Source organism: Rhinichthys klamathensis, unplaced genomic scaffold (assembly GCF_029890125.1).
Source record: "Rhinichthys klamathensis goyatoka isolate OS25496 unplaced genomic scaffold, OSU_Roscu_1.1 h1tg000191l_1, whole genome shotgun sequence".
In the NCBI taxonomy this organism is placed as follows: Eukaryota; Metazoa; Chordata; class Actinopteri; order Cypriniformes; family Leuciscidae; genus Rhinichthys; species Rhinichthys klamathensis.
In genome coordinates, this window is record NW_026606717.1 from 4,699,262 (window position 1) to 4,771,350 (window position 72,089).

At 43.2% G+C, this 72,089-nt stretch overlaps 1 protein-coding gene across 2 annotated transcripts; it reads left to right on the forward strand.

Annotated features, from left to right (window-relative positions):
• Window positions 1–26,655: 26,655 nt before the first annotated feature.
• slco2b1 (solute carrier organic anion transporter family, member 2B1) lies at window positions 26,656–46,182 on the forward strand. Of its 2 annotated transcripts, XM_056262157.1 has the most exons (14): window positions 26,656–26,743; window positions 35,116–35,253; window positions 35,509–35,671; window positions 35,757–35,975; window positions 36,067–36,165; window positions 36,454–36,584; window positions 37,122–37,227; window positions 38,415–38,579; window positions 39,064–39,247; window positions 39,857–39,998; window positions 41,453–41,622; window positions 44,522–44,586; window positions 45,124–45,244; window positions 45,596–46,182. In XM_056262157.1, the coding sequence occupies exons 1-14, from the start codon at window positions 26,684–26,686 to the stop codon at window positions 45,807–45,809; spliced, it is 1,977 nt and encodes a 658-aa protein (XP_056118132.1). In that variant the 5' UTR covers window positions 26,656–26,683; the 3' UTR covers window positions 45,810–46,182. The 2 variants fall into 2 exon arrangements, with proteins under 2 accessions (XP_056118132.1, XP_056118133.1); XM_056262158.1 differs by lacking the exon at window positions 26,656–26,743 and having other exon boundaries at window positions 35,164–35,253; window positions 35,504–35,671.
• Window positions 46,183–72,089: the final 25,907 nt, after the last annotated feature.

Here is a 72,089-nt window from a genome sequence, read left to right on the forward strand (position 1 = left end):
CATATTTTGTCTTTCAATTCACTTTACTGTTCTGAAGCTTCACATAATTGCTAACAACGTGGTAAATCATAGTAAATCATGCTACAATCCTGCTGAATCATTCTAGAATGTGGTATATCATGATAAATTATTGTGTAACATTCGGTCACAACAAGGTAACATCAAGGTAAACTAAGACAAACCATGGTAAACTGACTATTGTAGTACATTGAGAAATATGAATCCTGAAGGACAATTGCAGTAAACATTTCTTTTTTCCATCACATAGTTCAAATATCTGTATCTACAACAGAATGTGTGTGTGTAGTCCTAGGTTTCTGAATAAATGCTGAATAATCTGATTAATAGCTTGCAAAGACATTAAATGCTTATAGACCATTAAAATATATTTATATAATGACTTTGTGTGTATGTGTGTGTGTGTGTGTGATCAAATGTCTACATATGAGTGTAAAAGCACCTGTGAAAACACTTTATTAATAAGTAGAATGGCCAGCAGAGGGCAGTAGAAGACCACTTATTGTCTCACTCTCATTTTGACACACTTGATTTTCAACAGTAAATCAAAGCACTAAAGCAAACCAGTTTTTCCATGTTAACTATTATAACACAATCATTTTTTGTCAGAGTTTATCACTTCATTTTTATTGGCCCTTCACATCAATGCAGCAATGTGGTAAATCATGGTAAATCACGATAGAAACATGGTAAATCATAGTAAAAAATACTATTACATGGTGGATCATGGCAAATCATGCTAGCAATGTGATGAATCATGGTAAATCATGCTACAATCCTGGTAAATCATTCTAGAATGTGGTATATCATGGTAAATCATCCTATAACATGGGAAATCATGGTAAACTGTGGTAAATCATGCTAGATTCATGGTAAATCATACTGGAACATGGTAGATCATGAAAAATCACACTAAATTTGGTATATCATGGTAAATCATGCTAAAACATGGTCTATTCCATCTATGATGTCAATGTTTAAATGCTTGCTACATAAAACTTAATGTCTTTTGATGTTTTTGTGCTTAACGGCCTTAAAGGCCTTAACTGCTTGAACACCGCTAAATGCTGCTAGCAGCTTTAATTATTATTATTATTATTATTATTCTTCTGCCGTAAAACGCATCGTGCAGACCAAACCGTAAGTGCTAGAGACTTGAAACTTTGTCAGATGGTAGTACAAAAATCGAGGAGAGCTTATCAAATTATGAGCCCGATTGGCCCATAGGTGGCGCTATAGCAACCAATTGCGCAAAACTGCTCAGAACTCCTAGACCGTAAATCGTAGACTCAAGTGTCTTATATCATTGGAAAGCTGGACTCCTGACTTAAAAAACGTATATCTCCGATTTCATTTCCGTCATGATAGATTTTCCGCCATTTTGAATTTTGTCAAAAAACGACTTTTGCGAACTAGTCCCTGATTTTTTGCCCGATCGGAACCAAACCAGTGCACAAATGTTCTGTGGAGTCTGAATATAAATTATAATCGTAAAAAAGTTGAAATTTCGATTTCCGGTCGCTAGGGGGCGCAAAAAGAACGTTGTGGGAGGAGCCTATTTTACTAAAACGACTATAACTCCAGAAGTAAATTAGGTAGGTTCACCAAACTTGGTACAGTTGTGCATGAGTTCAATTTGAGGTCACAGTAAAAAAATCGCGACGATTGAACACTAGGTGGCGCTATAACATGAAAAAAACATATAAAGGACTGACCGGTAGTCCGATTGACTTGAAAATTGGTATGCAGTGTCTTGGTCCAAGGCCCCATGTATGTCTATGAGGACATTGGCGTATCTCAAAAAACATGGCCGCCATTGACCAATGAAGTTTGAGCCCCTATGAGACGAGGTTAACGGAGGCCAATCGGAACGAAACTCGATGGGCATGTTCGACTCATGGCCTAAGAGGTCTGTAAGAGTTTTGAAAGAAATCGGCCACTAGTTGGCGCTAACGAGTTTTACGGCTCTGTAATCACGTGGTGTTGCACACATCCCCCCAAAATGCATATCATTTTATAGATATCCTCATGGTGAACAACTTTGCCTCTAGAACCATTGCTGTCAATCAAATCGTTCATTAAATATTCACTAATATGTTAAAAACCTACTTTTGCGAACTAGTCCCTGGTTTTTCGCCCGATCAAAACCAGACCAGTCTAGGACAATTCTCTGGACTCTCTAGATCAATAATTATCAAAAAAAAGTTGAACTTTGCCCTTTGGTTCACTGTAACAGGGTCATTTAGAAAAGGGGCGTGTCAAAATACACTCAAAAGCCTATAAATCATAAATAAAAACTCAGAACTTCACAAAAATTGGTAAGCATATGTGACATAACATCATGAACATGCATGCAAAGTTTTATGGAGATCGGACCATAGGTGGCGCTATAACTGTTGAAAAGCTTTAAAACCATGTATTTCCTGGTAAATTGCCTGTATTTGCTGTAAATGGTCTTTTCCATCTATTATCATGTAATCTTTATATTATAATGTTCAAAATCAGGGCAGTACAATTCTCTGGACTCTCTAGATCAATAATTATCGAAAAAAAGTTGAACTTTGCCATTTGGTTCATTATAACAGGATAATTTACAAAAAGGGGCGTGTCAAAACACACTCAAAAGCCTATAAATCATAAATAAAAACTCAGAACTTCACAAAAATTGGTGAGCATATGTGACATAACATGCTGAGGAAGCATGCAAAGTTTCATGGAGATCGGACAATAGGTGGCGCTATAACTGTTGAAAAGCTTTAAAACCATGTATTTCCTATGGTAAATTGCCTGTATTGGCTGTAAATGGTGTGTTCCATCTATGATCATATAATATTTATATCATAATGTTCAAAATCAGTGCAGTACAATTATCTGGACTCTCTAGATAAATAATTATCAGAAAAGTTATAACTTCTTCATTTGGATGGCTATAATAGGGTCACTTCAATATGTAGCCTTGACCAAGAAAGCCTATATCTCTTCAATGAATGTTCAGATCTTCTTAAAAACAAGTCAGAACATGTGACTCTAAATAAGATAAGAAATAATGCATCTATAACAGTTAAAAAGGTTAAAGTTATAACATAATGGCATATTAAGCCAATAAGTGGTATTCTACTGCCCCCTGCTGTTTAAAATAGTCATTTTGTCATGCTACTAACTACTAATATTCTATAATTCTTATTTAGAGTTTATAAAATCACTATTTTAACATTTACACTCACATTTTGTCAAAATTCATCTATTGAAGCATTGTGTCACAGACAAATGTTAATCCTGAATGAGAGACAGTTCAAATCACTTTATCTACAACAGAATGTGTGTGTGTAGTCCCATGTTTCTGAATAAATCCTGAATAATCTGATTAATAGCTTGCAAAGACATATTTGAATGGTCTATAAGCATTTCATATATTTTCATAATGACGTGTGTGTGTGTGTGTGTGTGTGTGTGTGTCTAGATATGAATGCAAAAAGACTTTATTAATAAGTAGAGTGGCCAGCAGAGGGCAGTAGAAGACCACTTATTGGCTCACTTTCATTTTAACAGCCTTGAGTTTCAACAACATTCTGAACTAAAGCAAATCATGCTAGAACAGGGTAAATCATGTAAAGCATACTACAAAATGGAATATCATGGTAAAACTATGGTAAATCATGCTAGATTCATGGTAAATCATACTAGAACATGGTAAATCATGGTAAAAGTATGGTAAAGCATGGTAAAACTATGGTAAATCATGGTAAAACTATGGTAAATCATGCTAGAATCATGGTAAATCATACCAGAGCGTGGTAAATCATGGTAAACGATGGTAAATTATGCTACAACAGGGTAAATCATGTAAAGCATACTAGAACATTGTGAATCATGCTAGATTCATGGTAAATCATACTAGAACATGGCAAATCATGGTAAAACTATGGTGAATCACGCTAGATTCATGGTAATTCATACTAGAACATGGTAAATCATGGTCAAACTGTGGTAAATCATGTTAGATTCATGGTAATTCATACCAGAGCGTGGTAAATCGTGGCAAACGATGGTAAATTATGCTACAACAGGGTAAATCATGTAAAGCATACTAGAACATTGTGAATCATGCTAGATTCATGGTAAATCATACTAGAACATGATAAATTATGGTAAAACTATGGTAAATCATACTAGATTCATGGTAAATCATATTAGAACATGGTAAATCATGGTAAAACTATGGTAAATCATGCTAGATTCATGGTAATTCATACCAGAGCGTGGTAAATCATGGTAAACGATGGTAAATTATGCTACAACAGGGTAAATCATGTAAAGCATACTAGAACATTGTGAATCATGCTAGATTCATGGTAAATCATACTAGAACATGGTAAATCATGGTAAAACTATGGTAAATCATACTAGATTCATGGTAAATCGTTCTAGAACATGGTAAATTATGGTAAAACTATGGTAAATCATGCTAGATTCATGGTAATTCATACCAGAGCATTGTAAATGATGGTAAACGATGGTAAATTATGCTACAACAGGGTAAATCATGTAAAGCATACTAGAACATTGTGAATCATGCTAGATTCATGGTAAATCATACTAGAACATGGTAAATCATGGTAAAACTATGGTAAATCATGGTAAAGCTATGGTAAATCATACTAGAACATGGTTAATCATGGTAAAATTATGGTAAACCATGCTAGTATCATGGTAAATCATGGTAAACGGTTTTCCATCTATTATGTCAGTGGTTACATGCTTGCTAAATGTCTTTAATGCTTATGTGCTAAAAGGGCTTAACTGCTTGAACACCGCTAAATGCTGCTTGCAGCTTTAATTATAAATGTAATTGTGCTCATTTTTATACAACTTTATTCAAGGCATACAACTTTCAATTCTATATGTGTTTATGTATTGACAATTATTTTATGTTGATGTTGAAGGCAATGTTTCATAATGAAAAATCAAACAGAGGCCTATATTCAGGTGTTGCATAATTTATTTGGAGCTGTTTTGGAAGGGAAAGAATAATAAACTGCCCTTTATGAATTAGAGCCATGAGGAATCTGGATCGTCTCGGGACTTCATTATCAGCTCGCTTCATTAGAAGATTTGTCTGATAAACATTTATTGGCTTGTCAATTAGCTCCCAGAGGATTAATTATTATTTGACATTTCAATATGTCCCTTAAAAGCAAACTATTTTAGAACTCATTTATGGAAATGCAACAGTTTCATTGCCCCTCTGTGGATTCAATACCACTATTGTCTAATTAAGATATCATCTTCATCTGTTTCAACTACATAGTGTGTAATGTGAACAATAACAATTAGATCGGGGTGATGCAACTATAGTCCTAAAGGTGCTCCATTTACTTTGTATCAACAAACATTGTTTACAACATGACTCTTTAAGGCAAGCATCTTTCTGTCAATGGGGAAATCAGCTGTCAGACCATATCACCTTAATTACAGAAATTAATTACAGCTGTAACTACATGCAGGTATTTTTTTTTTTTTTTTTTAAATATAAGTACAATGTAAAACATGTATGTACACAATAAGTGCAATTGTATCAAATGATTAATTTAAATATTAGTTGGTAAAGTTAAAGACACATAATATAAAGTGGAACTATTAAGGGATCTGAATGATTCAAACAATATAATTCAAGTGAATTGACTCAAAAAGAAAAGTACATGAGTGTGTTACAGGTAGAAAATATATTTTGTTCAAGTATAAACAAAGCTAAACTCAGTACAAATAGCCTACATGAAAATACTGTAATAGGCCTATTTCACAAAATGGCGTCCGAGACCGGAAGTAGCTAGGGTAGCGATACTTTCGGTCGCGCCGCCGCCCGCTACGATGGCCATTCATTCTCAAAATAGACTGTGAACAGCTTGTTCTCTTACGAGACGTTCTCTCGTATTGCGTAAGTTGGCTTACGCTACGGGAAAGATTCATCTTTTCAAAATATCGAAGCCAAAAATTTATCCTTAATTTTGTATTTATTGTCAACGCAGTACAGCAGCTAGCAGACCTAGAGCAGGCTGTCTAGCGTGCTCATAGGCTGCCCTGTAGAACTGCAGCAGCCTACCACTGAGCCCGACGTGACGTCACGTTCAATGAAGGGCGCTCGCGCCTTCACAGCATCACAGCCCGCCAGAATGGGCGTGGCTTAGCGTAGCAGGGCTCGGAGGCTGCTTCTCTGATTTTTCATCTCTTCAGCGAAGCTGTCCGCATTGCTGGATCTAGAGAGAAGCCGCCGCCGCCGTTGAGAAAAGCGACAAGCCAGCTTAGGACAGAGCTTGAAGAAGCCGGCCGTCTTCGCCACCTTCAGCCATCCGTGCGAGCTACGCTATCCGCCGACATATCCAGGAACACGCAGCCCTCACCCTCTCGTGGAGGATGAGAGCACTTCGAGGAACTTCCGATGTCGACCCTGCTGGCTCGAAACGAAGTCTTTCACCACAGTGCCACGCGGCTAGCTCTTTTTACGTTACAAGAGAGCTACCCCGCCCTCGCGCCCCCGTTTCGTGCGTCATGCAGAGCCCTCTCGAGCTCTCTGCATGACCCAGGTCTGCAGTATCACATATATACATACCATGTCCCGTGCCCACTACTAGTGCGCGCGCCCTCATACAAACACTGTGCCCAGTAACTGCTCGACCAACGAGCACGCGGCTTGATCTCTTTACGTTACAAGAGAGCTACCCCGCCCTCGCGTCCCCGTTTCGCGCGTCATGCAGAGCTCTCTCGAGCTCTCTGCATGACCCGGACGGGCTTGTGCGCCGCCGTTGAAATGTCTCGCCCTGTCAGTCCCCTTAGAAAAGGCTACTGCAGCGGTGTATTTGGCAGCCAACGAGCCGGTAATGCAACCCGCTCGCCTGCACATATCCGCCGTTTTCGCGACGACCCAGAGAAATCTCAAAGTGAGTATAATGTCTGGTTATCCGGCTCACGCCGTTGGTGTCTTGAGTGTAGAAAATGTGCCCACATCTCGGTGTTCACCCCAACACACAAGCACGATATCCCCCGTGTCTCTCGCAGAGCCCACTCTCATAAAGCTGGCAAATGCCGCTCGAGTGCTAGATGTAGGAAACGTGCCCACAACTCTGTGCTCACGCCTATTTTCTGCCCGCTCTGTCACAGGTCCAGAATAGCCTCATTCATGTCAGGTTAAGAATGTAAGTCACGTGCCCGCTCACGAGCGCTCACGCTTACTAACAGACACATCGCCTCCAGCGCTGCTCGCACATTACAAGTCTTCATAAACGTTCCCTGTTCAAAGCAGGCGGGACGTCACACGTCACACACTTGGCGCGCACGGCGTTGACAAAGTGTTCCCGTAGCGTACCCTAACTTATGCAATACGAGAGAAACTCTCGTAAGAGAATGTATCGGTTACCTAACGTAACCTCATTTCTCTCTAGAAGAGGGAACGAGTATTGCGTAACCTGCTGTGCTCGCGCCACGAGCGACTTTCACTTCAGTCGATGAAAACCAGAGAAACAGCCTCCGAGCCCTGCTTGTATACGCTAAGCCACACCCATTCTGTCGGGCTGTGACGCTGTGAAGGCGTGAGCGCCCTTCATTGGACGTGACGTCACGTCGGGCTCAGTGGTAGGCTGCTGCAGTTCCCGCATGACTGAGACTGCGTATCGGTTACCTAACGTAACCGCGGTTCTCTCTAGAAGAGGGAACGAGTATTGCGTAAGTTAGCTTACGCTATGGGAAAGATTCATCTTTTCGAGATCTCGAGATCGTTAATATATCTTCGAGATCTGAGAAAGATTCATCTTTTCGAGATCTCAAGATCGTTAATATATCTTCGAGATCATTAATATATCTGACAAAAGTAAGAATAGCAGATGTTGTCCGTTTTATTGATAGTTTTCAGGGAGCTGTGAAAAGATCGAAATTGGACAAAGGTTACAAATGCTTGACGTTTGCTTACATAAAAAAAGTTCCATTCATTTAAATGGCATGCCACTTGATTACTAAGCTCACACTTACTATATCTAAACAAAATAAATAAATAAATACATTGAAATGATGTCTGATTGTAGGCTATGAGTGAAATCTAGTGGCTTTTGTTCAAATTTCATGTTATTTACAAATTACATGTTAGTTTTTCCAGGGGATTGCAGCAAGCTTCTACTAGATTATGGCTAATTTTTTATGTTACCACCATGAATGAAACTAAGAATTGTACATCTTTACAGTGAATTTGACCTAACGTTGCTAGTAGGCCTAAGTCTAATAATGAAATTAAGGCAAATAATTAAAAAATGGTTAGACTAAAAACAAGAAATTAAGTGAGTGATATTACATGTTTTAAAAAGATCATGATGTTACAAAATCACATTTTACTGGGGTCCCCTTATGAAAAGAAAATATATTTCCCTATATGTGAATGATCAATATATTAAAGGGTTTAACAGTATATTTGAAAATATACAGAATAATATATGGTGTTAATATATTACAATATATATTGAATAAAACATAAGGAATTTTCATTTATTTAAAAATGTGAGACTATATATTTACTAATATATAATGTATGTCATTTTATATTCAGTAATGCACTTCATAGGGATTAGAGTTCTCCTTCGCTACGAGAGAGTATACGACGGATTTCCGTCAATATCAGGGTTCCCCCCTGTCCTTATGTCTTAAATTTACATTTCATAATTTTAAGGCCGTAAATATGCTTACATTTCTCAAATAGTGTAATGAATGTCTTAATTTTAGTTTGAATGGTCTTGAAATTAAGGAAGGACGAGGTGTTCACCCTGCTTAGGGGGATGTGATCAAAGCCTGGAGTGGAGCAAAAGCACGTTCCTCTCTGCACTCTAAGCGTTCTGTCATCACTCCCCTCTAGATCCACCCCGGGTTTTCTAGTCCCACTCACGGGAAAAACGTCCTCGGTTTACGACTGTAACCCTTGTTCCCTGAGAAGGGAACTCCAACTGCATCGAATGACACTTTGGGGGGAACGCCCCTCAGCGTAGCGCCTCTGAAGTATGAATGAAACTGAGCCGATCTCTGATTGGTGCAACGTCATGACGTGATGTGTGACGGCACATAGGCGGAAGCTATAAAGGCAGCCGGCACACATAAGATGTCAGCTTCTGTGATGAAGCAAGCGCTCCCAGGCAGGGGAAGGCGTGGCCAAGGGACGCAGTTCTCGTTCCCTTCTCAGGGAACAAGGGTTACAGTCGTAACCCGAGGACGTTCCCTTTCGAGGGAACTCCAACTGCGTCGAATGACACTTTGGGGGAACGAGTACCCACTACGCCACAACGTGCCCTGCCTGCCCTAGTGTGAAGCTGCTCACAGGCACACTTAGGACGAGAGCACAAGAGAGCCGGGTGTCGACGGAATGTCCAGACTGTAAAACCTAATAAAGGTATGAGGGGTAGCCCATCCCGCTGCATCGCAGACCTCCTGGATGGGGGCCCCCGCGAGAAGGGCTCTAGAGGACGCCATGCCTAGAATGAGCCCTCACGGCCAGAGGTGAAGGCAAACCGCGCACCTGGTAGGCCGTGGAAATCGCATGGACAATCCAGTTGCTGATGGTCTGTTTTGAAGCGGGAAGCCCCTTCTTGGGCGACCCGAAACACACCAGCAACTGGTCCGACTTCCGCCATGAAGAGGACCTCTGAATGTAAATACTCAGTGCTCTGACAGGGCAGAGCATGTGAAGTCTCTCTTCATCTGCCGTCACGTGAGGTGGAGGATGAAAAGCCTGCAGAACCGTAGGCCGTGCCGCACTGGACGGCACCTTAGGCAAATAGCCGGGCCTAGGGTGAAGAATGGCCTTAATGTTGCCTGGAGCAAACTCCAGGCACTCGTTAGATATGGAGAGCGCCTGGAGATCTCCTACCCTCCTCAGAGAAGTAATGGCCAACAAAAAGACCACCTTCAACGAAAGGTTCTTGGCCTCAGCCGACTCCAGCGGCTCGAAGGGGGCCTCGGCCAGCCCTTCGAGAACCACTGCCAGGTCCCAAGTGGGAACCCTGGTACGAGCCGCAGGTCTCATCCTCCAAGCCCCATGGAGGAAACGTACGACCAATTGGTGTCTCCCCAGAGGCCCATCACTCAGAGGAGCGTGGAAAGCCGCAATGGCAGCCACGTACACCTTGAGTGTGGACGGGGTAAGACCAGTGGAGAAGCGATCTTGGAGGAACTCCAGCACTGAAGCCACTGGGCAGTTAACTGGGTCCACCTCACGCTCCCTACACCAAACGGTGAAGACGTTCCACTTTAAGCCGTACAATTTCCTCGTGGATGGAGCTCTAGAGCTGAGTATGGTCTCCACTACTCCAGCTGATAGGCCGGCCTCTAGGTACTGTGCCCCCTCAGGGGCCAGACCCACAGTTTCCATAACTCGGGCCGAGGGTGAAATATTGACCCCTCTGCCTGTGTCAGCAGGTCCCTCCTGATTGGGAATCTCCCATGGAGGGCCGTCCAGGAGCAAAATTATGTCGGAGAACCATACTCGGGCCGGCCACAACGGGGCTACCAACAGTAGACTGATCCCGTCGCGACGGACTCTCTCTAGAACTCCCGGGAGCAGAGCGATCGGGGGAAATGCGTACAGACGTAGTCTCGGCCACGTCTGCACCATGGCATCCAACCCCAGCGGGGCTGGATGGGTGAGGGAAAACCACAGTGGACAGTGGGTCGTCTCTCGAGACGCAAACAAGTCCACTTCCACTGGGCCGAACCTCTGAGATATTGACTCCACCACCTCGGGGTGGAGTCTCCATTCCCCGGGCCTCAGCCCCTGTCTCGACAGGATGTCTGCTCCCTGATTTTGACTCCCCGGGATGTATGTTGCTCTTAGAGACAACAGTTTCCCCTGGGACCACAGGAGGATCTGATGCGCCAGTCTGCATAGAGGGTGAGACCTCAGACCCCCCTGATGGTTTATATAGGCCACTACCGACATGTTGTCTGACCTCACAAGGACATGATGACCTTTGAGGTCCGGCAGGAAGCCCCTCAGGGCTCGGAACACCGCCAACATCTCCAGGCAGTTTATGTGCCAGGAGGCATGATGGTCCTGCCATAGGCCTGACGTAAAGCGGCCGTCCATGACCGCGCCCCAGCCCGTGAGGGAGGCGTCTGTCGAAACGGTTCTCCGGCGACATGATGCTCCCAACACCGGCCCTTGGGACAGAAACCAAGCTTTCTTCCACATAGATAGGGAACGAAGGCATCTGGGCGTAACCCTGATCATGCGGAACGGGTTTCCCCTCGGGGAGAACCCCTTGGTTTTTAACCACCACTGAAGGGCCCTCATGTGCAGCAGGCCGAATGGAATGACACTGGACGCTGCCGCCATGAGCCCCAACACTCTCTGGAAGTGCTTTACAGTGATGGCTTGGCCTAGCCTCATCCCGGACACTGTGGTCAGGATGGACTCGATCCGCGCGGGAGACAATTGTGCCCGCATCGTGACCGAGTCCCACACCACTCACAGGAACGTGGTTCTCTGGGCTGGTGTCAACACGCTCTTTTTCGTGTTGAGTCTCAACCCCAGGCTCTGGATGTGGGCGAGGACGACATCTTGATGCCGAACCGCCAGCTCCTGTGACTGTGCTAAAATCAGCCAGTCGTCGATATAATTGAGCACCCTGATGCCCTGAAGCCTCAGCGGTGCCAGAGCTGCATCCATACATTTGGTAAATGTGCGAAGGGAGAGAGCTAGGCCGAACGGAAGAACCCGATATTGGTACGCTTCGCCCCCGAAAGCAAACCTCAGGAACTTCCTGTGAGATGGAAGGATGGAAATGTGGAAGTATGCATCCTTTAGATCTATCGTGACAAACCAATCCTCGGACTGAATTTGACTCACGATAATGGGAATAGTGAGCATCTTGAACCTGAATCTCCTCAGAGAACGGTTCAGGTGCCTGAGATCTATTATTGGACGCAACCCCCTCATCCTTCTTGGGAACTATGAAGTAGCGGCTGTAAAACCTGGACTCCCTGTCCGGTGGAGGAATACGATCTATAGCCTCCTTTGCCAGCAGGGAGTTTACTTCCTGTTCCAATACCCGACCCTGCACTGGGTCGACTACAGTCCAGACCACCCCGTTGAATCTGGGTGGGCGGGAACTGAACTGCAGCCTGTACCCATTTTGAATGGTGCGCAGGGCCCAAGGAGAAATATTCGCCAGATTTTTCCATGCATCTAAATATTTTACCAAGGGAACCAGGCTCTCGAGCCTGGCTTCGGGTATTAATCGGGATTCGTTCTCGGCCCCCTGAAGCGGCTTCCCGGCAGGGCTGAACCGAAAACGATTCTCGATGGGCGGACGCGAATGCTGCCTGACCGCAAGCCTGTGGGGCGGACAGTGCAGCCTGCGTTCGCTGGATACCGATGTGTCCCGAAGCGTGTTTAACGGCGGGAGAGCAACATCGATTTCCTCCGGGCTCCGCGAAAGAGACGACCTCGGTCGCTCCACCACGGGTGGGGCCGCCCGCAGAGAACCTAGGCTGGCTAGGACCTCTTTGAGGAAGCCTTCAAACCCTGCAGGACGACCCTCAGGTCGCACTGTTTAGGCTGAGGCTTTGCCTGAGAGTGCCGTCTATGCCCCCAAGCTCCTTGAGGAGGGGCTCTAGAAGCGGTACTCTTTCACCAAAAAATACTGTTTTAATATTATTACAGTCTCGTAATCTACACGCTGCCTCGGCAAACGCGAGAATCGAGCGGTAACAATATATTTGGCTTTCATCCCTCGAGAAGAAAGTCAACAGGTGTGAGGCTGAAACATCCGACAGCGCATGGTTAATTTTGTAGAATTTTTGCCCTCAGGAGCTGACTGTGCATGCCTCGCACCCACACATAATCTTTATTGCAGAGTAGACCGAATCTACGCGCTGCCTCGACAAACGCGAGATCCGAGTCACTAGATTCTTTATTGCAATGCAGACCTTAAATCTACGCGCTGCCTCGGCAAACGCGAGATCCCAGTCACAGAATCTAATTGCAAAGTAGACTCGTAATCTACACGCTGCCTCGGCAAACGCGAGATCCGAGCCACTATAGATTCTGTATTGCAATGCAGACCTTAAATCTACGCGCTGCCTCGGCAAACGCGCGATCCCAGTCACAGAATCTTTATTGCAAAAGTAGACCCGTCTACACGCTGCCTCGGCAAACGCGAGATCCGAGCCATTAGATTCTGAATTGCAATGCAGACCTTTAATCTACGCGCTGCCTCGGCAAACGCGAGATCTCAGTCACAGAATCTTTATTGCTGAGTAGACCCGTAATCTACACGCTGCCTCGGCAAACGCGAGATCCGAGCCACTAGATTCCATATTGCAATAATTTAGGACAATTCTTATGGGACAAACAACACCAAATAAGACTGACAGTTTGACATAGAGCGCTTGCTGAAGAACAGAAAGCTGACATCTTATGTGTGCCGGCTGCCTTTATAGCTTCCGCCTATGTGCCGTCACACATCACGTCATGACGTTGCACCAATCAGAGATCGGCTCAGTTTCATTCATACTTCAGAGGCGCTACGCTGAGGGGCGTTCCCCCCAAAGTGTCATTCGACGCAGTTGGAGTTCCCTCGAAAGGGAACTGCTCCGTGTTCCCTCAATTTTAAAAGTTTTTCTAATATGTTTTTTTTTTTTTTTTATATATATATCATGAACGTCTGAATTTATAACACTACATGTAATTGTTAGGAAAGTATTCTACACGTTTAATAAATGTTCCAGCTGCCCTTGCTTGCACAAGTAAACAGCAGGCCAGGCAAAGCGCACCCAGGTAAAAAGAAAAAAGGAAAGAAAGTTACAGAAAACAACTTCTACAAACAATTTTAATTTGCCAACAGTTAATAATAATAAATAAAAGTGCATAATGTGCAAATCAGATAACAATCAAGTGCAATATAAATATGTTTTGTCAGGGCATCACTCCCAAACCGGCATCAACACATTATTTCAACATCTGCTTCCTCCTTCACAAGTTCACACACGACTTTTTGCTGTCTGGCGTGATGCAACATGACATCATGACTTTGCGTAAACATACACGCCACTTTCAAGTCAAGTGGCGTGTTATCTATACGCATTTTGAGCTATCCGCGTGTATGTCCACGCGCGTGTATTTCTACGCCGTTAAATGTCCGAGTGATTCCGCGTGTATGTGTACGCCGTTAAATGTCCGAGCGAAACAAAGCAAATTCTATATCTACATCTGGCGAGCGATATTTTTTTATCTAGGATGGTAGGGGAAGACTGGGGTATGTCATATATTTGTATATACAGTAATGTAACGTTAAGTCAACGGCGTTGATAAACACGCTGAAAAGCGATTATGCGTGTTGATAGCACGCCAAAAATGGAAATACGAATTGGCGTGTCATACATACGCTATTTCATGAGATCAGTCTGCATGATTTAACTTCACCCCAGTTGTTCCATGAAAACCCGCAAAACACGGAAAGATGTGAAGTGATAAATATTATTGTTTCTTCTTTGAGTTGAAACATAAAAAGGTACGCAACAGGCAGAGACGGTTCTAGACATTTGGAGGCCCTAGGCAATATTCATGTTGGAGGCCCCCCCATCCCCAATAAAAAACTCTTAAAACATATGATTCCTAACCTTTTAATTTATACAACATTTAATTTTAAATGTTTTTACTTACACAGTACATACGTTTGGACACATTATTATTTTTAATGTTTTTGAAAGAAGTCTCTTGTGCTCATCAAGCCTGGATTTATTTGATCAAAAATACAGAAAAATAATATATAGTGAAATATTATTAAAATATAAAATAATGGTTTTCCTATTTTACTGTACTTTAAAATATATTTCTGTTACGAGGCAGCAAGGATGAAACAGAGAGTGAATCCAATCGCAAGCACATTTAATTAAACAGAAACGAACAGGAAATCCAGGGAACTCAGAACAAGACAGTAGTAACATTAAACAACCGACAGCCAACAACTGAAACACAGGGGTTTAAATACACAGACAAACAAGCTAAACAAGATAACAAGGGGGCGTGGTTAATAAGAGACACCTGGGGAGACTAATAGACATAGACGAGGAACACCTGTGGACACTGAGCAACAACATGACAAAAGACAAGACACATGGCAGGATAACATGACAAACAGGGAATCACATGACAGACAAGAACAAGGAACAAAACACAAAACCCACACCGTGACATAGCCCCTCCCCTATGGGCGGCTCCCGACGCCCATAAAAACAAAAAACAATAGTTCAGGAGGGTGGTGAAGCGGAGGCGGTCTGGGGGAGGGATGGAGGGCCAGGCCCGCACAGGGGAACGGGACCAGGACATGGTGGACCTGGGCCATGGAGCGTGGGCAGACCAGGTTGTGCAGGCGACCAGGGTGGAGCAGGCAGTTCAGGTGGCCAGGGCGGTGAAGACCCTTCGGGCGGCCAGGGCGGTGAAGAGGGCCCTGAGCTAAGCAGAACCAGCGGCGAAGGAAACTCTGCGCTGGACAGGACTGGCGCAGGATCAGTGAGCTCTGGTGCAGGATCAACGGCCCCTGGCGCCGGATCAGCGGGCTCTGGCGCAGGATCAGCGGGCTCTGGCGCAGGATCAGCGGGCTCTGGCGCAGGATCAGCGGGCTCTGGCGCAGGATCAGCGGGCTCTGGCGCAGGATCAGCGGGCTCTGGCGCAGGATCAGCGGGCTCTGGCTCAAGGGTGTGCGTAGCCCACACACACCACATGGCTGTGGCCATAATGGCCAGTGTTGCGGTCACTGAGGGCTCAGGCGGCGCATGCGTGGCGTGATCAGTCTCTGGCTGGGCAGACGTGACGTGAACAGTCTCTGGCTGGGCAGACGTGACGTGAACAGTCTCTGGCTGGGCAGACGTGACGTGAACAGTCTCTGGCTGGGCAGACGTGACGTGAACAGTCTCTGGCTGGGCAGACGTGACGTGAACAGTCTCTGGCTGGGCAGACGTGACGTGAACAGTCTCTGGCTGGGCAGACGTGACGTGAACAGTCTCTGGCTGGGCAGACGTGACGTGAACAGTCTCTGGCTGGGCAGACGTGACGTGAACAGTCTCTGGCTGGGCAGACGTGACGTGAACAGTCTCTGGCTGGGCAGACGTGACGTGAACAGTCTCTGGCTGGGCAGACGTGACGTGAACAGCCTCTGGCTGGGCAGACGTGACGTGAACAGCCTCTGGCTGGGCAGACGTGACGTGAACAGCCTCTGGCTGGGCAGACGTGACGTGAACAGCCTCTGGCTGGGCAGACGTGACGTGAACAGCCTCTGGCTGGGCAGACGTGACGTGAACAGCCTCTGGCTGGACGTGGCTGACGTGAAGCTCTGGCTGGACGTGGCTGACGTGAAGCTCTGGCTGGACGGTCTCTGGCTGGACGGTCTCTGGCTGGACGGTCTCTGGCTGGACGGTCTCTGGCTGGACGGTCTCTGGCTGGACGGTCTCTGGCTGGACGGTCTCTGGCTGGACGGTCTCTGGCTGGACGGTCTCTGGCTGGACGGTCTCTGGCTGGACGGTCTCTGGCTGGACGGTCTCTGGCTGGACGGTCTCTGGCTGGACGGTCTCTGGCTGGACGGTCTCTGGCTGGACGGTCTCTGGCTGGACGGTCTTTGAGGAGGCCTTTCTCCTCCTCCTCCGGGCCACCGGACTCGGAACCACCGGAACTGGGACCAGTGTTGAAGGCCTGGCGTACCCCGGGCTGAAGCTCTCCAGACAACTGGAGAGTGCCTCTCTCCAATCCAGGCCAGAGAGATCGGGGAGCTCCCTAGGGTTGACCGCCTTAGCCCCCAGCCGGTAACACAATTTTATAGCCTCATTCCCTAGGGTGCATGAGGCAGCAAGTGCAGCAAACCCCCAGGTAAACTGAAACAAATCCGGGCTGTTCAGGGCTAAGGCCGCGGTTTTCCCAGCAAACTCCCGGTCCATGCTGGGAAGATCAGACGAGATCCGTGCTGCTGGATTCATTGGCGGTCGGTTGTTCTGTTACGAGGCAGCAAGGATGAAACAGAGAGTGAATCCAATCGCAAGCACATTTAATTAAACAGAAACGAACAGGAAATCCAGGGAACTCAGAACAAGACAGTAGTAACATTAAACAACCGACAGCCAACAACTGAAACACAGGGGTTTAAATACACAGACAAACAAGCTAAACAAGATAACAAGGGGGCGTGGTTAATAAGAGACACCTGGGGAGACTAATAGACATAGACGAGGAACACCTGTGGACACTGAGCAACAACATGACAAAAGACAAGACACATGGCAGGATAACATGACAAACAGGGAATCACATGACAGACAAGAACAAGGAACAAAACACAAAACCCACACCGTGACAATTTCTGTGATGCAAAGCTGAATTTAGTGTCATGTGATCCTTCAGAAAACTTTATAATATTCAGATTTATTATCAAATGTTAGAAATGGTGCTTAATATTTATTTTATAACCTGTGATACTTTTTTTCAGGGTTTTTTTTTATTATTAAAAAGTTTTTTTTTTTTTTTTTTTTTTTTAGTCTTCACTATCACTTTTTATATATTTAACACATCCTTGCTGAATATTCCTGTTTTTTATTTTTTTTTTATTTTTTTATTTTTGATCAAATAAATGCAGGCTTGTAGAGCATAATAAAAAACTTATTTCAAAAACATTAAAAATAGTAATGGGTCCAGACTTTTTACCAGTAGGCTTCTGTATGTACATATTAATCAAACTTCATCTAAGGTAATCTCTTTTTTGTTTAATGAAGATGTTATTGTTATTGTTATTTTGCTGTTTTATTCAATTTATTCACAGTTCCAGAATACCACTTCAGTGATATATGCTTTTATCATTTTTTTCATAGCTGGTATGGCCAGGATTTTCCCCTCCCATTTAATCAATATTGACTGCAGATATTGTCATATTATTAATATAAGTAATATGATATTATGCATTGCATTGCTAGCTTAAATTGCTATACACAAATCAAGTGGAAGAGAAAGACACGGTCGCTACTGATTAGAAAAAGAAATTCTAAACTGATATTATTGGCGTAAGTAGGCTGATGTCAGACAGGGTAGCCCTATAATCTAATCATCAGCAGAATTTAGAAGATAGACCCCCGAGATCCTTTATTTGAAACATTTAAAAATGTTGTAGTGTGTTGGCTTTTTAACTTTGAATACAAACGTCTTGTCTTTTACTTTTGTAGCGTTTTTAGTCAGCTCCCGACGCGATGTTATTCATTGTACGCGCAAATTCAAAGCGTCGCGTCTGGGCACGTTAATGACGCTCGCGCTCTTTTAAACTCGTAATAAAGCGGTGAATGATTTTGCAATCACTCCAAAATAGATGACGACAACGCACACACCTACATTACGAGCTGTGCTTCTTTGCGTGCTTATTTCAGTCCCTCCAGGATTTCACGATTCTTTTATGTGATTTTTGCGATCAAAATGACTGATTTTGTGGTGGTAATTTCCAGAAATTTGTGAAAAAATTTGCGATTTTTTATATTTTATAATTATGACATCACATTTACCATATATTATGTCAGATGCACTATAGTCATACATGACAAATCACAAACAAAATGCATGAAGCTTGTTTATTTAGTCTAATCAATTTTTTTTAATTGTGCTGTAGCCTATTGTTGTTGCTTGATTAACATTAACAACAGCAGGTAAATTAGGTTACTGTCACTTTAAGACCTACAGTAATGACAAACGTCCCAATCAGTTATTACTGATTGTTTTACATAAATACTTGCCAAGATTAATATTTTGAAGTAATTGTAGCTATGTGTATTTGTTCAAGCGCTATAAAGAGAATTCAATATTCTTACTAGGCCGACAGGCGGTGACACGCAGTCAGTCAGTCACACACACACACACACACACACACACACACTTGCAGTCAGAGACAGACTGTCACTCGAATGGCTGAAATTAGTTCTCTTTCACGGTATACTACGCTTTTAATAATTCTTTTTAGTACCATCGAGCATATCATACTTTTTGTTATGTCATTCAATCATGTTAAACGCGTTAATAAGTTTGCCGTACTGGCCAATGAAAACCTGGGCGCTTATGTGAGAGGGCAGGAGAGACGCTTTTTCTTTCGCCATGTTTCTGACAGACCGCTCACAGACATCACGCGTGCACAACATCTATTCTGTACCCACGTAAAAATGCATTGAAACTTTACAGTTTTTCTCAAATGCTAAAACACATTTCACAAACGTTTCCTCCATGTTCCCCAATGTCTAAACACAACACCCTTTTCTAAAGCTACATAAACACAACCACACCTTCTCACTTCAAAACTCAAACTTTCACACCAAAAGAGCAGCTCGAAGCTTTCAAAAATGTAAACACTATACACATCATTACACACTACAGCAAAACAATTGAAAACACAATGCTCAATTTGTGAGAAGGTTCTTTGTTTCATAACTGCCAATGCATATTTTTAGAAACTTTACAGTAATGGATCTTCTTAGATCTCTGCAGAGGATTAGGCATTTAGATTTGTGAGTTTCATATGAAGAGTATAAATTCTGCATGTACACTACTGTAACACAACTCAATGCAAAAACAGAATCTATTGCACACAACAGTACTCTTGAAAACATGATCAGGGTGTGAAGTTTTTTATTTACTTTATTCACACCACACACACACCACAATCACTGTGCGGCATCGGGCCACATCACAGGCTATATTGTCTCTTGCCAGGCACCGTGGGAAAAACGCCCTGGAATGGCGAATCCATCCTTCGAAGGCCTCCACTGGGATGTCAACACAGGCCAGCTCCATTGCCCTTAGGAGGTTCTCTCTAGTGTATGGTTGTCTGTCATAAACCTTCCATCTCCACGATGAGAAGAACTCCTCTATAGGGTTCAGGAAAGGGGAGTAGGGTGGCAGACAGACGTTTAAAAAGTGGTTACTGTTGGTGGTGAACCACTCTCTGATTTGGTTTGTTCTGTGAAAGCGTACATTGTCCCAAATGATCACATAAATGCTCCTCTAGGAAGGTGAGGAGACGTTGGGTGTTGTAAGACCCAAGGACAGCATGCCGGTGGACAAGCCCCTCCAAACCCATGGCCGCACAAAGAGTAATATTACCCCCCCCGTTGGCCAGGAACCTCAGTGATGGCTCTTTGGCCAATGATGTTACGGCCTCTTTGCCTTCGTTTCTGCAGGTTGAAGCCAGCCTAATCCAGGAAGAGGTACTCATGAGGTCTAGCCATCGCGTCCAACTGTAATATCCTCTGTGAAAATGTGAAAGTGCACAGGTGTTCAGAACAACAGTCAATCAGGTAGCACAGTATTGTCCAGAAGTACTGTAGGCCACTGAGCAACACAGTATGTCCACTAACTGTACTGTGAACATGGATGTATACTTACTTGCACATACTTGTAACGTAGGTCTTTGTGTCGCGCAGAGTTGCGCTCAAAGGGAACCCTATAGACCTGTTTCATCCGCATCTTTTGGCGCCGGAGAACTCGGTCTATTGTGGCCAAGCTGACATCATCAATGCTCTCAAAGTTGACATTATCGGCAATGACTTTGTCTCTGATCTCCCGGAGTCTAATGAGGTTGTTCTCACAAACCATATCCACAATGAGGGTTTCTTGTGCCACTGTAAATATGGCAACCCTCCCACCTCTATGTGGCATTCTTTCAACTCTAAAGAAAGAAACATGTGTTGACAATACCTGTTGTGTTGTCTGAATGCCCTGATAATGGTGGCCACGGTGAACCTACTCAGGTTTGGACGGACTCTTAGTCCTGCTTCAGCCATTGTCATGCCATGGACAATGACATGGTCAAGGACTGTTGCTCGCATCTCGTCCGTAATGATGGTGCGAGGTTGTCTTGCTCTCCCTCCTGGACCTTCTCCTCTTCCTCGTTGGCCTGCTCCTCTTCTTCCATGGCCAGCTCTTCTCCCTCCTCTGACTCGAATTCCTCTTCCCCTGACTCTGCCTTCATCCATTGTGTTTGTTTGTAATCTTCAGCAAACTGTGCACTCTGAACTTGCTTTTATACATGTGGTCACAGCATTAGCAACAAGTGTCTTCAATTTTGAGTCGTTGTGTGTAATGAATGACGCCAGGTGTGTTCATTGTGTTCAAATATTGCTGACTGTGGCAAGCATTTTGCATCACATGAGCTTTCATTTGAGAATATGAGCAGAGTTCTTTTGCAACTTGTGTTTTAGCAAGGAAAAATGTGTTAAGATTTATGAGAACGGAGGATTGTGTTTTGTGAATTGTGTCTTCATGTGAAATGTGTTTATGATATTGGAAAATGATGGCTAGATTTAGTAAATGTGTTTAGACAACTGGTCATTTGATTTAGAGGATTGGCTTTTGTGTTTTAGCATTTGAGAAAAACTGTAATTAACTAGAGATATTTCAATTGGGTGATTATAATTTAATGTTTTGTTAGGTCTTTTTTTGTGATTATTTTGCGGTTAAATTAGGAATTATGCAGGATCGCAAAAAAATGCGACATTTTGTTGATTTTGCGTTGTATTCAGCGATCGCAGAATCGCGAAAAACTGGAGGGTCTGTTATTTAGGCTTTTGCTTCGCAGCACCTGATGGGCTGGCGTTAATGTGACGTAATGTAACAGTCTATGGTTAAGATAAACATCGTCACTATTTTTAGTTAATTAATAAATATTGAAATAAATTGTAGATAGGACATTTGTAGGTACATTTTTTTTTTTTTTTTTTTTGTCCCTCTGTCTGGGCCCCATCCCGCCAATCGGGCCCTAGGCACGTGCCTAGTTTGCCTTTGCGTTAATCCGGCTCTGGCAACAGGTCTGGACGCTTTTAGTCTCCACATTTGTCCTCCGACTGCAACTGCTAGCGCTTTCACCGGAAAAGAGTTTACCCTACTTCCAGTCTCGGCGGCCATTTTTTGTGAAATAGGCCTATAATCATAGACAGTAAAAGAAATGGACACAGCGACCACATAGATTTCAACGGAGAAAGTTGAAGCCCATTAGAAGCACTCACTTCCTGATAGCCAAGGGCACTGCGCAGGCTTAAACTGAGCTTGACGACGTAGAGGTGACATGAGCAACCGTTCTGACCTTCTAGTAGCTGTGCCGAGACAAATCTGAATTGAAATCTGAAACAAATCTGATGTTGAAATATTTTTGTCCTGTTGCTTTTATGAACTCTCTATCTATGGGCTTCTCCCTTGACTTCAAGCCTCCATGTCCACCCGATTGCCTCATAGACAGTAAAAGATTGCCTACGAGCTTCTCCTTCTGTCTATTCGGTAATTTCTCTACTGTGCGACAGAGTCCCGTGGTTATGACGCAATCGTTAGCCTATTTTTACAAAAACTGCTTCTACGGGGCCATAACGTACAAAGTAATGGAGCCTTTTATCCATTGTCTTGTTTCTTAAGAAATAAATAATGGACAAATGGAGTCTTTGGACGCCTCAGATGTAAAGTTATTCGCTGTCAAAGTGACGCCAAAATGAATGGGAGTCAATGGAATGCTAACAGTAGGTGATAGTCTGCTACAATGGCGGCTCCCAAGCGAAGCTTCAGTTTCCGGCTGGTGGATTACCCCCTTGCCTATAATACTGTAAACACGTTAACTTCCTGTCATCATCCAGCTCCCAGTAGCATTTGCATCCATCTTTTTACAGTGTACAAGTCAGGAGTGGAGTAGCAGTAATGTCTTGTTTTTGATTATTAACTTACTCAAATATATTAAGTTGATCATTTATATAAATTGACGTTTTACATTGACCTTTGTCATCCTAGAATGTTTATTTCACAGTTCCCATTTGCCTTGGCAGGTGTTGATGCTTTCTGGTGCTATTCAACCATCCTCAAGTGTTGCATGTAGATAATGTGCAAGTAGTTACTTTCCACACAGGGAAATCAAGTCTTAGTTATTCTCTACTTTTTTCTTCTTGTTCCCAGAATATTTTTTTTCTTTAATTGTTCAAATAAGAATTTGTTTTACTAAAGAAAACGATATCAAAATTGTGGAGCTGTAAAGAGTTGTTAAATATAACATGTTATATTGATGCACTTATCCAATTAAATATTCCAACTCCTGCTTTAACCAGGTTGTACATGTTGGGTTTAAAAAATGTATAGGCCTATAGTGTGTGGTCCTGGTAAACGCTACGTCGTGGGGACCAAATGTCCCCACAAAGATAGTAATACCATTCATTTTTGACCTTGTGTCCCCAATATCCCCAAAATTTTTTTGGTCCCCTGAGGAAAACAGCTTTTAAATCATACTAAATGAGATATGATACACACATATTTTTCCAAATGTCAAAATGCAGAAAGTTTTCTGTGATGGGTAGGTTAGGTTTAGGGGTAGGGTTTACGGGTTTCCGTAATCATTATGTACATGTGGAACTATATTATTGTGAGAAGCTCAAGATAAATACACCTATTGTATAAATAAATAAAAAAGATAACATTAATCATTTTTAAGATAGTATTTTAATAATTTGTTTAGGCTTTAGTACATCACATAGTACGTCACATACAAGACAGTTATTTAAAGGTGCACTATGAAAGATTTGTTCCAAATATATATTTTTTTAAACAAATCCTCCAAACCACTTGCAATTTTATGTTTCAACCACAGATGGCGACAGAAAGACAAAAGTTCCATACTGCACTTACATTAAAACATTATAACATCTGGTGCATCTCACTCTAGTTCAGTGGTCATGGGCTCCATCAGGGAGTTTGGCCATTTTAAGAGCTGTCTCAATCGCAAAATTATTTCAGTGCCCTGGAATGTTCGCTCCCTGAAAAATCCCACATTGCACCACAAATACCAGGGAGACTCGATGCTCACTATGCTCCCTTTCCGGAAATGAATGGTGTCACTTTCCCGAATCGTGAAACATAAACACACGAGCCAACTCAATAAATATAATGGCACGCGCTAGAAGATTTGAAAAGACAAACCTTTTTTTTATTATATGTCAACATAAACACACATCTCTAGACAGATAGTGGACAATTGATATTCAGCTGAAATGTTGAAAGGATATGTAATAATCCTGTTGAAAGGAAATGTTGAAAGGCTATGTGTTTAAACACCATAAGAATATCAAAAAGATTTAGGACCTGACTGTTGTTGACATTCTACATTGTTGTACAATGACCTTGTACATATATGTCGTTGGAAATTGAGCAATCATTGTCCCAATGTGTAGTGAGCCAGGGTACCAGTGCCCAGATTTGTGCACACGATATACTGATTCAAGAGCTCTGGATATAGGGGGCTGATTGAGACGCACCCATCATGTTCTATACTTCTGGTGTTATAGCCTACACAAACATTTGATGAACAAACCAAATTACTTTTTATCAACGATTTCGATCTAGAGGTTATCCAGAAATTTGGTTAAGTAATGCATTAGAAAAGTATAATAAATTAGACAGAAATTACCTCTTGTGTACAAAAAATAAACTATCTGTAAACAAAGAATTTTTTCAGTAAATTGCACATTAACATATAACAAGAATAGCAATATAATTAAATCAATTATTCATAAACATTGCCATATACTATAATCTGATGAATCATTAAATGATACATTTCAATATCACCCATTATTTACCTTTAAGAGATCATGTAACCTTTAATCAGATATGTTGACAAATTCGGTTGTTGTTAAAAAAAAGTCTTCTTTTATTCAAAGCAGCTGTTTCCTGAGTGTGCCAGAATTTGAACAAATGTAATCAATCAACTTTAACAACATTAAATATTGTATCACCTGTACTACTCGCAATGTGATCCATGCTAAAATGTCCTTGACAAAAGATATATTGGAAAATAATCACGACAATTGAAATTACGAATGAATGAAGATAAATCAAGTATTAGACGTCAAGACATAACATCTCCTGTAGCTAGACATTTCCATGAGCTGGGACATAATATTAAACATTTGGAAAGTATAGGGATAGAGGAAGTCTTAGAATCATGAGGAGGTGAAAGCAGGTATATAAAAAAACAACAAACAAAAACAAAAAAACATGAAAAACATGAATACAGTTGAAAAACGGGTATAATAAAGTTAATCTTTAAAATTGTTTTATTATTATTATTTGTATTATTATTATTATTTGTGATGAACATGGTAAAATAACATGTAGGCTAAAAGGCCTAGTTCTAGATAGCTAGAATAATGTATGGCATTACCTTGAATTAAAAAAAAAGTATGCAGCATTCTAATAGATGCCTTTATAAGTAAAATAGCTCCTGAAAGACTTTACTGTAATCATGCCATTTTAATGACCAGTTAAAACTGGTCTTGTATTACCAAGTGTCTTGCCTTTCATATTTTTAGGAACAAATTAAGTAGATTAAGCAATGCAATCAGGTGATCTAATAGCAATTTTCTCATATGCAGATTGTTTCCAGAATTTCCACCGATATCAGAAGATATTGGTATTTTGTTTTAAATGTGGCGATTTCATAAAAGAGAGTTTGGTTTTAAAACTGTACTACTTTGTCTCCATCTGCTGGTTATGTTAGGAAATTCAAGAAAAAAAAGTTTGGAATAAGGACAGAACGAGTAGCTACCGCATGTAGTCAGTTAACTATCGTCAGTGATCAATCAATGATTCGACGCTCGTTTGAGAGGTTTGTCTTGCTTTTAAAGGTATGGCTAACACATTAATCAGCAATACATTTCAAAACAAAATATTATTTTTTTATTCTTTCTTTATTTCTTTCTGTCTGTCTTTCTTTCTATCACCTTCTTTTTACACTTCACATGAAATCACATCCAAATGCTAGTCGAGATTTCACAATCCTGAAAGCCCGCCCAGCTCAGCAACTTCTTAAGTTGTAGCCCACTTAACCTCCTAAAGTGAAAGTAGCTAGACTATATCTCCAACTCTTCAACCTCAGCAAGCTGTAAGTACACTTTCATTAATTCATGAACTTGTTGCTCAAACAGCTGGGCATGCTAATGGAAATGTGTCATTGTGAAATAAATCTAGGACAGTAAAGGACAACTCTTAGTCAGACTTATCAAGACGGGGACATAGAAATGTTGAGGATATGAAATATATATTATTTTGCTATAGATATTTGTTTTTATACTTACAGTAGAAATGAATGTATTCTTTAAAAAAAGTCCAATTTAATATCAGTTCATATATTCTTATCCTGAGTATACTCAATAATGTGTACTATGTAATAGAACATGTATGGATGATATTAGGCACACTCTCCTCAATACTTCTATTCTGGAGCTGAATTGAAAGTGAATTGAAAGTGCTGAATCAAAACCAGCTCAAAGCACCAAATGCCAAGACCTCCTTGGAGTAGCCTAAGTCTTGACCAACAGTGACATCATATGAAGTTCTGCTCTCCAAGTTCCTAAGAATGAAACGGGGACAAATCGGCTGCTTTCTTGTGAGCAGCTGCAGAACACAAGCATTTCCTGTTCATTTTAAATAGCTTGCAGGAAACAACTTGTAACTGATTGTAACTTTCCACATTTCTAGATTAAAATGAGAGATACAAAATCAAGTTGTAAAGAAATCCATATTTGTTTAATAGTTTAATAGTTTTAATAGTTATGACTTTATTTCTCCAGAATGTGTTGCATCTTGTAAAAACACGAAATGACAGCTATCGAGACAACGAGACCTCGCAGATCAATGGGTCTCTTTAACAATATCAAGGTAAGATTCAAAATAAAGGTGTCCAGTGACACAACTTGCCCCACCTCAGGAAAAGATAACATTAACCAGACCAATATGATTTAAAGGGTTAGTTCACCCAAAAAGGAAAATTATGTCTGTAATTACTCACCCTCATGTTGTTCCAACCCCGTAAGACTTTCGTTCGTTTTTGATGAAATCTGAGAGCTGGCTCACTCCTTCATAGGCTGAGAGGTAATTTCATCTGCCAGGCCAGAAAAGTTAGTAAAGACATTGATTGAATAGTCCAAGTGACTACAGTGGCCCAACCTTAAGTTTATCAACAAGAATACTTTTTGTGCACAAAAAAAAACTAAAGTAACGACTTTATTCAACTATTAAGTTTCTTCTGTGTGGGCCTCTGACGTGAGTTCACGAGAGCGCCACGACGCATGCGCAAGAACTGAGAAGATGATGCAGATGGGTCTCGATGTAGTGTTTAAAATGGTTCTAAATTGTGCATTTCCTGGATGTCCGAATCGTGAGAAATCAACGAGAAAACGTAAAAGTGCCTTACCAATGCCGTAAAATGAATGGCTTACCTTTCACACTTTCCCTTCAAATGATCGTGAGCGTCATCTTCTCAGTTCTCGCGCATGCATCATGATGCTCTCTTGAACTCACTCAGAGGCCCACGCGGAAGAAAATTAATTGTTGAATAAAGTCTTTATTTTGGGGGGGTTTTGCGCACAAAAAGTATTGTAGTTGCTTGATAAACTTAAGGTTGAGCCACTGTAGTCATTTGGACTATTTTAACGATGTCTTTACTAACTTTTCTGGGCTGGCCGATGAAATTACCTTGCAGCCTATGAAGGAGTGAGAGAGGTCTCAGATTTCATCTTAATTTGTGTTCCGAAGATGAACGAAAGTCCTACGGGGTTGGAACAACATGAGGGTGAGTAATTACTGACAGAATTTAAACTTTTGGGTGAACTAACCCTTTAAAAGAAAAAAAGGCTACAGCTTAGTCTACCCACTGACACATCTTTTGATAACCATATTTAACATTTGATATTTTATTTATGAAGAAAACAGCACACTCTAAAAGTGTGGTCAAATTAGCATAATTTCAGTGAAATTTGGCAGGCAAAAACGTCCGTTGTCTAATGACTATCGACAATAGTTAAGTGATGTATGAAGCACAGCTCACACTGTCAAACCAAGCAGCTTTCTGTTGGTCAGTGCGGCAAATTCCATTGAATTACTTTAGTTTCTTTGTTACTTACGCTTGTATATTAGAGGGAGCAGCTCAAGTCAAGTCACCTTCATTTAAATAGCGCTTTTTACAATACAGATTGTTTCAAAGCTTCTTTACAGTGATAATAGGAAATGAATGCAACAATGATTGTTTTGGCTGTACAGCAGCTCTAGAAGAAAGTCATTGTCTAGCTTAAGTTATTTTTTGATTGATTCATTCACATTGTAAAAATCATTAGTTATTAACTTACACTGACACCGTTTTCAACTGAAAACAGAAAACTTTGAATGCGTTCTGGTCGTTCATTTACACGACAACGGTGTTCCCTTTCGAGGGAACTCGCACTGCGTCGTTGAAAACGACTCTTTGGGGACGCTCCCTAAGCGTGCGCCTCTGAAGTATGAATGAAACTAATCCAATCCTGATTGGTGTTGCGTCGTGACGTAACATGTGACGGCATAACCGGATGTATAAAAACGGCGCTGATGCAAACACATACCAGCTTTCGCTCTTCAGCAAGCGCTATCTGTTGAAAACTGTCTGTCTTATTTGGTGTTGTATTGTCTGTTTGAAAGTGAGAGTATGGCGAGTGAGCAATTCACTAGATGTGTGCACCCCTGTCCTAGATTTATCACGGGTGGGGACACGCATCCATTATGTGTGAATCGTTTGGGAGTGCAGCACGCACAGGCAGCTCTCGAGGGAGCTGCCTGTGATCCCTGTACACATTGTGAAGCACTTCCATTGAGAGTGCTGCGCTCCCGCTTGGCTGTTTTTGATAAAGATGGCCAAGCTCGCGATCCTTGCGGTTCAGGTCCCGCGTCCGTTGAGGCGGCGCGGAGGCTTAGATCATGGGGATCGCAAAAGGATCTCGCAGATGAGAACGAGACTGCTGAGGCACTTTCTCGTTCATCATCTGTGGATTCTATAACACTCGCTCATGATGCAGAAGCCCGCGCTGCGGCTTCTTCTGCCCATGACGAGTGCCCGGTGCTTGAACTATCCGCTTCCGAGGAAGTGGATGTGATCAGCATCGGGAGCGGGGAACATGAGTCACACTCGCCGACTCATGTTCCCGCGTATGAGGAGTTAGTGGAGGTTGTGACGCGTGCTGTGGCCAAACTCAATATTAGTTGGCCACAAGATAAGCAGGATGATTCTCGTCAGAGCAAGTTAGACGAGAGATTCCTGCAGCATCGCTCACAGCCTCAGCGCCGGGGCTTGCCTTTTTTCCCGGATCTTCATAAAGAGATTTCGAGATCCTGGGAGAAGCCCCACTCATCTCGTATTTCATCACCTACGTTATGTGATTATAGTAATGTGGTGGGTGCGAGAGAGTCGGGGTATGGCAAGATGCCGCGGGTGGAGGAAGCTTTAGCGAGCTATCTTTCTCCCGAAGCGGCATCTTCGCTTAAAGCCCCGGCGCTGCCCAGCAAACCATGCAGGGACACTTCTGCGATGGTGGGCAGGGCTTATATGGCGGCTGGTCGGGCTGGTGCGTCCCTGCACTCTATGGCAATCTTGCAGGCGTACCAGGCCGATATCCTAAAAGACCTAGATGAGGGTGAGGGCCCAACACCCGAAGATATTGCGGAACTTAGAAGAGCAACTGATTTATCTCTCCGAGCCACTAGGGAGACGGCCCGTGCTATTGGCCGCTCCATGGCAGCTTTGGTGGCCACAGAGAGGCATCTATTGCTTAATCTGTCCGGTATTAAGGATAAGGACCGATCATTATTGTTGGATGCCCCGTTATCGTCTTCTGGCCTGTTCGGCGACGCAGTAAACACCGTTGTCGACAGGTTTCAGGAGGCGAAAAAACAGTCAGCAGCTTTTCAGCAGTATCTCCCTCGCCGATCTAGATCTGGGTCTAGGAGGGCTGGTCCAAGTGGCCAGCCTCAGCCGTCAGCCAGCTCCTCCCATCGCCTGGAGCAAAAGGAGAGCGTTTCCTCTCGAGCCCCTTCCAAGGGAGCTTGGCAACAGAGGAAACGTTCTCACTCTAAATCCTCTGGCCAGAAGGGCGACTTGAAGGCCGTCATTCAGGCAAAGAGGGCTTCAGGAAAGAGGTCCTAGCCAATCTGGTAGGACCTCTGAGGGCTGTCCCCCCCGTGAGGGAACAACCGAGGTTGTTTTCACAACGGAGCCCTCTGGAAAGAGATGTTGTCCCGCCGTCTTGGACGCTTCGGGTCGCATCGATTTCCAGCGAACGCACACCGTGGCGTTCGCCCCAAAAGCTTGCAAGAGAGCACCGACTATGGTCACAAAATCGTTCTCGTCCGCTTCCTGCCAGTTCGCTGTGTCAAGGGGTCGAGAACAGTGCTCGAGAAACACCCGAGGCCAGTCTCGAGAGGCTGGTTCCCTTAGTAAATTTTGTAGAGGGGTGGCGCCTTCTTCCAAATATTTCTCTATGGGTCCTGAATATAATAGAAAAAGGATACAGACTGCAGTTTGGTCACCGACCTCCCAGGTTTGCAGGGGTGGTGCCGACTACAGTGGTTCCAGAACAGGCTCGGGTTATGGAACAAGAAGTACAGGCTCTCCTGGTCAAAGGGGCTATAGAAATTGTTCCCCCACCAGACAGAGAGTCCGGATTTTACAGCCGATACTTTATAGTTCCAAAGAAGGATGGCGGGCTAAGGCCGATTTTGGATCTAAGGCAGTTGAATCGGTCTCTGAGGAGATTCAGGTTCAAAATGCTTACGATTCCCATCATTGTGAATCAAATCAGGTCCGAGGACTGGTTTGTCACGATAGACCTAAAAGACGCCTATTTTCATGTCTCCATCCTTCCGTGTCACAGGAGGTTCCTAAGGTTTGCTTTCGGGGGCGAAGCATATCAGTATCGGGTTCTTCCGTTCGGCCTAGCACTCTCTCCCCGCACGTTCACGAAGTGTATGGATGCAGCTCTGGCTCCATTAAGACTTCAGGGCATCCGTATACTGAATTATATCGACGACTGGCTCATATTGGCCCAGTCTCGGGAAATGGCGGTTCGGCATCGAGATGTCGTCCTTGGCCACATTCAGGAATTGGGGTTGAGACTCAACACGAAAAAAAGCGTGTTGGAACCAGCTCAGAAAACAACGTTTTTGGGCGTGGTATGGAATTCGGTTACGATGCGGGCACACATGTCTCCCGCACGAATCGAGTCCATCCTGACAATGGTTTCTGGGATAAAGCTAGGCCAGCCCATCACTGTGAAGAGGTTTCAAAGGATGCTGGGCCTCATGGCAGCGGCATCCAACATTATACCTTTGGGCCTTCTACATATGAGGCCCCTCCAGTGGTGGCTGAAAGCCAAGGGGTTTTCCCCCAAGGGGAATCCATTTCGTATAATCAGAGTAACGCGCAGATGCCTTCGTTCTCTATTAATATGGAAGAAACCTTGGTTCCTGTCCCAAGGGCCAGTGTTAGGAGCGTCGTGTCGCCGGAAAACCGTTTCGACAGACGCCTCCCTCACTGGCTGGGGCGCGGTCATGGACGGCCGCTTTGCCAGGGGTCTGTGGCAGGACCATCATCATTCTTGGCATATAAATTGCCTGGAGATGTTGGCTGTGTGCAGGGCTCTGAGGAGCTTCCTTCCAGACATCAAGGGTTACCATGTCCTAGTACGATCGGACAATACATCAGTGGTAGCTTATCTGAACCGACAAGGGGGACTCAGATCGCGCCCTCTATCCAGATTGGCGCATCAGATTATTCTTTGGTCCCAGGGGAAAATATTGTCTATCAGAGCAATATATGTCCCGGGGGTTCAGAATCGGGGAGCAGACATCCTATCGAGGCAGGGGCTGAGGCCCGGGGAGTGGAGACTTCACCCAGACGTGGTGAAGCTAATATGGCAGAGGTTCGGACCTATGGAAGTGGATTTATTCGCGTCTCAAGAGACGTCCCACTGTCCCCTTTGGTTTTCCCTCACCCATCCAGCCCCGCTGGGGTTGGATGCCATGGTACAGGCTTGGCCGAGGCTTGGCCTGTATGCTTTTCCCCCCGTTGCTCTGCTTCCGGGAGTCCTAGAGAGGGTCCGTCAGGAGGGCATCAGTCTTCTTCTGGTAGCCCCGTTGTGGCCGGCCCGAGTATGGTTTTCAGACATCGTATCACTCCTGATAGACTCGCCGTGGCAGATTCCTCTGAGGAGGGATCTGTTGTCTCAGGCGGAGGGCACAGTTTTCCACCCTCGCCCAGAGTTGTGGAAGCTGTGGGTCTGGCCCCTGAGGGGGTCCAGTACTAAAATGCTGGGTTATCGGACGGGGTGGTTGATACCATACTTAACTCTAGGGCTCCGTCTACTAGGAGATTGTATGGCCTCAAGTGGAATGTTTTTGCCACTTGGTGTAGAGAACATGAGCTAGATCCAGTTAACTGCCCGGTGGCTTCAGTTCTGGAGTTTCTTCAAAATCGCTTCTCTGCGGGTCTCTCCCCATCCACGCTTAAAGTGTACGTAGCTGCCATTGCGGCTTTCCATGCACCACTGGGCGATGGGCCTTTGGGGAGGCACCAACTGGTTGTACGTTTTCTCCGTGGTACATGGAGGATGAGACCGACAACCAGGTCCAGGGTTCCCTCCTGGGACCTGGCAGTGGTTCTCGAGGGGTTATCCCTTGCCCCCTTCGAACCTCTTCAGTCGGCGTCACCCAAGGATCTGACTTTCAAGATGGCATTCCTCTTAGCCATTACTTCCCTTAAGAGGGTGGGAGATCTCCAAGCCCTGGCAGTAACGCCAGCTTGCTTGGAGTTTGCACCTGGCGGAGTTAAGGTCATTTTGAACCCAAGACCGGGCTATGTGCCTAAGGTGCCTTCTAATGCGGCACGGTCTACAGTCCTTCAGGCTTTTCATCCTCCACCTCATGTGTCGGCAGAGGAAGAGAGGCTCCATTTGCTCTGTCCTGTCAGAGCGTTGAGCATTTACCTTGAGAGGTCCTCTTCCTGGAGGATGTCGGACCAACTGTTGGTGTGTTTTGGGTCACCTAAAAAGGGGCTCCCTGCGTCCAAACAAACTATTAGTAATTGGATTGTTCAGGCTATTACCGAGGCCTACAAGGTGCGCAATATGCCTTCACCTTTGGCCGTTAGGGCTCACTCGACTAGAGGCATGGCTTCCTCTAGGGCTCTCCAACTGGGCGTGCCTCTTCAGGAGATCTGTGAGGCAGCCGGTTGGGCTACCCCGCACACCTTTATCAGGTTTTATGGTCTGCACCTCCCTAGTACGCCTGGTGCGCGAGTGCTCTCGTCCTAGTTTTGTGCCTGTTTCAGTTTCACTCTAGGGCGGGCCTTGTTCCGGTGCGTGGCATAGTGGGCATTCGTTCCCCAAAGAGTCGTTTTCAACGACGCAGTGCGAGTTCCCTCGAAAGGGAACGTCTCGGGTTATGACTATAACCCTTGTTCCCTGAGAAGGGAACGAGACACTGCGTCGTCCTGCCACGCCCCTAGAGGCCTTAGAGCGTCTTGCTTCATCGCGAGGCTGGTATGTGTTTGCATCAGCGCCGTTTTTATACATCCGGTTATGCCGTCACATGTTACGTCACGACGCAACACCAATCAGGATTGGATTAGTTTCATTCATACTTCAGAGGCGCACGCTTAGGGAGCGTCCCCAAAGAGTCGTTTTCAACGACGCAGTGTCTCGTTCCCTTCTTAGGGAACAAGGGTTATAGTCATAACCCGAGACGTTTCCAAACAAACCTTTCAGCTGTGCTGCCATTTAGCATCACAGTAGAATAGGACGCAGGAGTAGAAAGTTGAACACTCTTGCTTCAGAAATCCCCTCCCCCCACCCCACACCACACTCAAATGTGATGTTTATCTAAAATTATTTTTGCTTATTAGTATGGTTGAATTGGATCATTGAAGGTCAGTAGCAATACTTTTGCTAAAAAAAGTGAGATTAAATACATAAAGTGTATATATGTGATATTTAACATATTTAATTATTATATTCTGAGTTTGCTTTTCACTGTTTTTATTAATTTTAGGAATACTGAAACATTTTGTGCAAGTGAAATGAGTAAAATTCAGTCTAGAACTACAATAAGAATCATGTTCACACATTTCACACATCGCCTCTCGATTTCTTTCAAAATGGGGACAAGAGAGGTGTCAGTCAAATAAATGGGAAAACAAAGTAACTTGTGTTACTATTTGAAAAAGTAACTCGGGTCTCTTGTTTGTTATTTAAGTAGTGTTTTACTTTACTAGTTACTTGAAAAAAGTAATCCGATTAAGTAACTCATGCTACATTGTGATGCATTACCCCTAACACTGGTGACAATCAATAAATTTAACATGACGCTGGGCATCTACCTGCACTGTGAGATGATTTGCCAGTCTACAGTTTCGGTAGTTTGTTTTTGGAAGTGTTTTAAAAACAATGCAAACACTGTAGAATTTCAGCAGTATTAGATATTGGAAATGTTACATGCAGCAATGGAAGCTTCTTTTTACAATACGCTATTTTATTAGAGGCGTAGCTGAGTTAAGTTTCCTGACTTTACTAGTCTCCAAAGATTTGGCTATTCATTTCCTTATATTCACTGCACATCCTTATATTGTTCTTTTTTTTCTTCTTCTTATGTTTATCCCATTACCAAAATGCTCTGAAATAGCTGCAACAATCAGAGTGATGAATATTAAATTAAGTTTTATGTAACAAAGTTCGGGAGGAGCACGTTCAGGTAATCAACCAATCAGCACAAGAGGAAGCCGGTATAAAAATAGCCTTCCCTCACCTCTGTCCCATGACAGTTTCACCCCATCACCTCACTCTCGGCTGGTTTCCATCCCAGTAAAAGGGGGAGTACTCTGGGTTCGGGTCAAATTTCAAGCTCAGAGCCCTCTCCCGGACAGCACGCCAAATACGCATAAATTACTACATCCGATTTCATGTACGTGTGAACTTGTGAAAAATGGCTAAAAGTCTTATGAACTTGAACTTAAACAACTTGATTTTGCAAGGAGACAACTTGACTTGACTTGAACATGTAAAACCAATTAAAATATTAAAACAAAACCTTTACAATAAATAACAACACTAACAGAGCCAAAATCTATATTGATACTTTGCTTAGTGACTCCAAAATATTTGTGCTGTTTTTGGATTTGTTTTTATGCATATTTACAGAAGGTTTAAATTGTTATCACTTTTTTATTTGTGTTTCAGTTTTTTGTACTGTGTCATGGGATGCTACAACTTGCTCAGCTCCTGGTATCTGGTTATCTGAAGGGCTCCATAACCACTATTGAGAGACGATATGGATTTTCCAGTCAGATGTCAGGACTACTAGCAGCCTTCAATGAGGCAAGGATAAAATCTTAACTTTCAATGGTGCTAACACGATATCATGAATGGCCTGAAGGCAAATCACTTCTTTTCAAGTTGTTTCTGACACCTGTTAGCACCTGGTTAGCAATTATTTCATTTTTAAAGTTACAAGTTCAGGCACAAAGTCTTAATATGAAATAGTGCTGGATATGCAAATACTACTATTATAACTATAATTTTGAACTATTATATCAGATCATGCAATGTAAGTTTTGTTGTTGTTAAGGAAAGGTGGGGAACACGGTTCTCATCGTGTTTGTGAGTTTCTTTGGGAGTCGCGTACATCGGCCGAGATGTATTGGAATCGGAGCAATGATCGCTAGCATGGGGGTGTTCCTTATAGCACTACCTCACTTCATTGGTGGAGAGTACAAGTACACAGGCTTCAATAGCAGTGAGTAAGCATTTTCTTTTAAATTTGCCTTTTTTTTTTGTTAACAACTGGTTGTACTTAACAACTGATTGTATTTGTTGCACAGACACCAAAGACAACAGCTCGGGTCTTTGCCAATCACAGAACATTTCCCCTGAGGAAGAATCTAATCAGAAATGCTATACAAAGAAGACTGGCACTGTAGTGTATCCAATATTTCTACTGGGCCAGTTACTGCTGGGCATTGGCGGTGTCCCCATACAACCTTTTGGGATTTCCTACATAGATGATTATGCAGAAAAGAGGAGTTCACCCTTCTACCTAGGTTTGATTAAATATTGAGTTTTGTTTAATCATCAATTCCCAAAATACAGTGGTTTATTCAAGAAATAATCCAACTTTATCTATTTTTACAGGCATACTTTTCGCAATTACTGTAATTGGGCCGGCATTTGGCTACATGATGTCATCTGTCCTCCTTCGTTTCTTTGTTGATATTGAGAAGATATCTCCAGGTGAGTCTGATATGCCATGTCTATACTTTCATAAATGTAAAGTCACATTTACACACTTAACTGCGCTTAAACGGCATGAAATGTCATTATAATTAAATACTTTAGCAACTGTACTAAACATGTTTAGACGAGTGCCTTTTGACAAGCTATACTGATTTTAAAAAGAAAGTTTGACCTCAAGAATCAACATGTTTAGCAGTGTTGCTTGGTGTATCATAGTGAGTTTGGCTTCATGTCTCTCGTATGTGGGAGATCTATGACGAATCAGCTGTTATTTCCACTTTTCAGATAAAATACTTCTGAAAAATGATGACCCCAGATGGGTTGGAGCTTGGTGGTTGGGATTCTTGATAGCTGCCACCCTCCTTCTCCTGACTTCTTTGCCATATCTGTTTTTCCCTAAGAAGATATCCAGAGAGGTGATGTATATCACAAATCCCATCTTTGGCCTTTTTGATTCTGGAAATTATTTTGTGAATTTTGATGTAAAGCAGATGAATGTGAGTGTTTCTGCTGTCATTTAAGATTCTGGCTTTGATACTGAAGCCCACTTGGCTCTCACAGAACAGGTGTATATATAAAATAAAAAAACTACAAACAAGGAAAGAAACTTGAGTCCAAGAGGAGCTTGTCTCAGCCTGTTCTTGCCCCTCTTGCTCAACATGCTAACCTCGCATAAAACACAAAGTGTGTGTTCAACAGGAATGTTCTTGCACTAAATGTTCTTTATCTGAACTCTGTAAATGAGCATGTTCTAATATTGGATGAAAAACCTCCAATTTTAAAATATTGGTATAAAAACAGGCTTCATAAAATCCTAAACAGGTTGAGGTTTGCTGGTGTAAACCAGTTTGCAATATGTGCATCGCTACTTCATATTCCAGAGAGTTTTGCTCTACAATCTTGATCATATCATTTGGTATTTCAAAAACAAATGTAGATTTCAATCTCCTCAGGAAATCGAAGAAACGCCTGCAGAGCCATCAACAGAGAAAATTATGGAAGACAAGAAGCCTGGAACTGACTCGATGGAAGAGGTTTCTCTCACTGAGTTCCTAAAAAGTGTGTTTGCCATTTTACCTATCAGCGATTTTATTAGTCACAAATTAAGTTCTTCCAAGTTCACATGACAAACATCAACCTGGGGAAATTAATTTGTGCTTGCTGGTAATGTTGTTTATTTGCATGCTGTCTGCATTGTTTTAACAGCCAGTTCAGAGATAATTCCACAAACTCACCCACAAAATCTCATCGTATTCAGCATCTGGTCAAACTGGATTAGGTGGTTAGTGAGTAAGAAGCAGGTTTATGGCCTACTTTAGAACATTTGTAATGCTGCTCATGCTAAGTGAAGCAAATAGACGTTGTGCTACGCAATTTGACCTACTTATTCAGAAGCAGATGTTAGAAGCCAAATAATTACTTAGTTGTCTCAACTACTGTAACACTTTATTTTGATGGTCCCTTTTGAACATTCTGTTGATAAGTAACATGGCAACTACATGCCAACTAACTCTCATTAGAGCATTAATAAACTGTCTGCTTAATATCTGCTAAATCTTTATTGTGGTGCTCCCATAACAGACATTATACTGAATATAAGTAACTTTGCAAGTTCATGTCAACTTATTCTAACCCTACCAGTCTACAGTACTAATACTCTACTGATACTCTAATGAGAGTTAATAGACATGTAGGTGTAACATTACTTATAGTCAAAAGAACGTGTTAAAGAGACCATCAAGTGAAAACTCAACTACAAATGAATCATTCAAATGTTCGGTTCCTGTAACAATTGTATATCATGAACGTAGCACATTTGTTCTCAATGGGTGGGCTGCACAAAGCAAGAAAACATTTTTCCCATATGTTTTGTTGTTAAAAGTTGTGCGTCCGATCAAACTCTACAATATTTTGGAACTTGTACAGTATGTCTGAAAATAACTTTCCTGTTAATATTAATATTGTAATTTTAGTGTTTGATTTTTAAGGAGATTTCTGTAGGATAAATGATGCTGACTTCACTTGATGTCCAATGTAAAATATGGGTTCTAAAACAAAACCAACTCATAACCACTGACTTATCAAAATATTAAAGATCCTTGGATACCGTTTTCATGAAACCATGCTGTTTCATTAATCTACCAAAATATAATGTTCTTTTCTTCATGGGTGTTCTTTTTGTGCTTTAATGTAGAAATATTCTTCAGATTCTTTCAAATAGTTTGGTGTCTCTTATCTTTCCTCAGGCTTCCCCAAAATAATCAGGAGGACTCTGCAGAACCCAATTTATTTGTTGGTAGTGTTGGCTCAGGTGAATCTTGCTGCCATGGTTGCGGGACTTGCCACTTTCATGGGCAAATTCATAGAGAAGCAGTTTGCACAAACTGCCTCCTTTTCTAATATGATGATGGGTGAGTTATTGAAAGACATTAAGCATGCCTTTTTTTAAGGTGTTCACGCAAGAAAAATTATTTTGCTCCACCAAAACCATATATCAATATGCGCTGGGTGTTTGAGGCCAGTGAAAGCATATCGTATTGTTCAAAGGTACAAATTACTCGTTCAAAACCTTTACTGCTACTAATCCACACACAATACAGTATGTCACTCTAACAAATTCTGATTCAAAGGCAAAGTCCTGGGACATAAGCAAGGGAAGATTGAAGCTTTTTGTCTGAGAGTAACATCTTTCACTATTTATTGTTCAGTGGGATTAATAATGGAATGTGTTGTACCTTAGTGCAGGGTTTTTCAACCTGTACCATACCAGGGACCCACCTAAACTCTCAGTCAATCCTGAAGCATTAAATAGAGAAAAACATTAACAAATATGACTCCCTTACGTGCATGCCACATAATAAATATGTATATATTTTTTCTTTTTTTCTTTCACAGGTGGCATAAATATTCCTTCAGCCATGGTAGGCATAATGGCTGGAGGGGTTATACTACGCAAGTTAGGTCTGACTGTCAGGTCCTCAGCAGCGATGTGTACGGTAGCAGTTTTGGTTAGCTTTATGTTTGCAATTCCTCTTCTCTTCATCGGCTGCCCCACACAAAACATTTCTGGAATCAATGTGTGAGTTGCGTTTGGTCCTTACATGCTTTACATATTATGCATTTTTAGTGCTATCATGCCATAACTCAATTTTGGCCAAACATTAATCTCACCCCACAGTCTGTATGAAAGAGAAATCAGAGCTATGCCATCAGCATTCATATTATAGCTCTGTACACTTACTATATATTGCCAACAATGGTCTATTTCTGTTTATATTTCTCCTAAAGAAATATAGTAAATATTTATTAGACAAAGTTGATACTTTAGTCAAATGTGATAGAACCCTAGCTACGAATTAAGTAGAAAACTATTGAGCAATAGAGTTTTCCTCTACATTTTCTTGTTGCGAACATATATGAACTGATTAAGCCCTGTGATTCCAGTTTAAACAGCATGACCACAGCATCTTTTTCTGTGTAAACACTCTGACAGCTGTTTGCCATTACAAAGTTCTGCGCTGCAGGCTGAAATCTGCACTGTCACTTTCTCATACATTCCTTAAATGGATTTACAGCAGTAAAATGTCCATGTGCAAATGTTAATGCTCTTCAAATGCTTAACATCCTGTGGCAAGGCACCCTGTTAAATCCATTATATTTTTACTTTTTTTTTGCCCTCTTTCCCCAGATTTGACTCTCAGCAGTGCAGCAATGCATGTTCCTGTTCTGAAGAAGCCTTCAATCCTGTGTGTGGCTCAAACGGAGTGGAGTTTCGCTCTCCCTGTCATGCGGGATGTAAGATAGTATTATCCAATTCAGTTAAAGTTTTGGTAAGTTGTTTTTACTTCCATTACTGGAACTGTGTGGTACTTTCTTAATAGCACAAAAAGGGGGGCTGATAGCAGGAACTCTAAAAAAACAGTGCATGGCCTGAACTCATTTAAGGAGTTTTAGTAATAAATTCCTGAACCCAATGGAGGTTTAACATGATCCCCAAAAAAGAACATTCTGTCGTCATTTACACTCATTTCGTTACAGATTTTTCTTCTTCTTTGGAACACATTATAAATGCCACTGACAGGACCACATATGTCATTATGGGAGTGAATGACAACCAAAATAAAAGGGTTAAGAATTAGGAGGAACTATTTAAAGGTTTTAAATGTTCAAAAAGAATGATGTGTAAAACGTAGAAGTGAATGTATCTGAAGTTGATGCCATACAGGAGGTTTTCCTATATTAGATCAAAAAACATATGTCACGAAACCATAAAAGAAAAGGTAGATTGGGACACTTTTTGCCATTGAGATGAATATTACATAATTTTCATCAACCAAAATGATTGTAGCATCAGTCAGTCAGTCAGTCTGTAATCCAGTATACACACACAAAAACCATTCCCAGACCTACAACACTTTAAACATTTAGACAGGCCAAACCAACCAATTGCTCAATGTACCAAGACCATTACTTGTTTTAAGTGCACACCGACAACTCTGTTGGAAGTGAAAGTAGAACACGCTGGCAGACTGCAGTGATGAGGATGCAGATACATTACTATAAACAACACAGTGGGGAAATAACTGTCTCAGCCTTCCCGAAAACATGATCACCAACCTCTATACAAGTAGAGTAACAGCCTCTGCCCACTGAGAAAATAGATCCACAATAAAAATAACATGTTAGCAGCCAGAAAAAGGTACAGTGTTTATGTAGGAATATGTGTCCAGATCACAATAGGATGGTCATTAGACTATTTATGTGTTTTGCTTTTGGAAAACACAGAAGAATCCTTAAACAATCTACCTCTGTGTCTCAAATATATCATGTTTGGATCAAATTGTTGGACATTTTCAATCTGTAAAATGTTTACTTAAGAGTGTGTGTGGCAAAGAGTTTCATGACATATTTTTTCAAATAGCCCAAACACTTCCTGCATACTTTCTCCTTTTAATTGCTGTCAAAACAAACAAAGTTTCCTCCTGATAACTCACAAGAAGCATGGATATAGGCTTTAGATAAATGAATCACGGCAAACCTCCTTTGATAGTGTTGCTGGATTTATAGGTTGAGATCTGTGCCACATTTATAATGCAGCAGAAACATAGCTGCCTGTTTATTACTTTATGACTTTAATTACTAACTTTGTTCCAAAGTTCCCTGCAAATATGAGAATAACAGCAATGGTCACAAGAATAGTTCTAAATCAATGGGATCAGTAACCAAATAAAACTAAATTTTACTTTTCAGAATCTGACATTGAATCTTCTAATATCTCCCACAGAACTACACAGATTGTGGATGTGTGTCATCAACTGGTCCTCCAGGCTTTGCGTCACCAGGACCATGTAAAAATAGTTGTATTACTCGCCTAATTCCCTTCATGATCCTGTCTTCCATCACATGCTTTGTGGCTTCACTTTCACATACTACATCCTTTATGATGATCCTCAGGTATTTCCCTTTATTTTCAGTGTAAAGCATGTAAATATGATCTGTATTGAAAGTTAACATCTAGCATCACTTTTTGTTGAAATATTTGCTGATTTAAAAAGTGGAGAATCTTCATGATTATAAAAAAATGGTTGAAAATAGGATTCACCTATATGGCCTTATGAATATCTGACTAAGACATAGTAAGGAAAAATGTCTAAAAATCCAAAACATTTTTGTTGACATATCAATGGTGTGTTACAAAAAAATATAAGGACAATTACTTAAAATTACCGGTATGTACAATATGAGAATCAGGTCTGACTTTCCAAAAGTGTTAGGTTATAGCAGTGTAATAATATGTTTTGTATTGTTTTATATTTATGTTTAAGTATAATGTGTTTTATATTGATACTCTTAATGAAGTATTGCAATATGTTCTTAAGACAGGTGGTTTTAGGTGTAGTGAGTGATAATGTCATGTCATTTAAATTTAGAAAATCAAATAAATACATTTATGTGAGGAACATTAATGGAATTGATGTTGCTACTTTAAAAATGAATGGCAACATACATAATGGCACATGTTTTGTCTGAAAGGAAGAGTGACGAGGTGAACTCGCTTAACAGGTTGCAGCTTGTTGTAGGGTAATACTTGCATAGTTGCTACCTACAGGCTACTGCATACTAAAAATGTTTTATTTTATAAAGCTAGTAATGCTTTTATTGAAATTCTATTAGAGCAATTAACTCCATTAACTGCAATTTATAAACATTAAATCCTTTAGTGCAAGAATCATGCATGAAATCTAAATTGCAATTCACATTAACTGAAGTTTTTTTTTCATTGCAAAAAGAATAGTAACTGTAAGAATAGTGTCCGTTTCTAAAATAGAATTAAAAGGAAGTTGCAAGCACTTAAACAAAACTCTGTTTGACCTTTTAATCTCTGCAATGACTAATGTGTTCATTTACTTTGTCTTTTAAAGGCAGATACATTGCTCATTTATCATGCACCTCTGCCCTTCAGCTATAATACGTAATAGTATCATTCTAGCAGAGTGAAAAACCTGCCTGTGCAGGCCCTGTCGACATCACGAAAAAACTGCCATCAGCGTAATAACAGACTACAGGCTCTTTAACAGCCCTTACTTTCAGAAAAAGCCTCAATGGATATGTTAAAGAAGATGTCAAAGAGCTCATACTCTGGCATTCATGAAATGGAAGTGACGTCATATTCATATGCAAAATGTCGTAAAATTGTGTATAAACTGATGGGGGGTTACACTTTAATTCAGTTGTCCACTTTAGACATTCTACTAACTATAAGACTATAAAGTAACTTGCAACTACATGTCAACTTACTCCTGTCAACTTACTCTCATTAATTGGTAACTACATGTCAACTAACTCTCTTTAGAGTATTAGTAGATTGTTAGGTTAGGTTTGGGAAAATTACAACAGCTCCCCCAACCTAGAACCCATCTAGAGAAGTTTGAAGTAGGGAGTCTAAGGAAATTAGACTATTTACCATATTTACTGAACAGGGCAAACTAGCGTGGGAGCACAAATTCCAAAAAAGCGCAGATGGGAGTGGAATGTGCTGGATGTGATACTGACGACCCACAAATTAAAGAACACAGATGCAGCCGAATCATTTCCATAATGAGCAACGCAATCTACCAAGAGCAGCACAAATTAGCGTCTGGTTTAAGACATGCTTTTTTGGGCGGTAAATAATGGCGCAAATACCGAATGGCTGAATGTGGTCAGTGGACAAAGTGCAGACGTTCCTCTCGTTGGTTGCCGAGGAGCGGATAAATTATAACGGTCAGACTATAATCCCACCCACTTTGAAGCGGTACCAACTGCAGTGGAAAAGCAAACCGAGCTGAAGCGAACCGAGCCGTGCAGCGCCGAGCCGAGCAGGGGTGCGTTTCCCGAAAGCATCGTTAGCCAACTATGGTCGCAAGTTGGTCGCAATTCCCATTGAACTCTATTGGTAACGACGGAACTTGCGACCATAGTTGGCTAACAAAGCTTTCGGGAAACGCACCCCAGAACGGTACTGAGCCGTACCGAGCCGTACCAGCAGTGGAAAAGCACGATTAGTAAACCACCCTGTGTGTTTCAAATTTAAATATTCTTAAATTTTATAAAAAATGTAAGAATTTTTCTTAAAGGCGTCCTGCTGACACCTTTTCAGTGCTAAGTTTTCACTGTGTGTCTTTAGTAAATCCTGACAGTTTTTTTTACTGCCAAAAGAGGGTTTGCACTGGCTCAAGCTGTTAGTAAATATTGGAGACCAAATGACTCAATGACGATTAGTCTTACAATGCTAAATTGCAATCCGTATGGGGGTTTTGTTATTCTTAGTAGAATACATGTACTAGCAAAGTTGCTTATAGTCAATATAAATGATGTTTCATTAACAAAGTTCGGAAGGATTACGTTCAAATCAGCATACCACGTCTATCCGCATGGGAGGAAGCCTATAGATATATACACAGTCGACTCGGCGACATTCCTTAACAGTTTTCAGCAACCCTCCACCACCCTGACTCCTCACTCTTGGTTTGTTCCTACCACAGCCAGGATATTCGGGGGGAGTACTCTGGGTTCGGGCCAAATACCCAGTTCGGAGCCCTCTCCTCGGACAGCATGCCGAATACGCATACATTTTATTATATCTGACTTATTTGTAAGTGTGAACTCGTGAATGTCCATTGGGGGACCATCAAAATAAAGTGTTGGCAGATATTAAGCAGACGGTCTACTAATACTGACTACTAATTATAATGACTGCAAGTTGACATGTACTGTAGTTGCAAAGTAAGTAGAATGTCTAAAGTGGACTATTGAAATAAAGTGTTATTAACTGATGTTTTGACTAAATATGGTTTGTTTGACTTTTGTTCAGGACTGTGACTCCAGAAGACAAGTCTTTTGCCTTGGGAATTCAATTCATGCTGTTTAGAGTACTCGGTAAGCAAGAAAAGTTAATCATGCAGAACGGACATGTCAGATTTTTTGTTACGGCCAAAACCTAATAAGAGGCGCTTTAAGTTTAAGTGACACAAAAGCAACAAGTAGTAATCAGAGCCTTGGTGCAGCAGTTCACACGTGTGTTAAGCCATTGTGCTTATGAAGTTAATACAGGTTTAAGTGTGGACTGCACACACTATCTACTATGATAAAATAAAAAGTGATGTTGTTTCGACATACATTTTTTTATGGGCATATTCAGACCTGCCCTGTTTAGCTTTGTGTTATCTGTCTTTGTTTATATAACAAGCTTTCCCAGTATTGTGAAAGTTGCAGTGATATCTTTAAAAAAAAAAGTAGCCTGATGACTCAACAGCCATCATCATTAACAGGAAGAGGTGTGTTAATACAATATTTTAGTTTTTTAGTCATGAATGTGTGTATGGTAAAGATTGTCACACTGATTATATTTTGCGCTGAGGTACTGTTATATTAATTGCAAGTATATATTAACAATTAACTTTTATTTCTTGACAGCATTTCTCCCAGCACCAGTGTTGTATGGCCGCGCAATCGATACTGCATGCATTCTGTGGGGAAAGAAATGTAATAAGACAACATCATGTCAGTACTACGATTTAGACCTTTTCAGACACAGGTAAAATTTACAATTACACTGCTATGAAAAGTAATGAGCCTTATACTGTAGTTATTAGTATGACTTTTATTATATATATATATATATATATATATATATATATATACATACTTTACCATACTATAAAAAAAAACAGCTTTGTTGGTTTTAACTGGTTTGTGCTGGTCTATCTAGGCCCCCGTCTGGCTGAGGCTGGACAATTATCTATCTGCCTGCCCAGTTTGTGCCCCAAACCCCTCTAATACCATTAAACTAGACCAGCCTTATCCGGTTAATATATCATCACACCAACTTAGGTTGTTTTTTTAGCAAGGTAAACTTACAATTGTTAAATACTTTTTTGGTTCACAGATTCCTGGGACTCCAGATATTCTTTATATTCGGTGGCTTCGTCTGTTTCTGCCTGTCTTTTATTGTGCTTTGGAGGATAAAATCAACCCAGCAACAGAATGAGAAAATGAACAACCAGATGAAAAGTGAAAGTTCCCAAGAAATGAAAGATGCCAAACAGATGGTTAGCAACTCCAGTGGACGCTGCAACACACAAATGGTCCTTAGAGAGTAAAGACAGAAGGTGAATACAGAAGAAATGTTGAGATTCTCAGATTTCCATAATACAACTACTCAAACAGGCCAAGTTTCTGACACAGGACGACACCAGACTGTGAACACACTCATTTCTACAAACAGCTGTCATCAATCAGACATAATAATGCAAGGAAGCAAAGTCCACTTTAAAATACATGTTATTGTTTCTGTATTATCTCTGGCAGTAAGCCTAAAATATTTTCCTTGCTTTTCCTTTGAGTCTATATATTTTGTTTGTGAGCACTCAGTTGTACTTTACACATTATATATGCTAACAATGTGAAAATCTGAGTAGTGTAATATGAACTCATTACTTAGTGTAGACAAAGAGCCAAGTATGTCTATATATATAAGAAAAAAATGATGTTGTTGTGATGCTTTTTTCTTCTACTGTGATGTGTTTATAACAAGCTCTTTGGTCATTTTTGAACGCACATTAACACATTTTGTTTTTGGTACAAGTTATGTGAAATGTGCTATATCTGTTTGTTTGTTTTTTCATTTGATTATATATATATATATATATATATATATATATATAATTTGTATATACAGTCACATGAACATATATGGGATATACCTTCACATAAATATACTGTACATGTGTTTAATCAAGTTTTTACATCATTTGTACATGTTACTATATACTATAAGGCTGAAATGAAAATACACATTTCAAATTTCACAAATGGCTTGTGTAATGTGTTCTAACTGAATTAAAATACTGTTTCTCTGCTCCAGCAGTATAGATCTACAATGGGTAATTTTATGTGTTGCAGCATGTCCATGTTTGTTGGCAGTAGCAAGTCCCTGTGCTTGCTCTGCAGCAGCAGCAGCAATAAGCAACAACAACAGAAATAATCAACACCAGCAGCAGTAAACAAAATACATTAACATTGTCATATCCATTACCATGCTAAAAATCTCCATCCAGTTGGTACAATTCAAAACAAAGGGGTTTATGTGTTTAGTTATGACCCATTTGAAATATTTTTTTTTTGCTAGATTTTCTTTTAGCTTTTCTGCATTACATGCCACATACATTGATCGGCCACAACATTGATTTATGTTGACCATTCCTGAACAATTTTTGCAGTTGTCACGCATCTGTGGCTGTAGAACCTACACAACGAAGAAGATGATTTAAAATACAGTCTTTAATGAAGTAGCTAACTAAATCGTCGGTAACAAACAATTACCGATGAGGACTAAACAGAACAGAGAGTATAAAGACACTAAGCAGGCACAGCTGGACAGAGATAAACCAATCAGACACCCTAGAAACTAATGAGAACCAGTGGTGGGCGGTCAGGGCCAGCAAGGCCTTCTCTGCTGGCCTAAACACTATCAGAATCACTGACTTGCACTTGAATATATTTTTCCCATGAATGAGTATTAAATTATTCCCAATAGTCCATTATCTTAATTTCATAGCTTTTCTCTTGGTTGCGCTGCTTCCAGTAGTATATATTTATTTTTTATTTTAGCGCTTTTATCCAATCATATTTCAGCCATCATGCGTTAGCAGGGTCAAATAAATCTGCCTTCAGGCAAAGCCCGTCTACGGAAAGCCTGGCCACTCCCTATTAAGTCCTATAGTACCGAATTTTGGTTGTAGTTCCACCAGAGTTCCACTGGGGGGCGATCATCCGAGTGCAAAATGAATGGGAGTCTATGGAGCTAGATGGCTAAATTTGTCTCTTTCACCCGATTGCCATTGAGAAATCTCAGATTTGATTCTAGGTTTTGCAAGTTCAACATGGGTTATAGGTCGAAAGTTGAATGAACGAGTACTTATGTCCTTTCGATTTCTTACAGGTTGAGTTGTTGTTGCCCATAACACGCTAGCATTCTGCTAATGGACGCTGATTGGTCAGTGAAGGACTGATTACGACCAGAGACACCGCTTGATGGCATCGTAGCATCCGAAGCGGGACCAACGTTAAGACGGACTTAACTCTTCTAACACATGTATTTATTTACCATGGTATTTATCTGTGTCAGCTGTGTTGTCGATGCCTCGAGAGAAAAGAAAGTGCAGAGCGCAAAAGCATAGACGTAATAAATACATTGACGCCCTATTGGCCGCTTTGGAACGTTGCTGCGATAGTTTTCTTATTGTGGAAAAAGCATTTTCTGTGATTGACCCGATTTTAGCAATAGCCTAACAAAGATAACTGATGGATCCTTTATCTATGGTAATATACGATATGGTACAACTACAGTGCAATGCAAATAGTAAATATAAGATAAAGTGAGAAGTAAATAGTTTAGTCAATAAAATAAACAAACAGTATACAGCAAATAAAATAGTAGGTAATGAAAAGGCTATATAAAATATAGGCTGTAGGCCTATAAAATAAAATGACACAACCCTGTCTATTTTTGTTAAATTTCAGTTTTATTGCTCAGTAATAGACATTATAACAGTATAAGTAGCCTAAAAGGTATAAGTTATACAAGACAAGAAATAAAGTAAACGATTCAGAAAAACATACAGCAGAATACAACGTTAAAATAGCCTAAATATTAAGTTATGAAACTTCACTTTGCCCTCAGCTAAAACGATTTGCCAGGGAACAAATGATAGATTAATGAGACCAAAGATCGCCCGTTAGATATACACAAGACGAATTATATATCATGTTTAACCACTAGACTAGAGACATCAGAGCCAGCGGCAAACGTCAGAAGCTCTAGCCGAGGTAAGGCTGTTCCAGGCGGGGTGCAGAGCGCTGAGCGCCCGGTGAAAGCCTGGATCACACAACTCCGAAAACGTCAGATCACATTTTTAAATAGGCGCTATCTTTATAAATAAACCACAGATTTGAGCTTTAAACAACTACATTGTCGACTGAAAAACTATTAAAACTACATTTCGTGACACAATAACAGTAGTATTTTTAAATTGCGCGACTTTCTCGTCTGTCTATGCGCGAAAGCACCAAAGTGACTGAAGGATTGCCATAAAGCAGGTCTGTGGTCGTACGATGTGTGTGACGTCATTGACATTTTAAAAGACTTTTTAAAGCAAATAAGTGACTCTAAAAAATCTAACACCCAGTAATGTGTAATTTCTTTTCATCTCCTTTCAAATACAACATTCAAATTACTAGACAAAAAATTATATCCTGAGAAAAGTGGATTTTTAGGGGTATAGCTCCATAGACCTCAATTCATTCTGCACTCCTCCTGTGAGCGCCCTCATATGGAACCAAAGTGGAACTGCAACCAGTTCAGAACCCGGAAGTTTAATGTGAGTGGGAGTTCTCCCCATCAGGCCTTCAGAATCGACAGTGCATGCGCCTGTAGCTTAAATGAATGGCAATGAAACCGTTGCTTTAACCAATCAGATAATCAGTCAGATTTAATCAGCCAATCAGATTTCGATTTGACTGCAGCGGGGCCATCTAGCAGGCGTACAATAACGTCGACATTTTCACGTCCATTGTGTAGCACACGGCTCAGTTGCTAGATCCTAAAAAATCAAAACTATGGACCAGAAACAGAAGAGTTGGATCGACTCGCTGAAGCAAAAATTTGCAAAGATGATAATAAGAAAGAATAATCAAAAATTACCAATGTCAATTTCTGAAATTCAACCACAGTGTCTCAATTTCAAGTTCAATGTCATTTTTTTTTAATTCCCCCAAAAAATTACTGAGTAGGAATGTTCACGAAAAATGATCACAGTTCAGTCCATGAAGAAGAAAAAAAAAATTCATTTTGTCTTCAAGGAAATCCAGGAAAACTAAAACGAAATGTATGAAGTTCTTTCCTACCCAATCAGAAAACTATTTTCTCACAACTTTCACAACTCTTTTAACTTCGTTTCCAGGTATACGAGAAGATGGGATGGCTCGCCAGTCCAACCAGGGATAGGAACTCCACAGCAGGACAGAAATCGGAATCTCAACAACAATTTTTCAGACACTCACCAAAGAGAAAAATAAAACGCAAGAAAAAAAAAACCGGCCAAGGAGAAATAAAAATCAGAGAACCAAAAAACAAAAAATAGTTTCTCAAGGAAAAATATTTGAAGATTGATCCTATCATGTCAGTGTGTTTTCTTCTCGTCCCGTTCAGATTCACAACGCACTCTTAAAGCGTGAGCTTTCTAAAGAAATTAATACCTCATAAATCTATTTCTCACTTGTTAATAATCTATTGCTGGACTATTAAACAGTTTGTTCTCACTCAAATCACTCAATCGCATCTGCTCTCACTCGTGTTGTTTGTAATCTCTCGTGTCTCTCATTAATTTCTGCTTGTACGCGATCTTCTGAAAACTTTACAAGAGAGGCCGAGCTAACCTTTCACCTCACCAATCAGAAATCAGTTTAGGAACTTTTTCTTTCTTTGGGATTATTTATAATAGAATAAATCAATTTTACTTCATGTTCTTTTCTTACTATTAGTTTTATATCGATATAAATAAAATAATACTAATTATTAATAGTGACCCGAGTTAATGACTGGGTTACATTTGATTGGATGGTCAGAGCGCGTACTATCACTGGTAGTCAGAGATAGCTAGCCGCATCTGAAGCGAACTGCATAAACTAAAATATATTCCTGTAGATTTAATAGTTTTTCAACCCACAGATTAATGTTTCTTTCCCTCCTCGACCCCCAGCAGGTTCAAACCTACTGGAAAATAATCCCCCTTTCAGCCTTAAACAGCTTAACGCGATCTGTCCGTGTAAAAACAAAACTAAAAGTAATGTATGCCACGAATGATTTTGAAGGCAAAAGTCCCGCTGAGAGCATGGGTCAGCTGTACACATCGTCATGTTTTGCGGTGACTGTCCCTGTGTCCACTGCTTCTGTCGAGCAGACACTCTCAGCCCAGACGACGGGACAGACTCGACTTTCAGCAATAGCCTCGATAGAAAAGACTTATTGTTGGAACTGAAACGCACAGATAGCCTGTACAACAGAGTAATTTAAAGGAACACTCCGACTTTTTGGGACTTTAGCCTATTCACCTTATCCCCCAGAGTTAGATAAGTCCATACATACCTTTTTCATCTCCGTGCGTGCTATAAGTCTGTTTGACGCACCCACCGCTAGCCTAGCTTAGCACAAAGACTGGATGTAAATGGTTGCAGCTAGCATACTAATCCAAATAAGTGACAAAATAACGCAAACATTTTCCTATTTACATGTTGTGATTTGTATAGTCACAGAGTGTACAAAAAACAAAGTCACATGAGACACAGACATATTTTAACCGTATAAATACTGGGAACTATATTCTCTGAAGGCGAAGCACTGCTACTTGGGCGGAGTGATAACCGCAGCACCTGAGACGCGCTCTCTGCTCCTCACCACGGCTCGTCTCAGGTGCTGCGGTTATCACTGCGGTTAAAGCTGCAGTCCGGCGTTTTTCCTCTTTGTCGCCATCTCTGTTCGAAATCTGCAATTGCACTCATTATCAACTTTACGTGAGTTGTACTTCAACACCCTCGACACGGCACAGCGCGGATGAACACAATGTTTGAGGAGAGTGTGAGGCTGTCAGTCACCGCGCCGATGTGGATACTGGCATTCAGAATCACAGATTATTTTTTTTTGGAAGTATGACCAACATAAGAATTTTCACCGGAAAATGTCAACTGAACTAGTAAGAAACATCCACTTTTGTTCTGGTTCTGACATTGCAGTAAATCGTGCTAATTAAATCTAGCAATCGCTTATAAGTTATCATATCACGCAAAACCGTGCAAATTATACTTTGTTGTCAAATTGTTAATGTTAACAACGTAAGCAAGCATTGCGTGACTACATGTAATGTCTTTCCGATATGTATCCTTGACCTTGTTTTCGCATGGGCTGGTTGCAGTCTCTTCTTTCTGTAGCCACTCCGAAGTCCGAACGAAGTCTATTGCATTTTACAGTGGGTGAATCTGTTGTCACTGGTGATTGTCGTTTGAACCTTTCTGGATCCGCCATCAAATTGATAAGTTTAATTATATTAAGTGCTGTGAGAAAAGGCTATAAATCTCCACCTCCAACATCCTCACACGCAAAATAGCCTACTAGCAAAGACATGCTCGAATCAACCGCGGAAATCCACCAGTACAACTGGAATTAAAAACATTATTACAAGCTTACTGCTTTGAATCGAGCTAAGGCAAGCAGATAGTTTTGAACACTGGCTGGTTATGTATTTTCTCAAATATGTATTTTGGATAATTTTTAACCCAAAAAAAGCTACGGACTGCAGCTTTTTTTTTTTTTTTTAGAAATACATTCAAGAAATGTGTGTAAAAAATAATCAGTAACAGTTTTGGTGAGTAGGCTATAATGCTTTTTTGCCTCTGTTTTTTTCCGTGGTGAATGTGATTTTCTTCTTAATTTGTCTTGTAAATTTATGATAGAATGTTTTTTTTTGTACAGTGCATGTACAAATTACAATTATGTAGAATATTCTAGTACTTGACTTTTACTTGTTCCCATGTTCTAGTAGTGGGTGGGGACTGACATTACAATGAACAAAGTTATTAATTATTTAGAAATTATTTAAATATAAAAATATATACTGTAATAAGTGATAAAAACATCTAACACGGTCACTACAAAGTTAATGTGCCTGCTACTTTTTGCCAGCCCTCTCTCCTGGCTTTTGCACACTTTGAGGTGTTCCCTGGCGTTCTAATTAAGTTTTCAAATTCAGCATATCCTTCAAGCAATAACTCTTGCTCTGCCGCGGTGAAAAACTGAGCGCGCTCTTTGGCTACGGGGAGTAGCCAATAGCAGCGTTGCTGATCAATGTTTCTTCTATCGATACATATCCCCTTTTAAGGGACTATCCCCACAAAAACAGCCTAAGCTTTTTTACTTTTCAAAATGTTATTTCACAGATGTTTAAGAAGAGTGATAATTGATACAAAAATCCGAGATGAAGAGTATAAGTGTGATGATATTACTTAAAATTTGTCTTATTGTTTTATTATTATGATTATGGGGAATCTGAATGATAAAAAGCGGGGAATTGTTGTGGAAATTTTAATCTTACAATGACTAGTAGTGAAGATTACTAGGTAGTTTGAGCCATGTGTTTCTATTGAACCCTTTTTAATGAGTAAAAATATATGTGTGTACGTGCTTGTGCGTGACGTTTCAGGAACATATGGGACAGGACAACTGACCTTAGGGATGGCCAGTTTATTTCAGTACCAGTTTGTGTCTTTAAAGGGATAGTTCACTTTGAAATTAATTTTTGGTATGTTTTCGCTTACCTCAAGGGCATCCAAGATGTAGGTGTCTTTGTTTCCGCAGTAGTTTCAATTTTGATATTTTTAGGTCAAACCGTTCTTGTCTGCCAGTCATATAATGCAGGTCTACGGTCACTTCCTCAAAGAACATACACAGAGAAGTCCAAATTAAACATGATTTAATGACTCGTAAATGTAAGTATACATTGATGGCCTACGACATGAAACGAGCGGTTTGTGTGAGAAAACGAACAGTATTTATATCGTTTTTACCTCTTGTAAACACAGCCACGTCCAAGTGATCTGACGGCACCGGCGCTTCGGTCTTTTCCTGAAAGCGCCGGAAGTGATCTCTCGCGCGTGTACGTCACTCATACAATTTTTTATTTTTTACGACGGTTTAAACATCCCGGATAAGCGCAAATTAGTACCATTTTAATTAGTCGTCTTACCTACAATCTCTGTTCTGTGTAAACAATGAGTGACGTACACGCGCGAGAGATCACTTCCAAATGTTTATTATAATAAACAACACCATTTGGTAAATCCATGAATTATCTGAATATTTAAAGGAAGGTGGCAAAGTATTAATGGAATCTGTAGACAGATCTCCCGCACGATCACTGTGTAGTTCTCATTGCCAGGTAAATGCTTCCAAATTTCTAATTTGTATTATTGAATGTTTGATATGATTGATTAATGTTTTCTATTGTCTGAATTGGATTTGAATCTTTATTATTTCAATTACCTGGATAATAAATTGTTACGTTTTAATTTATTCTGACTTACTCTAAAATTATTTTCTTAAGTAATACTGATACAGGCAAATTATCAGTGCTGGTACTACTCAACCTCAATGCTGCAATTGACACTGTCGATCACAACATACTTCTTGGCAGGCTGGAAAACTGGGTCGGGCTTTCTGGGATGGTCCTAAAATTGTTCAGGTCATACTTAGGAGGGAGAGGTTATTATGTGAGTATAGGAGACCATAAGTCTGCTTAATTACTTGAGTCACTTAAAGGGATACTCTACTGGTATTAAACCTTCATATTAAACTATGTTATTCCCTTAACTAAGACGAGTTGATACATACCTCTCTCGTCTCAGTGCGTGCACTAAATCGCTGTCTTGCGGCGAAACTTTGTTAGATCTTATCTCAGCCCTGTTCATTCAATACGTGCCCAGAAGAGAAGCGACCAAACACCTCCACGTTTTCCCTATTTAAATACAGTTACACGAGTAGTGTAACTCGACCTAGGACGGTGACACAAAATAAAACGTTGCGCTTTTCTAAGCGTGTAAAATGGATAACTTTATTGTATGGCAGAATACCATAGCAAGTGCTTGGGAGCACTTCGACTCGGCGCAGTAATATCATCTCTTGTGAAAAGTCCTCTCCCCCCGCTCCCTCTCCTCCTCCCTCTCATTTCAACGGGAGCGGACTTTTCACGAGAGATGATATTACTGCGCCGAGTCGAAGTGCTCCCAAGTCGTAACCTGAGACGTTCTCTTTCAAGGGAACTCGAGCTGCGTCGAGTCGCTTTGGGAACACTATACCCACGACGCCATAGTAACAAGTGCCTGTCCGTGTAAAATCTCTGCGCACACCAAGACGAAAGCACCTGCGCCCCTGGAATGGAGCTGAGGTCAAAGCCAAAAACCTCACTAATATATGCGGCGAGGCAACATCCTGCCACATCACAAACATATTGGAGGGAAACTCCTGACAATAATGTTTTAGAAGCAGCCATACTCCTAGTATCTTGGTCTGACGCCTCACAGTGCCACAAAGGAAACGTTACTAGAGGGCGTCTCCGCAAGGATACACCACTTAAAGGGACGTGGTAAGCAGCTGAGGCTGCCATGTACACCTTTAGTGTGGAGGGGGATAGACCTGCGGAGAAGCGCTCCTGCAGGAACTCCAGCACTGCAACCACAGGGCAGATAACTGGGTCCAGCTGGTGCTCTCCACACCAGGAAGTGAACAATATCCACTTCAAGGTGTAGAATTTCCTCGTGGAGGGAGCTCTGGACTGGAGGATGGTCTCAACAACCTGTTGCGAGACCTGAACTTATGAGCTGGGCCCCCTCAGAGGCCAAACCCAAAGTTTCCACAATTCTGGGCGGGGGTGAAGGATCAACCCGCTCGACTGAGAGAAAAAGTCCCCCCCGAGCGGAATCTCCAGAGGAGACCCATAGAGGAGAAAATCTAGGTCAGAGAATTTTTTTTTTAGAACCACAGTGGACAGTGTGTCGTCTCTTAAGATGCGAACAGGTCTACTTGTGCTCGACCAAAGTTTTACATAGGAGCTCCACCACCTCGGGGTGGAGTCTCCATCGGCCGCTGTCTTGACAGGATGTCTGCTCCTGGATTTAAAAACCCCGGGATGTAAATTGCCTTTAGAGAGAGCAAATTCCCTTGGGCCCACAGGAGGATCTGGTGCCAGTTTGCGTAAGTGAGGTGACCTCAGATGGTTGATGTAAGAGACCACCGATGTGTTGTCCGTGCGGAAAAGCACATGATGGCCCCTCAGGTCTGGGAGGAAATGTTTGAGAGCTTGAAACACCACCATCATGTATAGCCGGTTTATGTGCTAAGAAAGCAGATGGTCCTGCCACAGACCTTGCAATGAGTGACCACTCATGATAAACCCCTGACTCCCTACTGGGAGGAAGAACCCTTTCTATAGCCTCCTTTCGCAGAAGATTCTGTACTTCTTGCTCCATAACCAGAGCCTGCTCAGGGTCCAACACCATAGGAAGGACCCCTAGAAATCTGGGGGGAAGAACCGAACTGAATTCTGTAACCCTTTCTATAGTGAGCAGGTCCCAATGAGTTATATTTGGGACTAGCTTACACGCTGCCAGAAAATCTACTAAGGGGACCTGTTTCTCGAGACTGGCCTCTGGTATTGGTCGAACAGCCACTTCGGTGCCCTGTAACAGCGAACCGGCAGGGAACAACCAAACTGATTGTTCTATGACCCTCCTCGGAGGATCATTGGGAAATGCAGGCACCTCGGCGCCCTGAAGCGGCGAACCGGCAGGGAACAACCGAACTGACTGCTTTACGACCCTCCTCGGAGGATCACTCGGGAATGCTGACACCTCGGTGCCCTGAAGCGGCGAACCGGCAGAGAACAACCGAAATGGCAGCGCTGCGACCCTCCTCAGAGAGTCGCTTCCCAGAGGACGCAGAGGAGAAACGGGCACCGTATTTTGATAAGGTGGAAACCGTTTCTCCCCTGAGGGGACTACCCTCAGAAGTCTGATGGCCTCAGCATCAGGACTTCTTCTTAGTCAAAGCCTTCTTCGAGATAACGACTGTCCTCAGATATGTCTTATCCCAAGACAACTACGGCTGAGACTACTAAAGGAACCAGTCTCTTGAGACTGGTCTCTAGTATAGCTTGAGAAGCCAATCCAGCTTCCTGAAATGGATGACCAGCAGGAAACATCTGAACTGACCCCTCTTAAACCTTCCTTCTGTGAGTCAGACACTGAGACTAGAACTCGCTGGAGGGCACCGAAAGGAGATGGGCACCATATAATGAGGTGTTATATATTTCCCCCCCGAGAAATCACCATTTATTTCCTCAGAATTAAATGACTCCTTAAAGATCAGATGAGTACATATTTAATTTTCTCAATTAAATACAGCCAAATATCAACCAGAAAAGTAAACACAGTCTGGATGAAAAAGCTGAATAGTATTTTAATAGAGACATCTAACTCCTCAAAGATAAGATGAGTACATATTTAATTTTCTCAAAAATTAAATGCAGACAAATATCAACCAGACAAATAAACACGGTCTGGATGAAAAAGCTGAATAGAATATTAATACAGACATTTAACTCCTCAAAGATCAGATGAGTAAATATTTAATTTTCTCAAAAATTAAATGCAGCCAATATCAACAAGTAGAAATGGTCTAGGTGAAAGGCTGAATATAGTGTTAGTAATATAGACTTCATATTATAATCTCAAACAATAAAGAAGACATAGGCCTAATTAGTTTGCACACAATCATAAGAGAACGAGAGAAAGGGAAATTCCCGTCTGCTCAGTTCCCTGCGCATATTATACATTGCGGACCCATTATCTACACGTTGCCTCGGCAAATGTGAGATGAGCCACTAGAATATTATTGCAGATACTGTATGCAGACCCATAATCTATATGTGCTGCCTCGGCAAGCGCGCAATCAATAGATTCTTATTGCAGAGATGCAGACCGAAAATCTTCGCACTGCCTCGGCAAACTCGAGATCTGAGCCAATAGATTCTTATTGCAAACCCGTAATCTACACGCTGCCTCGGCAAACGCGAGATCTGAGCCACTAGACTCTTTTGCAGCCCCGTAATCTACGCGCTGTCTCGGCACACGCGAGATCCGAGATCAAGTCACAAAATGTTTATTGCAGACTCAAAAGATGTCTTTAAGATGTAATGATTTAGAATGCATGTTAAACTGACATCTTCTTAATGTCTATTTGATATCTGACAGGAAACGTCCTATAGACATTGCAGATGAGCAAACACTCTTAAAAATACGTCTTCCAGATGTAAACATCACATCAAATAGACTTGTGCTATCTGGGTAATCTACGCGCTGCCTCTGCAAGCGCGCAATCTGAGCCAATAGATTCTTATTATAGAGATACAACCCCCAAATCTTCACGCTGCCTCGGCAAACGCTTGATCTGAGCCACTAGATTCTTATTGCAAACCCGTAATCTACACGCTGCCTCGGCAAACGCGAGAAATCCCAGAAACCTCTGCAGGGCCTTGCGGGAATCTGGGCTTGGCCAATCTACCACAGCCTTGATCTTCTCAGGGTCCATCCGCACTCCCTCAGACGAAACGATGTACCCTAGAAAAGGGACCGACTGTGCATGAAAATCGTATTTCTCCGCCTTGACAAAAAGCCCATTCTCTAGCAACCTCTGAAGCACTCGTCTGACGTGTTACACGTGTTCCTGGAGAGAAGAAGAAAAAATCAATATGTCATCCAGGTAGACATATATGCAGAGCCGGCCCTAGACCTTTGGGGGCCCTAAGCAAAATTTGGTTGGAGGCCCCTTTGACTGTTTTAAGGCCTAAAGAAAAGCAATGACTACCTTATAACTATACCATACTATATAACTATATTATACTGTATATACTATGTTTGATGTCTAACAGGAAAATTATGATACCACTGAGCTGAATGGCAGTGCAAGACACACTGATTAACTTGCTGAATAAAAAGACAGATAAAGTGATTATCACTGAACAAAGATAAATTTTTATTAACACCAGATTAACAAAATTAACAATAACATCTAAAACACCACAAAGAAGATCAATAGTAACAATATTAAGAATAAGGTAACATTTCAATATAACTATTAAAATCCAATCCAAATAAAGAAAATAATTATACATAAAGTTAGACTTAATTTTTAAAATGCAGAAGGTTATCATTTTACAGCCCCTTTATACTCACCAACAGCTGGAGCTTTGCTTACTGGCAGCATATAACGTTACTTTAATAGTGCTCCTAAGGGGACATAAGGAGTAAACTAATGTTAGCCCTTTAGTGTAGAATCCAAACTGGGTTTATATTGTTCTGTTAAATGCTTTAACAGTAACACCACAGCAAATGGTATAGGCCTAATACTAAACAAATTTTATGCCGCATGTTATTAGCATGCAAGTTAAACAACTGTAGAAAATTAATACAAGCACGATTTAGGCTAATGTTAAGACTTTTAGTGCAGATTATCCATATTACAGAAATCGGAAAATTAAGCCTACAGGCTTACGTACCTTTATCTTCTTGCTTCTTCTCTTCTTCCAGGCTATTTTTTGTCGTTTTTCTTGGCCAGAAAGATATTTTCGTTTCTTGTCAGACATCGTCGATTCGTCGGAGTCGCTAACTGACTGACCAAGTGACAACGAGTGACATCATAGGGGCAGTCGGGATCAAGACGCGCGCGCGCCTTCGCGGGGAGCTCCCGGTTGATTTGCCATAATACAGAACTAAATAAATAACAACTCTGTGCTTATCATGATGCCTGATAAAGAGCGCTGTAGGTCCATTTCTTTTTATTTATTTATTTTATGTTACTTTCGTTGTGCGATTTTTTCCCCCCACTAGCTAGCAGTGACTCTAGGGGGCCCTCTGCTGGCCACGGGGCCCTTTGCAATTGCAACGGTCGCTTAGTGGCTCGGCCGGCTCTGCATATATGAACTAATAGATCATATCTCGCAACACGTCATTGACCAGTGCCTGGAAAACTGCCGGGGAGTTGGACAGCCCGAAAGGCATGACCAAATATTCAAAATGCCCCCTGGGGGTGTTAAACGCAGTCTTCCATTCATCCCCCTCCCTAATGCGAACCAAATGATAAGCGTTACGCAAATCCAATTTTGTGAAGATGGACGCTCCCTGCAACCTCTCGAAGGCTGAAGACATCAACGGCAAAGGATAAGTATTCTTTACCGTGATGTTATTCAGCCCTCGGTAATCTATACAAGGGCGCAGAGAACCGTCCTTCTTCCCCACAAAAAAGAACCCCGCCCCCGCTGGAGAAGAGGAAGGGCGAATGAACTTGGTTGCTAGAGAATCAGAAATATATTTCTCCATACCCTCCCTTTCTGGAATAGAAAGTGAATATAACTTGCCCTTTGGCGGAGACTTACCTGGCAGTAAATCTATAGCACAGTCATAGGGACGATGCGGAGGGAGAGAAGCAGCACGAGACTTACTGAACACCTCCTTCAGGTCCAGGTACTCCGCGGGCACGTTAGACAAATCCCCTGCTTCCTCCTGAAACACAGAAACAGGCACAGACGAACAGGCAGACACGAGACAAGATTTATGACATTCCTTGCTCCACTCCAGTACTGATCTATGGTGCCAGTCCACTCGGGGGTTGTGACGGATGAGCCAGGGATGTCCAAGGACGACAGGTGCAAGAGGTGAATCCATGATATAGAATGAAATAGTCTCAGAATGGTTGCCGGAAGTGATGAGGGTAATGTCTTCAGTAAAAAGGGAAATGGTGGGAAGTTCTTGTCCATTAAGTGCGTGAACTGCAATCCTGTGAGTGAGGGGTCTGAGGGGAATCTGAAATTTCTGTGCAAAAGTGTGGTCCATATAATTACCTTCAGCCCCAGAGTCCAGAAGTGCATGGCAGTCGTGCTGGTGGACTGACCACCTTAGTCTTACCGGAAGGAGTGTGGAGGTAGATGTAATCGATGATGAGGTCTTCCTGGCGGAGATCCCACCCGATAGTAGCCTCAAGTTTACTATCGGGCTTGGCCTTTTACCGGGCAATTGTATGCAAAATGTCCCGCTCCTCCACAATACAGGCAAAGGCCCTGGGACCTCCGCCTCTCCCTCTCCTCCCGGGAAAGCCGAGCTCGACCCACCTGCATGGGCTCGGGATCGTAGACGGGGCTGACCACGTCCCTGCCGCTGGATCGTGGAACGTCGATCCCTCCGAAGGTACGGGTCGCAGAGCTAAGTCGATCAACCCGTTCAGTGTGGTAGGTAGATCCAGGGCGTAGATCTCCTTCTGGACGTGGTCAGCCAGCCCATGCAGGAACATATCCCACTGCGCCTCCTCGTTCCAGCCGCACTCCGCCGCCAAGGTCCGAAATTCTATTGAAAAGTCGGAGACTGATCTCTCTCCTTGTTGTAGTTCCATCAGTCTTCTGGCTGCCTCTCTTCCCGAGACAGCCCGGTCGAAAACCTTCTTCATCTCGGCGGCGAGGGTCTGGAACGAGGCGCAACATGGGTTCTGATTCTCCCACACCGCCGTTCCCCACAGCGCCGCCTTCCCAGTCAGCAGGGTGAGGACAAAAGCCACTTTAGCCTGTTCAGTGTCAAACGTACGAGGCTGCAAAGCGAAATGCATCGAGCAGCGGGTCAGAAACGCTCTGCAAAAGGCTGGCTCACCGGAATAATGCTCTGGTACAGGAAGGCGGGCTCTGACTGGGAGGATCTCTCTGGAAGTGTGGGAGGAACGGCCGGTGTGGGCGGCGCAGTGGGACCCTGTAGGCGTTGGATCTGCAGGGTGAGCTCGGACACCTGCGTCACCAAAGCTTGCACTGCGTGACCCGTGTCGCCGATCTCTCTCTGCTGGGAATCCATTCTCCTGATGCTGTGATGGATAAACTCTTCCATGGACCTCGGAGACGCACTCGCTGCTTCCATTTCCGGGTCAGATCGTTCTGTCATATCTCTAGTAACGACAGGAAGCAAAATGCATGTGAACGCTTTAATGAAAAGTCTTAGGGAAAACAGTGCAAGCAGATGTGAAGATGGTGACGCAGGGACTTCGGTGGTCAGGATCCGTGATGAAGTGCAGTGAAGAGGTGACGGTGAGACTGTTGTGGTATGCATTCATACCACAACATAAACACGAGACAAGAAGGAACAGAGAATGCGTCTACTGTGACAATTAATATCATGAGCCAAGTAATATTAAGCCTGCCCTAATTTACATGAAACTTGAACTGCAACATTTGGAAGAGCAAATGCAGAACATGGAAAGAAGAGCAAAGAGAAAAACAGCACAATCCTACAAAAAATGAGCAGAAAAGGCAAGAGAGCACAAAGTGCAGAGTTATAAAACCAAGGAAAACATAATTTTAAAGAAAACATGAACATTTTAAATTTAAGTTTCGTGCAAAATTATTTTTAATGTGTTTTAACTTTTTATTCATGCTTGTTATTTTTTGATTCACGCTTATTATATTTTGATCTGTGACCACGTTGTTTGCTATTCTGATAATTTTGCATCTTTTTTTTTCCGTTTGTGCAATATATATTACATGTGTTTTTACATTTTTGAATCACGCTTATTTTTTGATCTGTGGCCGCAATACATTTGGCGGGATATTGATCCTATAGGACTCGACTTGACTTGCATGAGGTGAGCCACTGACTTGACTTGACTTGACTTGACATGCTTGGATAATGTGCACTGTGACTTGAGACTTGAACATGTCTGCCGTGCTCCAGAGTCCCACCTCTGCTATTTATCTTAATTTCTTTTGTTCAGCATCTGAGTCTGCTGCAGACTTGAATCACCCATTTATGGCTATCAGTGCAGACACCTGTATGACTAAAACAAGTAAAAACCTAGACATTAAGCCAGAAAACAAGAAAGACAACATGTAGTTCCCTATCGGTTAGTCACTACAACGTAGGTCAGACTGACCAAGAGGAATCTCGCTAGAGAGCCAATTTACTTCGAGTGAATCTAAAACAAGCCAATGCACATTGGCGTGCAATCATTTGCAACAGCTGCGCATCCTCGTCAGCGCGGGTATATAACGAGCGGCTGTGTGATTGCACTTCAGCTTTTTGCTTCGGAGCCTAAACTTCGATGCCTCTGCTTAGAGTGACTTCTTTCTACAAGCAAACTCTCTCTCTGGTACGGGTGTTACGGCACGACAGCGTGGACAGATCTCCTCTCTCCGGCGAAGAAACCCAAAAGCTGTTTTCACAGCTGGTAAAACTGAGCACGAGAGCTGATCAGCGCACGTACGGGTGCACATTCCCGGCCGTGATCGTCTGCATCTGTCCCCCTGTGTGTCTCAGTATCAGCGAGAGCAGTTCCTAAAAGAGCTTACACAGATAGTTTGCGTCTTTTTAAAGATGACATTCTATCTGTGTGTTTCTAGATGCGGTCGTTACCTGGGATCGCGGGATGGTCACGAACGCTGTCTTGTGTGTCTGGGCTTACAACACGCACAGGCAGCGTTCGTGGATGAGTCATGCACCCATTGTGGGAAGATGACCATCTCGGAGCTGAGGTCGAGACTCTCGTTCCTGCAAAGGGGCGGAGTCCCCGTGCCGGCGCCCCGTTCCAATCCTCCTGCGAGGGTTGCTTCGGACGCTGGCGCGGGTGACCTGAGGATTACAGTGAGCGCGATTCCTTCGGGGAACCAACCCCCTAGGAACCCTCACTCCTCTCAGCCTCCGCAACCATGTGAGTTGCCAAAGGAGCGCGCTGGACCATCCACGAGGTGTGTACCAACCGTTTCCTTTGGCGCTCCCGGCGATGAACAGATGCCGATCGCGGCATCGGAGGCTGGGTCAGATGTCTCTGCGGACGACGTGTCGGAGCCGCTCCCTCCTTCGGGGGTGCCAGCGGTGCCGATACGGACCCGGAGATGATGGCCATGCTTTCCCGGGCCGCCAAGAGGGTCGGACTCGTGTGGAACCCTCCACCGGGTCCCGAACCCTCGAGGCTGGACGATTGGTATCTCGGGGTGGCGCGTGCTGGCTCTCAGCAACCCACCCCAGTGCCTTTCTTCCCGGAGGTGCATGAGGATCTCACTGGGACGTGGACGGCACCTTTTACTGCCCGAAACCGCTCCAGTAGTTCCTCCTCCCTCACCACCCTTGACGGCGGGGCAGCAAAGGGTTACGCGCGCTTCTCGCCGGTGGAGCGGGCCGTTGCTATGCAACTGTGGCCTAACTCCACTTGGCGCGGAGAACCGTGTCTCCCTTCCCGAGCCTGTAAGTACTCGTCGGACTTAACCGGCAAGGCTTACAAGGCCTGTGGGGAAGCTGCCTCTGCCGTGCACATTCTGGCGTTGCTCCAGGTCCATCAGGCCAAGGCACTGAAGGAACTGGACCAGGGTGGTCACGACCCACTGGTGTTCCAAGAACTCCGGCGGGCGACGGACCTCGCGCTTCGTGCGATGAAGGTTACCGCTCGCTCAGTGGGCCGTGCGATGTCCACAATGGTGGTCCAGGAACGCCATCTCTGGCTGTGTCTGGCTGACATGCGGGAGACCGACAAGCTCCGGTTCCTCAACGCCCCCGTGTCCCAGACCGGCCTCATCGGCGACGCGGTCGAGAACTTCGCCCAGCAGTTCTCGGCTGTACAGAAGCAGACTGAGGCTATCAAACACATCCTGCCTCAGCGGTCAGCTGCTGCCTCCACCCCACCGCCGGCGGCTCCTCAGTCTGCTCGTCGCCGGGGGCGTCCACCTGCGACCTCCCCGGCTCCCGCGCCACAGCAGCAGCCTCCACCAAAGCGGCGCCGCGGAGCCAGTCGCAGGCAGAACGCCCCGCCCGTCCAGGCCCCCGCCAAGAGGGGTGGCAAAGCCAGCACCAAGCGGCCCTAGGACGGGCAACCCAGAGATGGCAGGGACTGCTCTCCAGGAGACGATGGCCGCATCGCTCCCTCCACCGGAAGAGGGCCGGGTGGAAAATCTTTTGTTTTGTTTTGTTCCGCAGCAGTTTCTATCATCTCTGGGTCCGAAGAGGACTCGGACAGCAGTGGGGGGACAAAATCCTTACCACTCTCATCCTCCTCTTCTATCACCAGCTGGCAGCAGTGTACGGTTCGAGAACGCCACCGAGCCGCCTCCCGCACCTCCTGCCCCGTGGAACCAGGTAAGCGCTTTACAGCACACTCAGACCCACGCCAGGTCCCTGTGTTCCACTTCGCTGCCCCACTCCGGGTACGCCTACGGTCCCCTTGGTCCCGCTTGTACGGTCTCTGAGAGTCTGGTTAGCGCTCCCCGGTCCGTCTCGCTGGCTCATCCGGACCATCAGACTTGGCTGTGCGATTCAGTTCGCCCGGCGTCCCCCCAAGTTTCGGGCCATCCACTCCACTACAGTGAGAGCAGCCGATGCCCATGTCTTGCGCGCGGAGATCGCAGTCCTATTGGTGAAGGACGCGATAGAGCCGGTCCCTCCAGCCGATATGAGGTCAGGGCACTACAGTCCCTACTTCATTGTACCCAAGAAAGGTGGTGGGTTACGACCGATCTTGGACCTGTGAGTTTTGAATCGGAGCCTCCACAAGCTACCGTTCAAAATGCTCATGCACAAACTCCCTCGACATAGGCCGTTTCTGCGTTTTGCGTCGAGCATATCAGTACAAGGTCCTACCTTTCGGGCTGCCCCTGTCCCCCCGTGTCTTCACGAAAGTCGCGGAGGGGGCCCTTGTTCCCATGAGAGAACAGGGTGTTCGCATCCTCAACTATCTCGACGAATGGCTCATACTAGCACACTCTCGAGATCAGTTATGCGATCAGAGGGACCTTGTGCTCAGGCACCTCAGCCAGTTGGGTCTTCGGGTCAACTGGGAGAAGATCAAACTCGCCCCAGTGCAGAGGATCTCTTTTCTCGGTATGGAGTTGGATTCGGTCGCACAAACAGCGCGCCTCACAGAGCAGCGCGCTCAGTCGGTGCTGGACTGCTTGAACACGTTCAAGGGCAGGACGGCGGTCCCACTGAAATTCTTTCAGAGGCTCCTGGGGCATATGGCAGCAGCAGCAGTGGTAACCCCGCTCGGCTTGCTTCATATGAGACCGCTTCAGCACTGGCTTCACAGCCGAGTCCCAAGATGGGCATGGCATCACGGCACTCACCGGGTGGCAATCACACCGGCCTGCCGTCAGACCTTCAGCCCGTGGTCAGATCCCTTGTTCCTTCGGGCAGGAGTCCCCTTGGAACAGGTATCCAGGCACGCTGTGGTATTCACAGATGCCTCTGCCACCGGCTGGGGTGCCACGTACAACGGGCATGCAGTATCAGGGGTGTGGACGGACCCTCATCTGCATTGGCATATCAATTGCCTCGAGTTGCTAGCAGTACACCTCGCTCTGCGCCGTCTGAAAAGGCCGCTGCAGGGCAGGGATGTGCTGGTCCGTACGGACAACGCTGCGATCGTTGCGTATATCAACCGGCAAGGTGGTCTACGCTCCCGTCGCATGTCGCAACTCGCCCGCCATCTCCTACTCTGGAGTCAGAAGCATCTGAGGTCGCTTCGAGCCATGTATGTCCCCGGCGTGCTCGTGTGGCCGACGAGCTAACACGAGCTGTGCTCGACTCCACCCCCAGTGGTTCAGCTGATCTGGAGAGAGTTCGGGGAGGCTCAGGTAGACCTGTTTGCCTCCTCAGAGACCTCCCGCTGCCAGCTGTTTTACTCCCTGACCGAGGGAACACTCGGCACGGACGCACTGGCACACAGCTGGCCCCGGGGCCTGCAAATATGCGTTTCCTCCGGTGAGCCTTCTTGCACAGACACTGTGCAAAGTCAGGGAGGACAAGGAGCAGGTCCTTCTGGTGGCTCCCTACTGGCCCACTCGGACCTGGTTCCCAGAACTCATGCTTCTTGTGACAGTCCCTCCCTGGCCCATTCCTCTGAGGAAGGATCTTCTGACTCAGAGACGGGGCCCCCTATGGCACCCACGTCCAGACCTCTGGAAACTCCATGTCTGGTCCCTGGATGGGACGCGGAGGTTCTAGGTGACTTACCCCCTGAGGTACTTAACACCATCACTTCAGCACGGGCGCCATCCACAAGACGTGTTTACGCCCTGAAGTGGAACCTGTTCGTCGAATGGTGTTCTTCTCGCCGAGAAGACCCCCGAAGGTGTTCGATAGGGTCCGTGCTTTCCTTCTTGCAGCAAGGGTTGGAGCGAAGACTGTCTCCCTCCACCCTCAAAGTCCATGCTGCTGCTATTTCAGCTTATCACGACCACATCGATGGCAAAACATTTGGAAAGCACGACCTGGTCGTCAGGTTTCTTAGGGGGGCGAGACGATTAAATCCTCCTCGACCCCCCTCCATACCCTCTTGGGATCTTTCCCTGGTGCTCCGAGCATTTCAGGACGTTCCCTTTGAGCCTTTGCAAACAGTGGACTTAACCTGTTAAGCTTCACCAGTGCGCGGGCGCTCTGAAGCGTTTTTTTTTTTTTTTTTATAGTTCAAAGTTACTATCATATTTAATGTTATTAACTTGACAAACTATACATAATTAAAAAGATATAAGACTCAAGTTTCAGTATTTGACCACTATTGTATTCTGAGAAACTTATAGTGACAGTTATGTCTTAATTTGTGTCAGGAGTTATGAAATTAAAAAACGAGTCGTTACCTTTAATATGAATTATGAGCGTCAGCTGCTCTCATTCAGAAAAAAACTCCTGTGCGATGGTCATGACAGCGCTTGACAAAACAACGTCCCTCAGGGCTTTTAGCTCAAACTTGTGCAGATTTGGAGAAATATTGATAGATTCTCATAGGTTTACATCAGATTTCTATAGACAGGAATACTATTTATTGAATTTATACCCAAATGCGTCGATGTAATCATTATGAGCGCTGTATACTGTGATGTACTGTGTTTTCAATTCATACTGACAGTCTGAGGGTGCTGTGTGTTCAGTAAAGTCCATATATGGATCACATGAAGAAGAGCCATGACCATGTGACATTCCAGGAACTGCCTGACAACAAAGCTAACAGAGATCGCTGTAACATGCAGATAAAGATGTTTTGAAGACAATAAACATGATTGCAATGATATTTGATTTACCGGTGTTCTTCGAGCCATGTCAGGTATTTTCATAATAATAGATTATATGTATTATGTAATGCTAATCGATATAGACTTTCACAATGTGCAGAATACAATAAAATAATATATTTTCTATCAGATTTTTTTATCTGAAGCCAAATCAGATCACAGAAAGTTATTTAAAACACTCGACTTGCACTATAAAGTAAGTTTAGAGTAAAAACATGATTTTAATCTCATAAATTGTCGTGTATTGATGGTGTGCTAAGCTAACATGCTAGCTAGCTCTGTGCACCTGCTAGGCTGCTAACGTTACCTAACTTCACTGTCATTTGATACAGTTTCACTGTGAAGTGAGAACTTTTATAAAATAATTGAGGGATTGAAACAGTGTTGCTAGTCGTTAGTGATTATAATGCAGACAAAAGAAAAGCATATTTAGAGCAATAACCAGGCTGGAGAGGTGTGAATATGTGCAGGGGAGACTGACACTGAATGGGGCTCGTTTTTGCATCACAAAACAATAGAGGCAATAGACTGAATAGATGCTTATAAGATGACAATAAACACCAGTTTGCATTTTAGAGTAATCAAAATAAAGTCATATGACATGATCTTGAAAAACATTGAACAAAATACAGAGTTTTAGACTTATCATCTTCAGATTTTAAATATAACATGGTTAGACATGTGGCTTTAGCTGCAGTGCATTTCTAGATTGCTACAATGCCAACTTCAATTTTATTTTCATGAAGATGTTTCATAAAAATAAATGTATAATAACTTTACAAAACTTTGAAGCTATTTATAACTTTTTTTTTTCATTATGACAATAATTAATTCTACATTTACAATGAACTTCCAGGTGTCAGCTTTCAAATGAGATCTTACTTGTGCTTTTAGTACAAAGGGTTCATGAACTGTATCTGTTTCAGTTTGGGTATGCTATATCTGGGGATTTTTCAAAAATGGGGTTGCAGCTTAACAGGTTAAAGCTTCTTTCCATGAAGACTTTGCTACTGGTTGCATTGGCCTCTGTCAAGAGGGTAGGAGACCTGCACGCATTTTCGGTCGACGAATCGTGCCTAGAGTTCGGGCCGGGTGGTGACAGCCATGTGGTTTTAAGACCCCGGCCTGGCTATGTGCCCAAGGTTCCTACCATTCCCTTTAGAGACCAGGTAGTGAACCTGCAAGCGCTGCCCTTGGAGGAGTCAGACCCGGCCCGGACATGGCGGAGCGTCCGGAGCCAGGCCTCTGTCCGCTGAATCCTTGAGAGCCGGACCCGGGCTGGGTTCCATATGTGCGACCCTTCGGGGATCCCAGATGTGTATGTGTTCCACGGCTGCTCCTAAGTCGGAAGCCCGTGTCTTTCCTTTGGGCTAAGTCACCCATTATATCATATGCAGTACAGCCTTCGGGTTAGTCCATATGTATTTCTACCAGAAAGACTCGGGAGAATAAATACTGTACAATAAATACATTTATTAATAGCCCAGCAAGCAATAAAGTTCTTTGGCGTAGGCCCCGTCCATAGCTCGCAATCCGAGGGTCCGGACTCTGCATTTCCTGCCTGAAGACGAAGGCAGGGGCGCAGCCGACCCCCTGTGAGGTATAGGAAGGGACCATCCTGGTGGTGGTGGGGAGGATGGAGGGGAAGGGACCATCCTGGTGGTGGTGGGGAGGATGGAGGTGAATGAAAGCATCAGCATCTGCGAACTCAAACATGTGTAAGTACTGGTCTTTTATACCGCAAGTATTAGACGCGATTGGATAGATGAGAAGATAATAAGTGACGTAGCAATTGAGTCTTCCTGACAGAACTTAACGCTAAAGCTTACATTTCTACCAGAAAGACTCGGGAGAATAAATACTGTACAATAAATACATTTATTAATAGCCCAGCAAGCAATAAAGTTCTTTGGCGTAGGCCCCGTCCATAGCTCGCAATCCGAGGGTCCGGACTCTGCATTTCCTGCCTGAAGACGAAGGCAGGGGCGCAGCCGACCCCCAAAAATAGGTGGAAGATAATTCCACCAGGACGGAGCCCACCCCCAAAGAACGGTAAAGAAAAGTATACCCACCAGACATGCATCCTGTAGAGCCTAAAATAGAAAAAAAAGGGAGTTAATATGGGCATGAACGTGAAATGTGGAAAGCCTCGTAGCCAATAACTAATTAGTAAGAGACGACTTCATAGTGAGCCTAAAAGGTACTATGAGAAGACGTGAATAATGCATTTATGCATTTATGTTCTGCTGCTGTATGTACATAAGCATTTATCCGTACTGACGCTTTCATCCAGAGCGACGTATGTTTTGAGACGCACTTACGTCTGATCGAAACCAGTTTCCCTGTGAATGAATTGGAGGGAAGCAAGTGTTGTGGAATAGTGACTAACTGAGATGAGGCTAACTTAGGACATGGGGACAGGTCATGGGACACAAGCTGTTATAGAACCACAAAGAAAAGGCCACCTTGGCCATACAGAACCGGCCACATGGGACGAGGCCGTAACAGACCGCACGGAGACAAGGCCTCGATGGACCACACAGAACAGAGCCACATTGGGCCAGGCCACCTTGGGCCACGCAGAGACAAGGCCGCGATGGACCACACAGAACAGAGCCACATTGGGCCAGGCCACCTTGGGCCACGCAGAGACAAGGCCGCGATGGACCACACAGAACAGAGCCACATTGGGCCAGGCCTCATTGGACCACACAGAGACGAGGCCACGATGGACCACACAGACAATGCCACATTGGGCCAGGCCTCATTGGACCACACAGAGACAAGGCCTCGATGGACCACACAAAACAGACACATTGGCCAGGCCTCATTGGACCACACAGAGACAAGGCCGCGATGGACCACACAGACAAAGCCACATTGGGCCGGGCCTCATTGGACCACACAGAGCAGGCCGCCTAGGGCCGTACACAGAGCAGGCCTCCTTAGACCGCAAACTGGCCACATTGGACCACACGGCCATGATAGACCACAGACACAAGGCCGCCCGGCCACATGGCCTTGCTAGACCACAGAGACAAGGCCGCAATGAGCCACAACGGCCTCTAATGCCGCACATAGAACGAGGTAGACTGGACAAGGCCGCAAGGCCACACAAAACCAGGCCGCAAGGACCACAAGACCACATGGCCATTTTTTAGCGAGGCAACAATGCCTCAAGGCCGCTTGGCCACACAGACAACGGCCGCTTGGCCACATTGAACCGCGCCACTAAAGGCCACAGACCACTGGCCATTTTTTACATACAGGACAAGGCAACTTGTGCCACAAGGCCACTATAGACCACACAGAGCAAGCCACACAGACAACGGCCACTAGGCCACATTGAACCGCGCCACTAAGGGCCACAGACCACTGGCCATTTTTTACATACAGGACAAGGCAACTTTGTACCACAAGGCCTCTGGACCCACACAGAGACAAGGCCCGCTGGGCCACAAGGCTGCTAAAGCCATACAGAGACAGAACCACTCATAGACAAGGCCTTAGGCCACATAGAACCAATGCCATAACTGGCCACAAGACCACGGGACAAGGCCACATTAGGCTACACGGTCACAGTAGACCACACTGAACATAGAATGAGGCCGCAAGGGCCGCGATATCGTAAGCCCACACTGAGACGAGGTTACACAGGGACAACGGCCACTAGGCCACACAGAACCGAGGCCATAAGGGCCACAAGACCATGAAGGCCACACATAGGACAAGGCAACATAATGCCACGGGGCCTCTAGACCCGCACAGAGACAAGGCCCGCTGGGCCACAAGGCTGCTAATGCCACACGGATACAAGGCCAACGAGACACAGCCACTAGGCCACACAGAACCATGCCATAACTGGCCACAAGACCACGGGACAAGGCCACATTAGGCTACACGGTCACAGTAGACCACACTGAACATGTATATCATGCACTTGCATGATTTTTATTTTTAAAAATGTTTAAGACCATAAAGACCACATGGAACAAGACCACAACGGCTACTACTGCCACATAGAGACAAGGCCACATTAAGACAAGGCCACTAGGCCACATATAGACGATGACTCATAGACCATTTGTAAATGCAAGCAGAATTTAAGACCAATTGTGAGAATGGATTATCATGGCACCACCACCAGTAGTTGCAAAGGTTATTTACCTGAACAGTTTTAGTGAAGAGCTTGCTGAGCTTCGAGGATGATTTTGAATCGGGTCTTATATAGACTCTAATGCAGAGGAAGACCATCTGCCCAGGATCTTAATAGCTGAAGTAGAAATGCCATGATCAGCTGCTGTAGTGGCTGCCCCGATCCTGAAGGAATAACCAGTATACTGGGAGGGAGATAGACTGCAGCTTTAGAGGACAGAAACTGATGAGTCCTGAACTAGCTTAGAGAGAAGTGCTCCAGTTAGAATAAATGGAGAGGAATTTAAAGAAATTAATCATAGATGAGAAGGGACAGAATTTATAACTAATTAATACATTGATAATGTGAAACAGAGCCTTGAGAGTCATTCTTAGAGTTCTTAAGAAAGAGAGTAAAGAAATTAGGTGAGAAACGCAATCAGAAAAAGACCATGGGGAAATCAGAGTATTTAGCTCCTGGAGTGAATCCCCTGGATGCATGAGCCATGACGCTGTAACAGACAGCTACAATCTGAAAACCAATAGAAAGAGACCATTGCAGAC

What these genes read in the sequence shown, in the direction of transcription:
- slco2b1 (XM_056262157.1), top strand. Translation starts at nt 26,684, where the DNA reads ATGACAGCTATCGAGACAACGAGACCTCGCAGATCAATGGGTCTCTTT. An exon ending in GTCTCTTTAACAATATCAAG is followed by an intron (nt 26,744 to 35,115) that starts GTAAGATTCAAA and finishes TTTGTGTTTCAG; the next exon opens with TTTTTTGTACTGTGTCATGG. An exon ending in CCAATTCAGTTAAAGTTTTG is followed by an intron (nt 39,999 to 41,452) that starts GTAAGTTGTTTT and finishes TATCTCCCACAG; the next exon opens with AACTACACAGATTGTGGATG.